A 72,089-nucleotide genomic window follows, 5' to 3' on the forward strand; every position below is an offset into this window, starting at 1 on the left:
CGTCCTAGTTTCAGAGCCCTCATTCATTGAATGGATAAATAACGGTACTTAGCTGTATCTCACACATTTTTAATATGTATAGTAGTTCTTAACATTGCACCTGTAGTAAACATCATATTATTTTTTTAAGTTTATTTATTTATTTTGAGAGAGACAGAGACAGCACGAGTGGGGGAGGGTCAGAGAGACAGAGAGAGAGAGAGAGAAAGAGGGAGATAGAGAATCCCAAACAGGCTCTGTGCTGCCCTCGCAGAGCCCGATGTGGGGCTTGAACTCACAAAACCAAGAAATCATGGCCTCAGCTGGAACCAAGAGTTGGATGCTTAACCTACCGAGCCACCCAGGTGCCCCAAACATCATATTGTTACTATTAATATTGCCATTATTATTTCCTATTTCCCACAGTTTTTATGTATTGGAAAATCAAATAAATGAACTATCTGAGACTTCTGAAAATAGACCAGGAATTAATAGTGAGATCATTTTCAAACTCTGAGAAACTAGACAAACAGACCAATAGTTTTCTTTTTATGAAAAAAGAAGAGTTCACTTCATGTTGAAATACATGTTTAACATGTACCCATACACAAAGTTTCAGTTAAGGTGAACTCAAGTAATATAGGCATAAGATCTTTATAAACTATAAAGTTTTATGTAAATATGAGAGATGATCACTAATAATACCAGGCTCTTGTACAAGCATTGCAATTCGTATTCAAGTTAGCAAACATCCTTTGCAGCCTAATAAAAAACTTTAACAGTTAGTGTCTTTTCAAAAAAGCATATATTTTATTTCCTAGGAGTAATTTATAAACTGAAAAAATTACTTGAATTTATGTAATCTACCGTTTTAAGAGATAGTCCTTTTCTAAAAAATCCAATAAGTTCCCAATTTTGTTGACTTGAAATGGCATAACTTCAAATATAGAAACAATATTTTAATTTTATTAAATTTGTATTGCCTGCTACCATTTTTTTTTCTAAATGTACCTTTTCAGGAACAAATATCTGCACATACTTAGAAACAGTTTTGACTTTGAATTCACGGAGGGAGAATATATTGGAGGAAAAAAATGTAAGTCTACTCTTGCCAACTCAAAGCAATAGGAACATTGGTGCAGTGAATATAAATTAACTCTCCAGGGAAGGTTTTCTGACAGTAGTGGTTATATGACTCATACTATCTCTTGATCCATGAAATGCATTGCACACCATCAATTTGCTACTTGAGTTGTCCTAAGGGGAAAAGGTTGTCATTCACTCACTGAAATAAATTAAGGACACGATAAATTATTCTATTGGCTACGTTAGTGAAATTTCATTATGTATGCAAATAAGAGCATAGTTTTTATACCACATTTACAAAAAAATACTATTTAATATTAACATAATTCCATTAAGGTACATAAAAATACAGAAGAACACTATGTCTTTGTCATATTTTGCCCTTAAAATTATGATGGGTAACTGAGATTTAAGAATCTAAATAACTGGGACTGGTTAGATCTTGTAAGAGAGGCAAATCTGTTTTATTCTACTCTGCCTTCTACCATATCATGACTTGTTCAAAATTCTGGGCTCTCAGACCAAGACTAATAAAAATACAAAGTGACTTTAGAATAACACTCTACCATTTGCAAAGTACTTTTTCATCTATTTGGAGTAGACTCGTGTTCGTGGCTGGCCTTCACCTTGAATTGACTCAGAATGCAAGTTGCCAGGGCAGAGAACAAAGCAGTTCACCCAGTGTGCCTGAGACTATGTTGAAAGTTACCATGGAAAAATGAGTTGAGTATATAAAACATTTTGAATTACCCAAACCTCAGAATCTATTCATCAAAGGACTCTAGCAGGCTATATGTAGTGAAAAACTGAACATGATTTCCTTCAGTAAATTAAATTTAGATTTGGACATATTTACAGCTGAACTCTTTAAAAAAAATTACTAGCAAACAAAACATTTATCATTTTGAACTCCTAAGGAAAAGTGGTGTATACCTGACTCCTTGAAATTATTGGGAAGACTAAAAAAATGAGATAATGTGTGAAATCATCTAGCCATTGGAACAGGTTTCCCTTAGAACCCTGCTCATATTCCTATCATTGTCCTCCTAGAATTTTATTGTAAATGCAATTTTATTTTCTGTCTGCCCCCTCATAGATTATGAGGAATTTAATTTTTTTTTAATTTTTATTAATTTATTTATTTTGAGAGAGAGAAAGCGTGCATGAGCAGGAGAGGGGCAAAAAGAAGAGAGAGAGAATCCCAAGCAGTCCCCTTGCTGTCAGTGTGAACCATGTCCATAAACTGTGATATCATGACCTGAGCTGAAATCAGGAGTTGCGCTTAACCAACTCAGCCATCCAGGCGTCCCAAGGTATTTAATTGTAATTAGGAATACAGGTAGTACATTTTTCTTTTCTGTGTTTCTAGTGCAATAGTCTTTAAATGATATAATCACTCATTCTTTTGTTAATTCCTTCACATCTTCTATATGTATGACAGAGCAAATCTCACAATGTTAGCATTACCAAGATTTAGATTCAAGTCCCAGCTCTATAAAATTGTAATTTGGTGACCTTTGGAATATCACATGGTTCACCTAGACTTAATGTTGAATATATAAGACAAATCACATTGTTGTGACAAATAGTACATAAAACTCAACAATCACAAGCAAAGTACAGCTAGAATTATGGGTTAAATGGTGTGGGTTACTTTGTAGCAATAAAAATCCAGTGAGAATTAATAAATTGAGACAACGGATGTCATTCAGCTTTAGTTAAATTACATTGCTGTAACAAACAGTCCTAGAATCTCAGAGGGTTATAGCCCTAACAGTTTAATTCACTCATATCATATGTCACTGTGGGGAAGCTACGGTTTTGCTCCCACGTATCCTTTGTTCCAGGACCTAGGCTAAAGCAGCAAATCTTATCTGAAATGTTGCCAGCAACAATGCATAAGGGGGGAAAAAACAGAGATAAAAATCAGAAGTAGCTCTTAAATCTGATGTGTCATTTCCATTCCTATTTCAATGACCAAAGCAAGTTAAAATGAGTCTGATTTCAATAAGGCACTTTTTTTTTTAATTTTTTTTTCAACGTTTATTTATTTTTGGGACAGAGAGAGACAGAGCATGAACGGGAGGAGGGGCAGAGAGAGAGGGAGACACAGAATCGGAAACAGGCTCCAGGCTCTGAGCCATCAGCCCAGAGCCCGACGCGGGGCTCGAACTCACGGACCGTGAGATCGTGACCTGGCTGAAGTCGGACGCTTAACCGACTGCGCCACCCAGGCGCCCCTCAATAAGGCACTTTAACGGGGGCAAAGAATACAATCTATACCAATAAGTAAGTGACACATGGAAAAAGAATCTAATTCTAGGGAGCCAATGTAGTTAAGGTAGCCTCTGTGTGAGGTAATATTTATGCTAAGTCGCTGGAACCAAAGAATAGATGGGGGATGAGGAAAGCATCTGGAAATGAAAGGAAAGCTAGAGCCCTCCAGATGACAGAGACATCTGTTGAATGATACTAATTCACTAAAGCGACAATAATCATCAACTGGAGCTGTCCAAGTTACCTAACCTTGGCAATTTGCTGAATAACTAAAATTCAGCAAAGGGTTTACAGGAGCCTTCAGATTTAGGAAAATCACATCTGGTTTTAGCCTCACACACAGTGGCCATTCTACTTTAAATATATTTCTAGAATTTATCTATATTACTGAAGCTGTATTCCATTCCTCTGCACAGACAATGTGTGTGTAGGTTCAAAATGTTTTCAAATTTCATCTTTCCTTAGCTCTTTTCTTATATCATGAATCTCTAAATATTTTTCTAATAGTTGATTTATCTCTAATTGATTTGTCTTAGCAGAAAGAGACATTCTTTCTGGCATAGGTATGTAAATGTATCTAGAGAGGGTTGGTCTTTAGACCCATACCCAAGTAAAGTGCTAGGATATCTCTGGCCCTACAAGAGCACCTTGTAAACCAGTGTCATAGACATGAAAATCTACTGAATTAAGACATTTGAGCAAGGGAAGAGCTCAAGGGAAACAGACACTTAAGAAGATGGAATTAACAATAATACTTTCAGGTGGTTATGGCAATCAAAATTATGATGAAACATTTTTAAGAGACTGTGTTTGCCAAGGCCAATTGCTATCCAGATAAATTGTTATCTTCCTTTCTTTTTCTTTTACCATCAAAATATTAGTAAACGAGTGGAGACCTTAGAATATCAGGACCATATTATTGTATTATTAAACCTATTAGTGTTCTTCATAAATTATATTATCATGTAAATTTCTTTTAAATATATAAATCATAAATATATATTAAATTAACTAATGAACCATTGATTGGTCTTGAGAACTTAAAGAAGAAGTTATGTAACTCACAATACAAGATTTATAAAATGTGATGAACGAGAATATTAAACCACCTGCTCTCAAGGATTTAAGTAGTATTTATGTTTTAAAACATAATTCATGAGCTGTATTTTGCATAAACTATAAAAATGAGAAGCCATTTTATAAAGGCAAATAATTATATAATTGGTGGTATTATGCATAGTCAGAAAAAACAAAGCTTCTGATAATTTGAAATTTCAGGTACATGGACTCTTTGTCATTTCAGTCAAAAATATTTATCTCAATTCTCCATTCTCCTCCTAGAGCTATTCCATAGATAAAAGCAAGTCAGGTGCTTTTAGGAAATAAATCTGCATCACACTTTGAGCACAAAAATGAAGACAATTATTTTCACTTTTTCATAAAATACTAAAGGAAGAATAATCATTTCCATTGCCAAAAAATGTCAGCAATGAAGCCAAGCACATAATAGTATAAATTTGGAAAAAAACTCAATGACATAAATTTGTTACCCAGCCAAAAATTATATAGAATTGTAGTTGAACATACTTATTTTGAAAAGAGTTCCGGAATGATGAATCTTAATAATATCAATCAGCATGCATTTTCAAAATACAAATCCAACTGCAAGTAAAAATCATAACTTTTTTTAAAGACTGGAACTATTTCAATAGATACAAATTTGTTCATGAAAATTTAAACAGGATATTGTTTCAATGGAAAACTGATTTCCTAAGAATCACTAATAAGTATTCTCATAAAATTATGAACAGCTAACATCATTCCTGGTATAACTTTTCGGAATATGAATATGTTGATTAATTTCATGAGACGTGGAACTTGAATTAGCCTTTTTACCATCAGGAGCTATGCTTATAGGCCAATCCAGCAGTATAGTCTAGCAAACTAAGTTTTGAATTTCAGACTTCTATGGATATTTCTCTTTCACTTCTGTGAATATTTTATTGTCTACTTTATTATGTTAGAGATTAGAAAATATTTTATAATTTTCATTGGCTTGATTATTATTTTATCATTTTGATATAAAGATGTAGAATAGATGCCCCTTGAAAAATGTTTTCAAATATTCTCTTATAGTTGATTAATATATGTCTTAATTTGTAATACTGATAAAAGGGTCTAATTGAACTGAAATTAACTACTATTTTTATGAAGGTCACAAGATAAGGTTATTTCAATGGAGATAATACTTTTGTCATGGGCTTTACTATTAGTTCTAAATTATCTTAAGGGAAAGAAAGATGTAAAATGTTTAAATCACATCCATCTATGTATTTATCCATGTATCTAGCTGTCCACGCAATCGTGGCAAGCCAATTTTTGTTTGTGCTTCGGTTAAACCAGTGAAGTTGTATATATGCTAATGGTATTTCTATTAAAGATGAAACTAGAGTCTGGGTGTCAGAGTTTAAATCCCTCCTTAGGTCTTTGAGATCAATTGGTTTTTGGACAATCGTATCAACCACTCAGTTTTCCGTTTGTTTGTTTCACGTGTAAAATGGGAGAGATACTACAGCTTTTATTGCATTATGTATATAAAATACATGAGGTAACTCATGTCAAGCCTTTACAGAGTGCACGCCAGATGCCTACCATTCATTAAGTGACGACGGTTGTAAATTAGCGTGGTAGCTACCCTGAGAATATAAATGTACCAATCAGGACTTACAACCAAGCCTGCCTAATTCTAGATCCCATTATCTCCCCACTGTACAATCCTGCCCCCTGATTAAGTATCTCATCAGCGAAAGAGTCCTCTAAAAGAGGTTTGCTGAAGGCGGTGATATTACATTTGAAACTAAAACTTAACAAGGCCTCAGAAAGGAACAGTTGTCTGTCTAGTAATGGAGTTTGTTACCAAAGGCCCATCTAGTCTGTTTCCATGGCTGGCGAGCCAGGTGGGTTTGCTGGAGAACAGAGGCGCTGATGGGACAATATGCTGACCCACTTTGTCTCCCTGCAGACGGTCCCAGCTGGCACAGTGTGTACTTATTGTTCAAATAAGACCGTATTTTTTTGACTTTTCATTATATCTCTCCTAGGAAATAAAAATATAAATGTTGTGTGTTATCCAGAGAGGAAGAAAAAAAAAAAAGTTGGACCTAATATTTGAAAGAGACAAATCCCATATGAAATTATCCTCACATTAAGATAGAAGCAATGGTTTATAACTATGACTAAAACAAGGCGTCTGCCATTGGTTTTTATTCTAATCTTATTAAATACACATGAAATTTTGAAGCTTATCTTCAACATATAAAACAAAACAAAACAAAATTCTCCTAAATTTATTTGTATAATCGTTCCAAGGAATGTCTTACAAAGACAGTGACAAAGTTGAAGAACAGAGATACGGAAAAAAAATGTTCCTTATCTTGTTGATATTGATAACATGCTAAAAATTCATAGATTTCATAAGTTGAGGAGAATATTGGCTTGAAAGGAGAATAAATAAGGTTAGTACATACCCCGCAGGGCTGTCTTAAAGACCAACAACTGAGTAAAAATTAATAGGATTTAGAATTAAACAAAATAATGTTTTCTGTGAATAATGAGAACCATGAAATGGTCAATTTTTATTGTCTGTTTATAAACTTTTAACATACTACAATGTAAAGAAAAAAATGTAGCCTTGAGGATCTTTGGGAACACAGTCTATATCTCAGTAATCCATCTGAGTTAATTTAGGCAAAGTATTTGAACTTTCTTATCTATCTAGACATTGAGAGGAGGGGAAGGAGAGAGACACATATATACAATTTGTAATTACAAAAGATTTGTAATTTCAGCACACGTTTGACTCTAAAATGGACAGAAAGAGACAAAGAAGAAAGGTGTGCCATGACATATCCAGGAAAAGTCACTCTGTTGCCACGTTTTGTGTTCTAAACCTACATATTAAGTCCTACATACAGCTAGGTCTTTGGAGGAAGTGCAAGTTATCTCTAGTAGTTTGAAAATATTAAATCAGCAAATTTATTGGTTCTACATGTGTTCAATTCATTTATATTGAGGTTGTATAAAAAGGAGGAATATATTACCAACATCAACACAAATGGAGGGGCAATATAGAGAAATGAAATACACAGATTCACATAAGGGATAAGAGAAATCATAACGAAGGAATTAGTGGTGATAAAATATCATCATTGAGTGCAAGTCTCATTGGTTAAAGCACACATTTTTTTTAAGTTTTATTTATTTGAAGACAGAGAGAGACAAAGGTGGAGGGAGAGAGAGAGAGGGAACAGAGGAGGGTCAGAGAGAGAGGAGAGAGAGAATCCCAAGCAAGCTCTGCGTTGTCAGTGCAGAGCCTGATGCAGGGCTCGAACTCATGAACTGTGAGATCATGACCTGAGCCAAAATCCGGAGTTGGATGTCTAACTGACTGAGTCACCCAGGTGCCCCAAAGCACACAATTGAAACAATGTGCATTTTTTAAATCTATTAAATATTTCACTCATTAGTTTTTAATAATATACCCTTACTGACCATCCGGCTTTGTAGACCAAATTTGGGTTGGACTTTACTTAACCCTGGACTTTGTCACTGCCCTATACTCAAACTATGGTTATGTAGCTTTTGGGAACTTAGATTAAACATACCTAAGCTCAATTTCTTTATAGTCATAGTGGTGTTTCCTTGCAGGATTGTATAAGCTTCCCAGGTGCTGCATGTGAAGGACTACCACGTACCCATCATACAAGGAGTGTGTTATTAGTGTTTATGATAATGATGATGATAATGATGTTGACGATTATGATAATGATGGTGTGGAGGACAAGGAGGAGGATGCCTTATCAATCTCCAGCACTGATTCTTTTATATATCTGTGCAAGATGAAGTTCCCAACCTCAGTAAAGTCATAATTCATCATAATGGATCATATACACACACACACGGTCAAATAAATACAAAAATTCAGTACTACAGATTTATGTGCAAACTGTCAAAGGCAATTATGAAATTAGGTGACTAACTCTGTCACAGTGAAGTTTAACAGTTTGTCTCACAGATATTGTTATGTTGGAACCATGAAGAAAAGACAGAAAGATAAATACGTTTTTATATATTTGGTGCTTTCTTTTACGAAAGAAAAGAAAGAATTCACCTTGGGAATTCCCTTTTTTTCAGTTTACTGTCTGATTCCTTCATTTATTCCTCATATGGGAACATTTTAAACTTTCTTACAAATCTTTTCAATTTCCTCTGAATATGTTAATTTACTTAAATTACTTTCGAAGTATAGTATTTATAGTGGAGGGTAATGTTTAAGTGTCATTCTGGGAAACAGAAGAAGTGACCGAAAACTATTTTTTCTCTGTACCACCCTTCCATTATTGTACCCAAAGAAAGTAACACATGTTAAATCTGACTGATAATTAAGCCCTACCACAAAAATCAGGATATTTTGGATTTAATTAATTTGATATGAAAATGAATAAAGTAGAGAAAAACACATGTAGGTTGTGGATTCTCCTCACACGAATGAACTGGAGTGAGGAAAACTGAAACTTGACATAAATTAAGGTGGAGACTGACACAGCGCTTTGAAAAAAAATGCACAAATTTCACTAACAGACTTTGAAAGAATGAAGTTTTGTGCTGTGTGCACGACAAACACTCCAAATTTGACGTGACAAGTGTGTGGAGTTTTAGGGTTTGTGTCTACAATATAAACTTCAAATAGAGATCATATTTTATTCATCTGTAATACAATCATTAGAATGTAATCAATGCGTACATATGGTAAGGATTTTTCTCAAAACACAAGTAAATAAGACTTCCTTTGAAGTATCCTATTTTGCTATCCAGGGTGCTTTTTCACGGTCTAGGGATAGGCTCTCTGTGGCTTCTATGACATCCCTACTCAAGCCATCAGGTCACATATTCTCTTCCCAATACCTTCACAAGAGCCTTAGTCCACTGAACTCGGTCATCTCCACATGCTTTCTGATGCTGTTATTTCTATTCAAGACTCAAGTAAGGAATCCTGGGTCTTCCCCACTGTGGCTCCTACAAAAGCTTCATTCAAGGTTGCTACCTCAAGTCCTCCTAGTACGATTTTAAAAAGGCTTGTAATGAGATCAAAACAATAAAAACTCTATGGAAGTAAATAACAGAGCCGATGGAAGGAAATAACAACTCAAAAATGGTCTACCAATACTGATGTGTTTGCACAAGTCTAGACGTATTCTCCGTGTAACCACGGTAGCCTTGGAAGAGCTCACCATTTGGCCCACCTCCATTCAGCACACGGCAGGGACCAGAAAGGTCCATAGCACAGGTCACTGGCAGTTCTGAGCTGGTCTTTATTCCTTCCCTCTACCTCAATGATTGACTCCTGTGGCTGCATTCCCTTTCCCTGACTGGTTTCCAGTTTAAATTGGTGGTGGAGATGTCTATCGCCATCCTGGAAAACCCTGTTCTTGGCAGCTTATACTATGAATCTGCTGTCTTTTCAATTCAGTTCACACACTATCTGAGTTTATCAGTAGCATTTTTTTTTATAAAGATGAGTGAAATGTGTCATGCCTTTAACAATTAGTATGTAAACGTTAGGAGATAGTTTTAGCCTTAGAACTATCTGTAATATTATATCTTAACACTTCTGAAGAATTTGAGATTCAATTATTATCCAGACATCTTTTATCAGATGTAGAAGACTAGAATATAGAATATTTAAAAATTCTAACTTGACACACCATAAGAAATATAATCATTTCAGACAGTAAATCTGACTTAAATAGCATCTTACATAAGCTGATGTGTGGGCTAATATCTTAATATTCCCACAGATAAATCCATTTTATTTAATCCTGCAGTTTGGAAAATTTTTTAAAAGTTGAACTTTGCAAGTCCTATTAAGGTTGCTTTGACAATGTCTTTATGGAAAAGATCTGTACTGAAGCAATTTATAGAATTTATATAGAATGGTGGTATTGCAAAAATACATGTATCTTGACAAATTCTATTTTTGGAAGTTCAAATATCAGCACAAAATACTTTCTGTACAAAAGAATTTGATTTGATTAGGATGACAAGTTTTAAAATTTTAGTAATTAAGGGCTACCTTGAGAGTCATCTATTTTCAAGCTTAAGGCGTTGCTTGAGTTTGCAAGATAATGTCATTAATCTTACCAGTGTCACCTGCATTTCATTAGTCGCTTTCTTATCATGCGAGTGAAGTTCATCCTTGTTGACACAAAACGTGTGAACACTTCCTGGTTATACAGACAGTAACATTTACCACACTTATTGCAGAGTCCTCCAAATTATTTTTTTAGAGTCATTAAGACTAGAAAGTGAAATGCTAAAATATCATAATAAATTTGAATCACTGTATTGAAATTGGAATGTGAGTGTAGTAGTTATTCAGTTAACTAGATTCTCTGACCTAACATCAGGGCTACATTTTCATAAACTCCATTTCACACTGAGGACCTCAGAAATGAAATGAATTTATTCCTGTGCTCGTATATTTAAACGAATGAGATGATTTTGTAGGAAATAATGTTTCTGTAACTGATGACTGAGTTGCTGGCCCAAACTTAATGAGTGTCAGATAGATTCTAGGAGGGCAGGAGATGGGGAGATGAATAATTATGGTTTTGAGTGTGTACGATGAACCTAGCATTTCTCAATTTAGTGGGGTTCTTCTAACAAAAATCAGAGCAATCTTACAAGTCTGTACAATGAAAATCTTATGTACCACCCTGCATACCTTCAGTGGAAGCTCAGGGTTGCTTTTGCATCCCTGGTGACGTTTTCCCTTCCAATAATATCAGGATATTTGTTTTTGTGTTTTAAGTTCAAAGGGACAAGGGAACAAAGTTTCTACCCACCTATGGTTGCAAAATTCAATACAAGTTAAAGAATGATTAAATTAACAAGGATGATTTTACTAAAAATATTAGCTATGAAAACCACAAAGAAATGAGTGAAACACACCATTTTTATTCTAATGCAGTATGAGCAAAGTGCATGTGTAAAATTCCGATGAGTTCAAATCAACTTTTTCCTAAGGTTTTCCTCTTCCCAAGAGTTAAATTACTAAAAGTAGCATTGCTTATTGTAAAAGTAAGGAAAATGGTATTTGTCAGGTACATAAGTACTGGGAAGTCCGCTATGCGTTTTGCAGGCAGTATCTCAATTAGTATTTAAATCAAATGTAATTATTTAAAGGGAACATAATTATTTACTTTAGAAGTGAGAATACAAAAACTCCAAAACTGTAATGAAACTAGTGACGGGAGTTGCTGATAGTGCTAGAGCCATCTGGCTCACAATTTTGTGCTTTTTGTGATGTTTCATAATGTTTATGCAAATATTCAAAATTAAAAAAATATTTAGCAAGAGGCAGTGTAACAGGTGTCTTTCATATTTTCTTTCATATTTTATTTATGAGCACATATATATTTTATTGCCAATCCTCAAAAACCCTGGAAGGCAAAATCTCTGAGCTTTGTTTGACCACCTTAATTCACTGTAAAATTTCCAATAATTATGGAGGGAAACAGATGTAGGAGGTATAATAATTTTCAGAAGAAGATTGTACACCCATTCTTTTGGCAAATGCCAATAGTAAATACAGATTTTTCAGAATAACCAGGCAGAGAAATGTAAGGTTATGTCAAATGGTATTTATCTTTCTAAAGGAAACAAAGGAAATTCAGCTCAGCCAGCATATATATCAGGGATATCAACAACATTCTCCAACACCAAGGCACAAACTAGCTGCCCTCCCCAGAGCCTTTCCAGTAGACAAATGTCAGAGTCAGAAAGGATTAAAGGATTACATAAAAACTTCTAGAATTATAACTCTTCTTCCTGCTATCCCACATATATCTTGTAAGGTGTTTTAGATATATAGCTGTGGCGCCCTCATCTTGACTGGGAGCAGTTCCTTGGTCTATGAAGTAAAACAAAAGAGAAGAATGAAAGAGGGGAGAGGTGGGGATCAATGTGATTTCTGCAACTGGGTACAGGGTGCATCTGGATAGAAAAAAAAAAAAAAAAAAACAAACAAAAACACCGCTCTCGCATCAAGCTATCATTCTCAGACACTACTGGCCACAAGAGACTGATTCAAGTACCTCCTGATCCTGATGCTGAGAAACAGAACAAAAGACTAACATGCCCAGTACTTTGGAAGCAGACTAACTGGGAATAAGGCTTTAGAAGGATCATAGTTCCCACTTAGCAAAAGAAAATTGTGGAAGACAGATTGAGGATGGAGCTATGAAAAATAACGTTCAGCGCGGCCATATTAGGGATGTCAGTGTGTGGTGTGACACCTGACTGGTGGTGACATCACTTCTTTCCTTGATACATTTTTCTCAGCTCGGTACTTGGTGCCTTCCTGTGTCTCCTCCAGTCACCACAGTCCCTGTTACTCTCCATCTCTACCCACACTGTGTACTTTTGTAATTGAAACCACCCACATATCGGGGCGCCTGGGTGGCTCAGTCCGTTGAGCATCCAACTTTAGCTCCGGTCATGATCTCATGGTTCATGGGTTTGAGCCCCCCATTGGGCTTTGTGCTGGCAGTGCAGAGCCTGCTATAGATTCTCTGTCTCCCTCTCTCTCTGCCCTTCCCCCACTCTTGTGTGTGCTCTGTCTCAAAAATAAACGTTAAAAAAATCTTAAAAAGGAAAAAAAGCAATCACCCACATTTCTTATCGTCATGTAGTAAATCACCTATTAGACCAAATGTTTATTATATTTCTTTTGGTCAGGTTGACTTAAGTATAACTCACATTAGTGGAATCCACCATGTTAAGGATACTTTTATGAATCTGGACAAATGAACACAATCATGTTACCACCATCATAATCAAGATACATAATAGATTCATCATCCCCAAGATATTACTTCTTGTCCCTTTTAATCAATCCTGTTCAGTTATCATCTGTACCAAGCAACCTCTGATCTGTTTTCTCTCAGTATAATTTTGCCTGTTTTAAAATACCATATGATATCATACAGAACTTGTCCTTTTGAATCTGACTTCTTTCACTTAGCCTAATACATTTAACATATACTTATTCTGTTGCAGATGAATACTTTCCTGTTACAGCTGAGAAGTATTGCATGTAATGAATATACCACAGTTAGTTTAATCATTCAATAAATGAAGGACATAAGTTATTATTGTATTTGTTATTATTATATTAGTTATTATTATACTATATGTAATGTGGCTATAAACATTTGTGTAGAGGTTTTAGTGTCTTCATAATTTTTCAGTTATTTTGGCTAAATGCCCAAGACAAGGTTGGACTGGCTGTATGGAAAGAGTATGTATAACTTCATAAGAAACTGCCAAAGATTTTTGCAGTGTGATTGACCATTTTGCGTCTCCTCCAACAACATATAAGAGTTTCAGTTGCAAATATCTTCACCTAGTCCATAGGATGCCTTTTAGTTTTGTTGATTGTTTCTTTTACCATGCACCTGAAACTAATATAACATCGTATGTGAACTAACTGAAGTTTAAATTAAAACTTAAAAAAAAATTCAGTTGATCGATAACCTTGTCAGGTTTGGTATTACGTATTTTTTTTCCTTCCGGTAACATAAGTATGCATCAAATTTAGACTTGAATTTTCATTTCCCTAACGACTAATCATTTAGTTATAAGAGAGTATGTTTTCATGTTCTTACTCGTTTTCTGTACATATTCTTTATGAAGGCATCTCTTCAAAACTTTTGTCCATCTTTATTTAGATTTTCTTTGCTTATTCAGTATATAAATGTATACAAACATATATTCTGTACATGTCATTTATTACATTTTTGTTGTGTAATTTTTTTTTCTCTCAGTCTGTTTTTTGTTTTTATCATTTTAACGGTATCTTTTGAAGAGCATAAGTTTTTTAATCTTGATGAAGTCCAATTGTCAAGTTTTTTTTTTCTTTTATGGCTTATGCTTTTGGTGTCAAACTATAGAAATATTTGAGTAGTCTACAGCTGAAAAAATATTTTAATTTGTTTCCTTGATGAATTTTGAACTTTTACTTGAATTAATGATCAATTTGAATTAATGTAAGTTATGAATCGATGTTCTTTATTCTGCATATGGCTGTCCAATTTTTTCAGCAACATTTATTGAAAAGGCTTTTCTTCATCCAACATTATTGATATTCAACTCACCATAAATATGTGAGTCTGCTTCTGGTTTTATTTTCTGTTGCATTGAGCGATGTATCTTTTTCTAAGTACCACACTGTTTTGCTTACCATAGCTCTAAAGTAAGTCTTGAAATCAGGTAGTATATGCATTCTGAAATTTTAGTCTACAAATTTCAAACAGAAGAAGCATAAAACACATATCCAGACACATTATAATCCCACCGCAAAGGAACCAATAGTAAGAAAAAAATGAAAATACACGTAAATAATTTTTAAAAAGACACAATGTATGAGGTGCAAAAATGTGTTTGAATAATAGCCAGTAAGACGACAATTTTAAACATGCTGAAAGAGCCATTTTTTTCCTTCCAGATAAATAAAAGCTGAAAGAATTATATACATATATATATTTATATGTGTGTATATATGTGCATGTGTATGTATGTGTTTGTATATATGTGTATGTATATATATGTTGTGTGTGCGCATGTATGTGTCTAGTCTTGACAACAACAAATATTGTTGAAAGTATGGAGCGGTGTGCTTGGATGTGTCTTAAGTGTCCAACTCTTGATTTCTGCCCAGGTCATGATCTCACGGTTCATGAGATCAAGCCCACATGAGATCTGCACTGGCAGCCCAGAGCCTGCTTAGGATTCTCTCTCTTCCACTGTCTCTGCCCCTCCCCTACTCGTTCTTGCTCTCTCTCTTTATTCAAAACTAAACAAATAAACTTTAAAAAAGTGGGGGGAGCAATTTAAGCACTCGTACAGTATATTTGTAAGAGTACAGAATGATCCAGTTCCTTTGGAAAATGGTTTAGTAGTTTTTTGTTTTTTTTTTATAAAGTTAAATATACATTTACCCTATGACCCATCAAACACAAATTTAGGTGTTTTCCAAAGATAAGCAAAAGCATGCCCACAACAATGTTTGTACCCATATGTTCATCACAGATTTATTTACTAGAAAGAATGTGAAAATAAACCAAGTAGCTATCAACTAGAGAATTAATTAATCAATTGTGGTGTGTCCATACCATTGAATACTACTGACCAATTAAACAGAGTAAACTGCAGACAAATGCAACAGCAGCAAAAAAAAAAAAAAAAAAAATCTCAAAATGATGCTAACTAAAGAAGATAGGCACAAAAGAATACATAGCATATGATTTCATGTATATGAAAATCTAGAAATTGTATTAGTGGTTGCCTGGGGAAAGAATGAGGAAAGGGTACTAAATGCAAAAAAAAAAATGCAGAAAGGAACTTTTTAGATTGATGTAATGTCCTTTATGATTACATATATATGTGTATGTACATCTTAAAGCATATCAAAATATATACTTCCAATTCCTAAATTTTATTTGTGTAAATTATACTTTAATAAAGCTCAAAAAACCTATTGGGCTGAAATATTTTTGACAAATACTGTCTTTTGTCTATTTAACAAACCATGGGAGATCTTTTTATTTTTCTAACAGAATGTCAATTTTGTTCACTCCCTAACTAGCAGCTATGTGCTTGCCTAAAGAGTGAGATACACTCCAGTCTCAAGCAGTTAAAACTTAATTGATATAATCCATTAATATGATATGTAATCATATCAATGCATTCTCCTTGCAAAAATTGTTTTAAGCATGAACATGTGTCAAAGTCACGGTCAATGGATGTTTACTGCTGTGTAGTTTCTTGCAAAGTTCCTCTTACTATTTTAAATATCTATCATGATGGCCAATTTTTAAATATTTATGTATTGTTTACCAAATATCAGTGTTTTCACTCTGTCATATGAACTAAATTACCTGATGGTCCTTCAAAAGACAGGAATTATAAGCATGTATTTATAAACTAAGAACCTATGAAGCAAAGAAAAATATATAAGATCAAATAACAGAGATGGACATACACAGTCATATGAAACAGAAATGATATAAAATGATGCTGATCTTACCAATATACTAGGATATTTGCCATTTAACTCTACCCTATTCTATTCTATTCTATTTATTTACGTCTTAATGCTAGGAATAGCCCAGTAGATACATTTCATGGCACTAATGCATGATGACTCAGAATAAGAAAAACACAGAGGTATTGTGGTCTCATTCAGTTACTCTAAAGCAGCCAATCACATATTTATGGTTTGTGTGATTTTCAAACCTACTTTTTTTCTGGTCATGATCATGAAAACATTAAATAAATATTTTATGATCTAAGTTTTCTCAAGTTTCTCTGTTACTGAACATAATAATAGTACAACTATTTTAAAAGAGGTATCAGTGCATTATAAGGGTAAAATCGCCTCAACATTTTAGAAGATCAACAACTTGAGGAGATATGACAATATACTTTAACTGCAGTATTCTGGTACAAAGAAAAGATTTGTATTTTACCCCTTTTAACAGTAACTTCTTTAATAAAACAGTATAAGAAAAGGTCTTAGTAATTATCTATAATTGTGCAATACATTTTAAGTACATTCAATACGCATTTCATGATCTTTAAAAAAACATCTGGGGGTGCCTGGGTGGCTCAGGTGATTAAGCATCTAACTCTTGATTTCGGCTCAAGTCATGATCTCGTGGTTTGTGGGATCCAACCCTGATTTGGGCTCTGAGCTGACAGTGCGGAGCCTACTTGGGATTCTATGTCTGCCTCTCTCTCTGCTCCTCCCCTGCTCACTCTCTGTTTCTAAATAAATAAATAAATAAATAAATAAATACATTTAAAAATAAAAAATAGAAAAAGCCTATTCAGTTTTTCTAGGCAGTTAATAAGTAATTGTCATTAAATCATCAAGTGTTTGTACATGTTGAACCTAATACAGCATCAATTTTAACCTCATGAACTATTTTGAAAGCCAATACTATATGACTGATAATATGTAGAAAATTATTCAAGGCATGCCTCCTAAGTATACATATATTCAGAAGTTGAATTATCAGCAAATCATTATAAGTATTGGAAAACATATGGCTGCATATGAATATCCATTCAGTGTTAACAAAGACTTGATTGAGAATAGAAAAAGTCAAAGAACATCAAATACATCAGAGCTTGGATTAATTTATGAATATGAAAATGTGACTCCCAGGTGTAATGTTTTTTTGCATTTTAGTTCTGTATGTAATCTAGATGAGTTTTTCTTGGAATCAGAATCAGGATTTCAGAATACTAAATATCATTTTTCCATGTCTCAAATATGTCAGTAAATTGCTTAGACAATATATCTAATTGAATTTAATTTGATTGTAAGGTTGACTTTAAATAATTATAAAAAAAGATGCGAGAGGAAAAAAGACCAAAAAATATGTAAAGTTGAGGAAAATAATTAGTATTCTCACCCTCTGTTCCACACATACTACCTTGGCATCCCTGCACCTTTACGGGAGCCGTGGTTCCTAGGCCATGAAAAGATCTTTGCACATTACTTCTTCGCCTTCAAATACGTAGATCATTAGAAGCCTGGCTGGTAAGATGAATATGGAGAGAACATTTCAGGCAGAGACAAGAGCATGTGTGAAATATCAGAGATGAGATGGCCCCGGGTCTCAGGAGGTCACGGTAGTTGGGCTTAACCTGAACCTTAAAGAAGAAACAAAATTCAAATCCCTCCTATTCTTACTATCTCTCACAAGTAAGGCTTTCATGTAATTCCCGGAGCATATCTAATTTATATTATTAGACTTCTCTGCTACAGAAATTATCCCTAAGTCCTATAGCACACTAATAAATATTCACGTGAAGATTTCATGCAAGCAGTCATTACGTACATCTGGGGCTCGGGTATACAAATTTGGGCTACAAAAATATAAACTGTGTTTAAATATAAAGGATTTAAATGAAATATTTTGAGCTCCTGAAGATAGAGTTTACAATTACCCTTAGTGCTTTGCAGCTCAGTTGAGAGGAGAAGTCTGCAAATGGCATTTGGAAGGAGATGCCAGGAGGGTTGACGAGAATACAGTTTTAAAGGACCAGTTATAAAAATGAATCGAGAAGGAACCAAATGTGTTAACTGCTGATAGTTCAAGTAAGATTAGAGTTGAGAATAAAGTATTGGGTTCAGCAAGAAGAGATCTTGCCAAGGCTCGTGAACCACTAGTTATGATTATATGTCTGCAGTGTGTTAAATAAAAGAATTGGAAATGAAGACATGAACAAAGTAAATTTAGAACTCTGTCTTCAGGAGTGTTTTTGTAAGGGAGAGAATCCCTTAGCTGGGGAATAAGTTGTAGTGTGGACTTTTGGCACAGTTTCAGAGTGCTTAGTATCAAAAGAAAAAAGATAAGGATGCTTATTACGTGTATTTACTGGAGTTGACAAAATTTAGTAAATAGTAAATTATAGATTCCAAAAACCTGCTTTATTTAGTTGATAGTCTGTGATGGTTTCTTCAGAGCTGTTATATACTATTTATGTAAATACCTAATCACCGACACACTGTGCATTACTCCTCTATCCTATGTAAAGACTCCATTAGAGTCATTATGGATTATTGTGTAAATGCCTAATTGCAGGCAATTTAAGATGCTTATTATTTTCTTGATAGTTTTTAAAGTAGGTATATGGCAGAACTATTCATGTCTTTTAGTGTTCAAGACCTGAGAGAAGAACCAGAATGTGTTTCTGTTTCTGTATGTTTATATAATATCTTTACCCTAAGTCAATATTATCATAGAATATTTTGAGTTTCAATGATGCTGTATTTCTTCAATTGTAACTAGATGTCCTTTTGAAGCTACACAAACATGGAAAGAATTGATTCTCCTGCCACTTAGCCAGTTTTAGCTTTTTAACTTTTCTCCTTTGTTAACTTAAACAGGAAAATTTCCACCATAGAAATGCTTTTATTTCCTTTGCTCCTTCCTGCATGTGCTTCTCATTGCCTTCTGGGTAGAGAAGATTATGAATGGGTCAATTTGCTCCTATGAGTCTGCTCAAGTTGTTATGCAGAACTTTCTAGATTAGTCCCTCTGAATCATTCCAGCATTACCATACTTGGTATATTTTCCAATTGAGTAAGCTATAATTTTCTCTAATGTAACAATTTCTGTGGTAAAATTTATGTTTCTAGATATATGCGTTATTTAATACAACAAATATTTTAATGAAGACTTGCCTGCGTGGACACTGAAAAGGCAGATAGCAATATATAATGCAGTGGCCAGGATAAATCTTATTGCAAGATAAGACCCAGCAAAAAGCTTTAAAGAGGTAAGAAACTGAGCAATGTAGATTATCTGTGAATGAGGGTATTATTCCAAGAAAAACAAAAACAAAAACTGGCAGTGCAAAGGCCCTAAGGCAGAAACATGCTGTGTGCTCACAAAGGTCAAGGCCAGTAGGGCTGAATTAAAATAGAAGGAGGTGTAATACAAGATAAATTCAGGTACAGAAGGATATGGAGGCCAAAGGACACTTTGGGCACATTTTTGGGCTAGTGAGGGTTTACTCTGACAGAAGAGGACATTACAAAATTTGGGATGCAGGGTTCATTGCTGCTGAAAATAAACTATAGGGACCCACAAATAGAGGTTGAAAGACATTACTACAAACAATAATAGGAAAGAAAAGTTGATGGATTGAACAAAGGTGATAAAGGATTGGAATTCTATCAAATTGGATGTGGAATACCAGAGGAAGAGAAGACATAAGGATATTTTATGTATTTTGGCCTGAGAAAGGGATTGGTTAGGTTTGTTAACAACAGACCAGGAAAACTACTAGAAAATCCACTTGGAGCATGGAGAAGTGGGAGATCAGTTCAAGTTTGTACATGTTGAACCTGAGATAATTGGTCAATATTTAAGTAGGAAATTTTGTAAGTGAACCTAGAATTAAAAAAGAGAGATCTAAAGTAAAGCAAGAAAATCATAAGTAATATAGGCATCGAGGTGGTCTCTGAAGCCAGTAAACTCCATATAATCATCAAAAGAGGGAGAATATATGGAGAAGCATAGCAAAGATTAGAACCCTGGTTCTAAAACACTCCAATATTAAGACGTTGGGAGGAATAGAAAGAATCAGCAGATATCAAGAAGAACTGACAAGTGAAGTAATAAATAAAACAAGCCTATTTTTTCCCCAAGCCCAATTTCAAAAAAATATAGAACTGCCAAATTCTGCAGACAGATCATATAAGATGAGAAGTGAAGTGTGGGCCACTGGATGTCTCAATACACAAGCCAATGCTGACCTTAGCAAAAGTAACAGGAGTGAAAACGTGATTGGTGAATGTTTAAGAGGCAATGGCTAGGAGAAGAATTGGAGACAGCAAAAGCAGAATATTTTTTTGAGGAGAGTTTGTTGTTGTTGTTTTTGTTGTTGTTGTTGCCTTTAAGAATGTAGAAATTGATGGGGTGCCTGGGGGACTCAGTCGGTTGAGCGTCCAACTTGGGCTCAGGTCATGATCTGACAGCTCGTGGGTTCGAGCCCCGCGTCAGGCTCTGTGCTGAAAGCTCAGAGCCTGGAGCTTGCTTCGGATTCTGTGTCTCCCCCTCTCTCTGCCCCTCACCCACTCGCATTCTGTCTCCGTCTCTCTCAAAAATAAATAAACATTAAGAAAAAAATTTTTAAGAATGTAGAAACTGGGTGGAAGTGGGGGAAATTTAGCCTTTATAAAAATTGATTTTATGTGCTTGTTTTTTTAATATGTAGTGATAATAGCATGTGTGTGCGCTGTGTTAGTCTCCTATTTCTTCTGTAACAAGCTTGGTGTCCCAAAAGGACACACATCTCTTACAGTTCTGGGAGTCAGCAGGGTGAAATGAGTCTTACAAAGCCAAAACTTGGCAGGATTGGTTCTTTCTGTAGTCTGTAAGGGATACTCCATCTGTTTACCTTTTCCAACAGGTAGTGCTGTTTGCCATGCATCCCTTGGCTCCTGGCCTCTTCCTCCATTTTTTTTTTTTAATTTTTTTTTTCAACGTTTATTTATTTTTTGGGACAGAGAGAGACAGAGCATGAACGGGGGAGGGGCAGAGAGAGAGGGAGACACAGAATCGGAAACAGGCTCCAGGCTCCGAGCCATCAGCCCAGAGCCCGACGCGGGGCTCGCACCCACGGACCGCGAGATCGTGACCTGGCTGAAGTTGGACGCTTAACCGACTGCGCCACCCAGGCGCCCCTCTTCCTCCATTTTTGAAACCAGTGGCAGGGCATCTTCTAATGTCTCTCTGCTTCCATCATCAATTCTTCTCTGCCTCTCATCTCTGGCCTTCTTATTATGAAATCCCTGTGATTGCATTGGGTCGACCTGAATAATCCAGGACATTTCCCCATTTTTAAATCCTTAACTCAATCATATTGCAAAGTCTCTTTTGCCATATCAAGTAACATAAGGAGTTTCTGGGGATTAAGAGACAGACAACTTGGGCAGCCATTATTCAGTCTGCACTGCACCTTGATAAAAATGATTCAGTAGGAAGCATAATTGTTGGCAAAGGAAAAAGAGGAATTGCTGTGGCAATTTCTGGAGTTGGCTAGAGGTGTGCCATGTGGCTAGTACCCAAGTGACATGTTTGGCATTACATAGCAATTGAAATAGTTCTCTATACTAATAAGTAAGAAGGCAGCTTACGTGATTGTTGGTAGATGCAGATAAATTGATGCAGAAGAAATCATATCTTAGGTTAGTAGGATCTTATTGATTACTGACCTGACTCTAAAATGGGTTGATGTGAACTGACCTAATTATAAGCTTTTTAATCGACACTTTCCAAATAGACAGGGTCCGTGACTTGGTAATAATAAGTTGGTTGAGTAGTAGCTAACCAATATTAGGTAATAATGCCTTTAAGTAATGTGGTACAATGCAACAACAAAAGCTGTTGTTTTTCCACCTCTGCCTGCTTTCGCCTCCCTTCGGAGTTCTCTTAGTGTACCATTTTCTGTGAATTTGGTATATATTTTTAATGTTTATTTATTTATTTATTTAGAGGGAGAGTGGGCATGCATGCACAAGCAGGAGAGGAGCAGAGACAGAGAGAGGGAGAGAGAGAATCCCAAGCAGGCTCCACACTGTCAGTGCAGAGCCCAATGCACGGCTTGAGCTCATGAACCGTGAGATCGTGACCTGAGCCGAACCCAAGAGTCAGATGCTTAATTGACAGAGCCACCCAGGCGCCCCTCTGTGCACTTAATATTAAATGGTGGACTCCTCAATAACTGCAGAGAAGTCATCTCATTCAGATGATAGCATAGCTGAAATAGTATGTGAAACAAAAAGAATCTGTCTCTTAACTTTAGTAGGTTTTTGTTTTGTTTTGTTTTGTTTTGTTTTGTTTTGTTTTAAGTAGCTGGTATTGTTTTTTTTTTTTTCTTCCCCCCTAACAGCCAAAGACTTTAGGGAGGGGTGAATTTTTCTCCCTGATATTGCATGTCGTCTTTGTGGAAAAGTAAATGAGGCCGAGTACTCCACTCTTTCAGAAGTCTGAAAGGGGCTGGAGGCTACATTGGCTAGGAATTTCATCTCATCATCCTGGTACAGCACTAGAGAGAAAATGTAATCCAAGCTCAGCTAAATGAACTATTCCTACCCCCCACTACCTGCCCCCAGGACTTACTTTTCAGCAGAGAAATTGAAGGACAGGTGAAAACCAAACAAAACACAAAAATAAACAAGGCCATAGTACAACATTCACACCAGGAAGGGAGTCGGGCAGTGCCTGTTCTGTTTTCCAGCCTGTATCCAAGTTAGACACCTATCCAGTAAATTCTACACACCTACACACCTCCCATTAGGTTTCCTTTTTTTTTTTTTTGTTGCTAAAGTTGGATAGAGTTTAATTCCTGTTACTTGAGACCAAAGAACCCTAACTCACGGACTAATTTCAGGGGACTTATACTTCAGTCCAAAGAAACAGGACATGTGATCAGAAAATGTCTAAATGAGCATCTCTGTCAGGAGGTACTAGCAGTCAGTCAAAATGGAATTTGAACTGGACCCTGAGGCAAAGTAGAATTGAATTCCTTTGAGTGGAGGGGGTGAATATTACAGGCATAGAAAACAAGGGATGTGCAGTGGGAATTGAGAATGACAGATTTGAGGACTAAAGAGAAAAGACTAGATGAAGCAGAGGGTTTCCTCTGAGAAGATGCCAAGTCAATAGCATAAAAACTCTCTTGGAGTCTCAGAGATGACATTTGAATGCCAAGAAGACTGTGGCCAAAAACATGTCTAAGTTTACATCATTGGCTCAATATAGACAGAGGTGGCAATGTAGATCTTTAAGCTTGCAATAAGAAATTAAAATTAGATATGAAACATATCTAAATATGTCTAAATATATTGTGTGTGATGGCGTTGTAGTTGTGTGTGTAAGGAGGTTGTGCATCCGTGAGAGAAAGAGAGATTGAGAGAGAGATTCTAGTCCAAATTTCTTCCTTTTCACAGAGGAGAACCCTCTCAGACAAGGAAGAGTAGTGGAGAGGAAATTTATTACTGAGAGAAACACATGAGATGTGTTTTAATTAGATGTTTTAATTATTTTTATTACTTTGTAGTTTCATGAGTCCTACAATGTAAATATATTATTTATTTTGTATTGATGAGGAAAACAAAACACAGAAAGATGAACGAACTTGTTGAAGTTTATGTTGCTAGTAAGTGGAGTAGCCAATTTTTCCAAGGTTAAACATTGATTAAGATGCCCAATTATATTCTATTGTTGGAAATTTTGAAGGACATACACAGTTAGTCACATAACCTTGCGCTGGACCAAAACTCGGAAAAAATATTGCAGTGTGATTTTGTGTTGTTTCCAAGCTCTTCTTTCTCAAATATTCCTCAGTGTAAAATATGGGGATAATTAAGGCAAACGCTGGAATATAAAATTTCTAAATCTATTAGTAAAACAATTAGGTATGAATTAAAAAGACAGAATTATGTAAGTTTCAATAAAAATATCCCCACAATATACACCAAATGTTAAATGTCTGTTTTATCCATAGGTAAGCAAAATGCCTGATTTCTTCTTAACTTAAACTCCAGCTTATTTTACTAAAGGCATATGTGAGTTATTATTCACTGTGATGTTTAATTAATTTCATACTCCTCTCTACTGATATTTCTTTATAGTGTCACTTGAAGGACACCATGAGATTTTTATTTTAATTAAGTCATGATTCTGTTGCAGTCCTAAAGTTGGATATTCCCATTCAATTAATTTTGATTTTGTTCCCTAGATGAAATATGTATATTATTTTTTAAAAGTTACAAATCTTACCATATTTTCTGTGGGAATACTTTATATAGAAATCATGTTTATGATTAATTTCTTCTGCATCACACTGAATATTTTTTCTGTGGTTGAAATGTCTGTAATCTACTTCCATTCAGTGAAATAAACAAACAGTACGCCTGGCTCATGAAATGAAACTTTTGTTCCTAAGCAAAAGCTATGGATTTAATTATATAAATTCTATAGTTTAAAAGATTGTGTGTGTGATTATCAGCATTGGTGAAATGGTGCTATTGGTTATTATTTACGGGGAATAAGTGATAAATTGAAAGCTGAAATAATTTTATTAAAAATGTGCCATATCCTCCATTTGAAAAATATATTATTAAGATTTATTTAGAAAAATAGTGTATGTATATATAAATTGACTAATTACAAAATAACACTTCTCTCTGGACCTATTACTTTTAAGGGCTTTTGTTGGGTAGGAAGCTTGACAGGTGAATATTTGGCATCATTCATTCTCTGCAAGAATATAAAGATAATCATAAGAAGCATGGACGCTTCTCCTTAGTGAATAGCAAAATAATTCAATAATGACTAAATTTATATGAATACATATGTGTATATATGCGTGTGTATATAGATACACACATATATATATGTTTCTATAATTGTATAGAATTTACTAGTTGGCAAATTTCATTAGGACAGAAAGCATGCCTGTGCTGTTCATTATTATATCTCCACATGCTTAATACTCAACTTCAAACATGTTAAATATAAATAAATATTTGCTTACAATGTATATAAAAATTTTCAGAAGTGAATAAATTGACTTCTGGCAAATTCTGGTAAGGAGTTAGTCCCCCCTATCATAATAGACTGTTACATTCCAACAAGTATATAAGGCAATTGTTCTTAGTCATTGGACAAAGGCAGTACAGGAATATGACCCCTCAAAATAAGGAGCCTCATGAAATAAAATCTACATTTGCCTGCCTCTCTGCCTGGTAATTTTTTTTTCCAACTTCAGTGCAGGTGGCTGGAGTTCAACAGAGCAAAGTGGGTCCACTTGCCAAAGGAGGCAGCAATCAACATTCATGGTTACTGATGTGTCTAGAATCTGAGGCACCTGAAACTAGAGAGAAGGGCAGTAGTAGAAAGAATTATGGGAGTTAGGGGTTTTCTCCTGCCATGTGTTGCCTAAAGGCTGGGCTTAGTGTTTGCAGGTTTTAGCAAAGAGTGGTTGCTCTAAAACTGAGGGTGACAAAAAAACAATCCTAGATGTTGAGCACTGCTGAAGATACTGGGATTCCAGTTTAACCAGAAGACAGAGACCTTATTTATACCGCTGGGATTAGACTGGAACAACAGAAGTCCATGTTTTAGAGGTAAGGACCACAACGTAGAGAAAAACTACTGTAGACGTGCTTTAACAAAGTCTGAAACCTAGACTTTACAAGATGTGCAGAGGAGAAAGAGTTTGGATATTATTTCAATATCAGCGATAATTCCTGTATCAAGAAGCTATAAATTTCTATTATATAATTGTTACTACACAGGCATAGAACCAGGAAATGTGTACAATAGTCTCAACCAAAAACAAAAATCCTTCTTTGTTCTTTGACCTCATATGTTCTTTCACCACAGCGTACAATAAAAATGAATATCAAAAAGACATCTGGAAGCATAATTTTCTTTTAAAGAAAATACATCATGATCAGGTGGGTTTATCCTATGAAACAACTTTGCTTCAACAATTTGTCATACTTATCAGTTTGTGATCATGGAATGTTATTTTATCATAACTTTAAAACTGATGTTTCCAATTAATTTTGAGTTGGGATGACTTTTCACGTTCATTGGCCATTTGCTTTATGTTAAATGAGAATTTCCTGTTTTATGGTTTGTTCTTTTGGCTCAGTTTTATGCCATTTTTTAATAGTCTGAAAAAATAAATCTTTTGTAAATTGTACTTATACATTTTATTCCAGCCCATTTGTGGTTTTTATGATTCTAAATGGTGGCTTTTGATGCACAGAGGTTATCTTTTTATAATATAGCTATGGTTTTCAATATATAGCATTTTGGATTACACTTTCTGTGCCTTGCTTAAGAAACTCTGCCCAGATGTCATGAAGATATTTTATGATTAAAGTCTTGCTTTTCACAAAAAAGTCTGTAATTTATTGAATGTTTCAACTTTTTCTACTGACCATGATGGTTTTTATCATATACTGTATTAGTTTCCTATTGCTCCTATGACAAACTTCCATAAAGTTAGTGATTAATACAACACTAATTTATTATCTTTCAGTTCTGAAGTTCAGGAATCCAAAATGGGCCTCAGAGGCCAAAATCAGTATGTCAGTGGAGATACATTTCCTCTGGAGCCTTTGGGGGAGAATCTGTTTTCTGGCCTATTCCAGGTTCTAAAGGCAGCCTGCATTCTTTGGCTCCTTCCAAACAGCACTTATATATCATTCTGGGTCTTGCTTCCAACATCACATCTCCTACCCAAACTCTTCTGCGTCCCTCTTTTACTTATGAGGATCCTTATGATTACATTGGACCCACACAGATAATCCAGAACAATCTCCCCATCTCAAGATCCGTAACTTAACCCCATCTACAAAATCCTCTCTGCCATGGGGAAACATATTCACATAGTAGAGAGATTAGGGCACGGCAAACTCAGAGGACCTCTCTTCTGCCTACCAAATATACCTATTTCCAAAAAAAAATATGTTAACATGTTCACTCTTCTCTTCTATGGCTTTAGTTTTCTATCTCTGCCAAAATACCACATTCTCAAATACTATTTATTTACAAGAGGCTATTTGGTAGAGCAGGCCTACATGTCCCTCCTACTCCTTTCCTATTTTGGTCTAATTGAAATATTTCTTACCATTCTTGGTATTATTATCATCCATATTAGTTTTAGGTTTGATTGAAATAACTCTGGAAAAATCCTGAGTATTGATTGGGATTATACTTAATTCAGAGATTATTTTGGATAAAAATGACCCTTCCTTTGTGGACCCTTTGGACTCATGGGGATTACTCATTTATTTTTTATCCATTTCCATTTATTTATATATTTTATTTCCTTTAATAGAAACATATAACTTTGTCCATAATGACAATTTTCCTCTCCTAAAAGATTATCCTTAAGCTTGCTATAGTAGTTTTATTTTGCTATTCTGTTTTATGACTGTTTTGAATCGTGGTGTTGTCGGTGGAAATATTTACTTTGTATACGTTTTGCATAATTACAGTCAATTGTGTACTTATTGAATATATTGAACACACCTGTTTTGGGCTTTGTTCTTTGTACTGCCAAACATCAGTGAGTAAAGCATATTTAAAACAAAATAAATAAATAAATAAATAAAACTCTGTTTTCATCAAAGTTATTTTTTCTTATTTTTTAAAAATTTTTTAATGATCACTTATTTTTGAGAGAGAGACACAGAGCAGAAGCGGGGGAGGGACAGAGAGCGAGGGGGACGCAGAATCTAAAGCAGGGTCTAGGCTCTGAGCTGTCAGCACAGAGCCTGATGCAGGACTCAACCCCACGAATCGCAAGATCATGACCTGAGCCAGAGTCAGACATTCAACCGACTGACACCCAGGTGCCCCTGCCTTCATTAAATTTAGATTTTAGGAGGCAGACAGTAGGAAAAATAATTAAGCATAAGATACAGAATGTTAGACAGTGATACCTATTGGGAGAAAAACAAAACAAAAAAGGGAACAAAGGTGTTGAGAGTCAGGTTACAGCTTTGGATTGGATAGCAACAGAACACTGACAACAAAGAGGACATTTAGTAGATATTTGGAGGAATTCAGGGAGATCCTATGGACTAGATTTCTAGCAGAAAGTGAACTCAGAAGTTTTGAGGGGGAAAGATGCCTCACATATTCAAAGGACAGCAAGGAGGCCAATATGGCTTGAGGGATGCAATCAAAGTCAAGACCACGGCAGACGAGTTCGGGGATGCAAGCAGTGTGGAGCATGTCCTGTTGGACCCCTTGAGCTCTTGCAAAGATGTGGGTTTGGACTGTGAACTAGACGAGTAATGGGAAATCTGAGCAGAGGGGCTAAATGACTTAAGTTTGAGCATGTTCTCTTTGCCTGCTATGGGGAGAACACTTCTCCCCGTCAAGTGGCACCCATTAAGTGGCAGCTTGATTTAGAGTTTGTTTCTAAAATTGAGGTAGGAGAGAATAGTTGCTTAGAATAGGTTGTAGTAAAGGGGCGCCTGGGTGGCTCAGTCAGTGAAGCGACAGTTCTTGAGTTGGAGCCCCTCATCAGGCTCTCTGCTGTCAGCAGAAACCGGTTCAGATCTTCTGCCCCTCTCTCTTTCTGCCCCTCCCCTGCTCGTGCTCTCTCTCTCTCTCTCTCTCTCTCTCTCTCTTTCTCTCAAAACATAAACATTAAAAAAAAATGGATTGTAGAAATGATGCTTGGATGAAGGGGTAAAATGCAAGATATATTTTATAATCATTTTCATATTGTTCCATTGTCTTATGATTTTCAAGTTGCAGTGGTAATTTTCCTATTCATTGCCTTACTAATTTTGACTCATGCTGGTTTGTAAGTTTTTAATGTGAACTCATTTTTGACAGGTATTTCTTTCCCATGGGAGAACAAAATGTGACTCGGGTTGTGAATATGTTCTTACAGATTTGGTGGTTGTTTTGTTTTGCTTTGTTCAGCCAAATGCCTTAAAGATGTCACTGTCTGGTTGAATTGTATGTTCCCACTATGCCTAAGTCTTGATTTCCACTGTATATCATAGTCATAAAGCCTAATCTCTTCCCTTAGAACATAGATTTCCATCCCAAACCATTTTCCTCTACCCTTTCTCACGCTGACTAGTGGCCTTGCATTATGATCTCACAAACTCACAAATCTGTTGTTGGGTTCTCTCTTCTTTCATGACACTTAGGGATTTCTTCTTTTATATTTTGAGTTATTTTGTATAGAATCACATGCATTAGATTTTCTAATGTTTATAAGGGACTTTACTTTTTTGCTTTTGTTTTTGTTTTATATATATATATATATATATATATATGTGTGTGTGTGTATGTATACATATGTATATATGTATATATATACACACATATATAGATATATACACACACATATATATACATATACATATTTGAGAGAGAGAGAGTGCACAAGCTGGGGAGATGGGTAGAAGGAGAAAGAGAATCCCAAGCAGGCCCCATGCTGATCTGGGCTTGACCCCATGGCCCTGGGATCATGACCTGAGTGGAAATCAAGAGTCAGATGCTCAACTGACTGAGATATCCAGGCACACCTATAAGGAAAGGTTTTCAAGTGCTTAAATCAGAGTGACATCAGATAGTGGTTTTATTTTACATACATCTAATCTTTGACAACAGTATTAACTATAGGAAAATGAAAAACTTTGTCCCTGTGTGTATGCTTCAGTCATTACACACACACACACACACACACACACACACACACACCCCACACTATTTCAGAAATACAGAATACCTGCATGAAGATTGCTGCATGATAGCCAGTTGAACATTGCAGACTTCAGAAAAGGACTCAAAGCTCAGTGACACCAATCAAAGATCCTTGCAAAACAGTGAGATCAAGAAGCTGAAATTTATGGTTTGCATATATACTTGTCCTTTTTGATGTAAGTAAAAGTACATAAGTGGATATATGTGTACATTCTACCTGTACTTTCATTTTATTTTATTTTATTTATTTTATTTCATCTTATTTTATTTTTATTTAACATTTATTTTTGAGAGACAGAGAGAGATAGAGCATGAGCTGAGGAGGGTCAGAGAAAGAGGGAGACACAGAATCTGAAGCAAGCTCCAGGGTCCGAACTGTCAGCACAGAGCCAGACGCAGGGCTCGAACCCATGAACCAGGAGATAATGACCTTAGCCAAAGTAGGACGCTCAACTGACTGAGCCACCCGGGTGCCCCTCTGTCCATTTAATTTAAAAGAGGTATGTTTATGGAGAGGCAAGGTACATGACAGAAAGTTTTGGGCAGCAATATCCCTTCATATTTTTAAGGTGATTCAGCTGATGCTTTCTTTATTGCCTTTGCCTAAAGCAAGGTAGGATGTAAATGCTGAAAAGTTTTGTCAGTAACAAAATGCTATCAGCAGAATCGGGTTTTGGCGAGAGGTAGATAAAAAAAGTAACGTTAAGCCGTTTGCACAAAATTAAACAAGGTAAATAATGCTCTAAACTGAAAACTCTTGAACAGAATGATAACTCTATGAAGGTCAGAGTTTTGTTGTATCCCTACCCTATTACTAAGATGAGAATCTGGATAACATTAGACATTCAATAAATATTTGATAATGAATACATTTGTGTATTTTTTATAAGGAATAGGGTTGTTGGTGTTAATCATATCTTGAAAGTTAACAAAAAAATAGGCGTTAAGTTGTCTTCAATATCTAGAAACTTACACCTATTAAGAAGTAAAAGAAAACAAATAGCATAATATGATGTACAAGATAGTTTACAATTACCAGCTTCTTTGTACCTACAAATGGATGTTTAGTTTACATGGTGACATTTTTACATTAACATTTTGTGTTTTTTTAATTTTTTTTTTACTGTTTATTTATTTTTGAGACAGAGAGAGACAGAGCATGAACAGGGAAGGGGCAGAGAGAGAGGGAGACACAGAATGTGAAGCAGGCTCCAGGCTCTGAGCTGTCAGCACACAGCCCGACGCGGGGCTCGAACTCATGGACTGTGAGATCATGACCTGAGCCGAAGTCGGACGCTTAACCATCTGAGCCACCCAGGTGCCCCTTTACATTAACATTTTGAAAAGGACAAATAGAACAAATCATTTCTTCTTGGGAAATAAGTTTTAGAAAGAAAAACATGAAATATTTGTTTTCATGAAACTTTCAGGTTAAAAATGATGCTAGACTAGAAATTCCAGAAAAAAAAATATTCCTTAAATTCACTCCCACTTTCTACCCTCTCAGCTCTTTCTTGGAAGTCTTCATGATTATAATGACACATAAAATTAAGATTCACAGTCAAGCTATTGAATTAGTGAGAAACGTTCAGTTTTGTCATTTGATGAAGATTAAGTGAGAACCACCCTTTGTATATTTCAGAAGATAATCTTTCTTATACACAGACATTCATTTGGTTTAATAGGAGGTAAAAATAGGCATCAGAGAATGTTTTACAACTGTCTTTCCGGACAGATAAGCAGTCTTTTGTAGTATTTACATCTTATCATATTGTGAACATTACTACAGTGGTCCCTTCCAAGTGGCCAGTGTGTCAGCCATGCACTTAGAATTGGGAAGAGCTGTGCTCCGTGGGGCTCTTAAAAGCCTCTGTGATCCCTCGCCATCTCCCCAATGCTATCTCTAGACAACTAGTCAGGAGCAGAGACAGAGAAAATGCAAAAAATAGCGCGTGCAAGAAAATGTGACTTTTCACTTAGTACATCTGAGCTAAATGTCATTTCCAGGCAACCGAAGAAGATGAAGTTTCTTTTTCTACTATCAAAATAACAGATCTTCATGAGAAGAATGCCTGCCAGTCACTGGAAATTGGGAGTGAAGCTCTACAAATTGCTCTACTCTCCGGCAGCATATGTGAAAGAGAAAATGTTAGAATTCCCAAGTGCATCATGAACGGAGATAAGTAATCCTCATTTTGTCTCTTAAAAAAAAAATCACATTTAGAGAAAGCTCTTCAATAAATGGTAAGGCAGAAAATAAATAGGACGTAGGAAATATACAATTTACTAGACACAAGAAAAATAAATAAAAAATGCTAAAAAGAGATTATGCCTCTGATTACGATTGCAAATATAAAAGGAACAAAAGGAAAATATCTACTTGGACATCTTAATAGTGATAAGGACCCATGAGTTCAAGTGAGATAAAGTCAAAACTGGAGAAGAATAGTGTAAGTTATAAGGACAAAAGTTTCATTCCTATTGATTGATGTAAGGAAGTCCTTCAAATTAACTACAGTGTAATAGCAACATTAAAATCCAGTATTGAAGCCAATAGAGAACATAGTTGAAACTTCAGAAAATCAAATTATGGATGCAGAATATACATTTGAAAAATTTTGTAAGAATGCCAAAAAGGAAAAAGAGGTAAGAATCATAAGAGAGGTGATAGTTTTATTTTTAAAGACTGAATGGCAAAGATCCAACATATCAATACTACACATTTTGAAAGATAATTTTTAAAACAACAGAATATATGAAATTTAAAAAAAATGAGTACACTGGGAGTGGCTTCCCTTTCTTCTTTACTACCTCCTAGACCTTGGATAGTTTGAGAATTTGGCAAGCACTGTTCTTTTTGGTAGGATAGATGGTACAGGGCCCTGACTGAGGGGGAAATTGGCATAGTCAAGGCCAGTGGGTTAGAACTAAGGAAGCAGCATTTAGTCACATACAGAATGATGGAGCAAGCAAATAGCTGTTAAAAATGGGAGCCATATTTTTTAGCATTGCACAAAGGAGTTGTAAGTATAGAAGGATGGAAAGGTGGGTGCCTGGGTGGCTTAGTCGCTTAAGCATCCAGCTTCGTCTCAGGTCGTGATCTCACAGTTTGTGAGTTAGAGCTAGCCCCTCATGGGGCTCTGTGCTGACTGCTCGGAGCCTGGAGTCTGCTTTGGATTCTGTGTCTCCCTCTCTCTGTTCCTCCCCTGCTCACACTCTGCCTTTCTCTCTCTCTTAAAAGTGAATACACATTAATTTTTTTTTAAAAGAAAAGAAAAAAGAAAAGAAAAGAAAAGAAAGAAGAGAAGAGGAAAAGAAAAGAAAAAAGAAAAGAAAAGAAAAGAAAAGAAAAGAAAAGGAAAGAAAAGATGGAAAGCTACACTGAATCCTGTGGTGTTGGAGTAGGACTTGAGAAGTTATGTTATGAAGATAAACACACACACACAGAAAAGAGAAAAGATAAATATGATAAAGTGATAACAAGGAAGTTCTTGCTATAAAGTTTTTTTTATTGCATCTTGCTGTCTTTCTCTTGTTTTAAATCATTTCAAAATAAAAGTTAAAAATCATGTATCTGTAGGAGAGATTCCTGAAATGAAAAAGATGTGCAATTAGAAGATATTAATTGAAAACAGTTTTCCCATTTTGCTTTAAAACACAAAATAGTCGTAATTTTATTTAAGATAATAGGGGCGCCTGGGTGGCTCAGTCTGTTAAGCGGCCGACTTTGGCTCAGGTCATGATCTCATGGTCTGTGAGTTCGAGCCCCGAGTCTGGCTCTGTGCTGACAGCTCAGAGCCTGGAGCCTGCTTCTGTTTCTGTGTCTCCCTCTCTCTGCCCCTCCTCCATTCGCGCTCTGTCTCTCTCTGCCTTTCAAAAATGAATAAATGTTAAAAAAAATTTAAAAAAAGATAATAAATATTTGTTATGGATAGTTTCTAAAAATACTGGAATAAAGGTGTGGGGTTTTTTTCCTTTGGTTTGTTTTTTTGTTTTTTGTTTTCAAATTTTACCACTCAGAGAAACTGCTTTTGACAAATTCCTTCTGTATTTTCTGTTGTTTTCCAGTACCTTATACATGGGGTTTAAAGGTAGGGCTTTATGGTCACAGAGAACTCAATTCTACTGAAAACCAACTTCTTCTACCAGTATAGACTTACCGAGTTGCTTAAATTCCCTATGTCTCGCTTTCTCTATATAAGATAGAAATAATAATATTTACTTCATGGAGTGACAGTAAGAATAAAATATATAATAAAGCATGCTCCAATACCCCTCCCTTAATCCTTCCAAAATCTGTTCTTCATAATTTTGCGTATGTAGTCATCTGGTCAATATTGAAATTTTGGAAATTTTGGTGAGCTCCTTCTTAAGGCTAAATGTTTTACTTTGGGAAAATGAGAACTATTAAAAACACCTTCCTTATTTTGAGCCAAATTCATCTCTTTTTATAAATTTCAACTATTATTCTTAGTATCTTACTTGGAAGTTACAGTGGATTTACTGACTCCTCCATGGGACAGCCATTCAAATATTTGAATACTGCTATTAATGCTACTTAGATATGACCCTTTTCAAGGTTAATATTCCCAAATGATCAGTCATTTCTTTTATGCCTTGTCTTCCAGACACTTCAATGTTACATTCCCCACCCACCCACCCCCCCCCCCCCCCCGTTCAGGCACTTTCTAATTTGTTGATGTGTCTCTTCGAATTTGTATCCCACCAGTCAAACATAATACATCAGATACTGTCTATCAGAAAGTTTAAGCCTATCATTTACCTTGATAAGATTACTAAAGTTCTCGTAATTTTACTTTAGAAAATATCCAAGTACCTTATCATTTCTGTGCCAGTGAATTATAAATAATGTTAGATAAGTTTGTTTACAAATGGCTGGATGCAGGAAGGCAAGTTATTAACTGATTTTTCAGTAGAGAAGCATGGGACTTTAAATGGGGACACATGGCCGGGCAGGTGAGTAAGAGTTGAGGAATTGGCAGGAAAATGATCACAAGATGCCAATAATTGCTCACCAGCCTCCTGGACCTTATGAATCTTAATAGGAATTTTTAAAGACCATTGGAGATGACTGTACTTTGCCAGCACAATCAAATATTCCAGTTTTGAAAGTGCAAAAGAAAGGTGCATCTCATATGTCCAGCCTCACTCACCTTGGTTCTTGGGGTCATCTGTGTAATCAACTCTTCTGGACTTCAAATATTCTTTGTCTGCTCTGCAAACATCACTTTCCCGCTTGTCAAACTCAATTGGAACTGAGCAAATACATCCAACTCCATTCAATTCAGGAATTTTGCCAATGCCTCTCTTCAAACATGGTGCCCAGAATTGAATAAAAAAAAACTCTGGAAAATGTTATTAGGACAGAGTGGAGTAAAGTGGTACTATTACGTTTCATATCGAGGAAAATCTGCTTCTCTTCATGTACTCTCAGGTTTTGTTCTGTTTTTACAGTGTGTGATTCCACTGAAGTATTTTTCAGCAAGATCCCACTTATTTCTACTGCTCACCTGGGTTCTTATTATTTTTCTGTAATGTGTTTTTCATTTCCTTCTTTTTGTTTCTTTTCTACCACATATAAAACTCAATTTGAAAGGGTGAAGGAAAATTAAACAAGAACTAGGAAGTGGGACCATAGACTGGTATGTTAATTCATTTATTTAAACAGATATTTATTAAACAACTGGGATGTGATTGGAGCTGTGTTAGGCATTACAGGTACTATGATGAATTTACACATTTGTGGTTGCAGCCATTTTAGGGCTTTAAACTAGTGATTCACATGACATCCATGAGATAACTTCGATGGTTTCATGGAGACCTGTAGTTCAAATGAGATTAGAAAAGAAATCTAGAGGTCCACAAGCAGGCAGACTTCAGTTTGCACAGTCATTGATGAAGGAAGGAGCTGAATGTGATGGACAGAGAAATCTAGAGTCAAAACCAGTCTGGTCTGAGGTGCCTCATGGGGTATAAAATGTAGTTTAGTTAGAGTGCCATTTTTCTGTTCAAATGATTTTAATGATCAGAATGCACACTTTAAAAATATGCAAGTAAAAAGTTTTAAAACCTGACAAAAAGAAAGAAATACAGAATAAACACATATGGTGGAAATAGAATTGATAAGACTCAGTAACTGGATGAATCAACACTGAAGGAATATAGCAAGAGAGAACAATTCAAATGCTATTTTTTTCTGGAGAAGTCTTAGATTTCAAGAACTCTGACAGTTTTATCTTATTTAGTGTATTATTTGACTCCATGTTGTATCAAATATACTTTACTTTTAATAATACTAATAATATTAAATTTTAACATGGGACTCCTTTCGGAAAGAAAATAAGGTGAGTCTATTTCATAATAGACATTTAGTGGTAACAGAGGTTACTTCAACTTAGAAAGAATAAGGGGGAGGAACAGTATCAAATACAAACTGCACATGTCAGTTTGTGCCATTACTTGTTTTTGTGCTAAAATATACCCACATAAAATTTACCATTTTAATTACTTTAAGTGTGTAGTTCAATGTCATCCAGTACATTCATATTGTTGAGCAATTATCACCACCATCCATCTACAAAGCTTTTTCACTTTCCCCAAGTGAAACTTTGTATTAAACAATAATTCCTCATCCTTCATCCCTCCCTCCTCCTAGAACCTGTTAATCACTATTCTCCTTTCTGTCTCTGTGAATTTAACTATTCTAGGATCTTCATATAAGTGAAATCATAGACTAATTTTTACTTTTTATTTTACTTAGCATTTATTTTATTTAGCACAATGACTACAAGGGTTATCCATATTGTAGCATGTATCAGCATTTCAATACTTTTTAAAGTTGAATAATGTTCCATTGTATGTATATACCACATTTTGTTTATCCATGTATCCACTGATGTCCCTGTGGGTTGTTTTTACCTTTGGGCTCTTGCAAATAATGCTGCTGTGGATACTGGTGTGCAAATGTCTGTTCAAGTCTCTGCTTTCAGTTTTGGGGGAGTATATATATATCTAGTATGGAATTTCTTGATCATACCTCTATTTGTAGTCCTATAGCCTCAGTGGATATAGATGTGTTTATCTAATTGCTCTCTGACCATCTCCACTTGAATGTCTAATAGATATTTTAAATTTAAACTATTCAAAACATTCCTTCTCTCTTCCAAACCTTGCACCAATTATAATCTGTTTTAGGAAATGATCCGGCCGTGAACTCCAGCGACGCTGAAACATTGGAATCACTCTTCAGGGCTTTATTCCCTTCACAGAAGGTGATTTGTCAGCAAGTCTGGCCCTAAAATCACCAGGAATCCAACCACTTCTCTTCAGAATCATCCTGAATCCGTTCCCACTCTCTGTTTGCACTTCTACTCTAGTCCACAACACGCGGGTCCTGTTCTCTTACTTGGACTCTCCCCAGTTGGTTTCTTTGTTCCTACTCTCCTATATTATTCACCTAAGATCCATTCCTCAGTCACCTGAAATGCTGCTACAACTTTTCCTCACCCTTAAAAACTCCAAATTCTTGGGGCGCCTAGGTGGCTCAGTGAATTAAGCCATCGACTTCAGCTCAGGTCATGATCTCACTGTCCATGAGTTCGAGTCCTGCATCGGACTTGCTGCTGTCTGCATGGAGCCTGCTTCAGATCTTCTGTCATCTTCTCTCTCCGTTCCTCCCCAACTCATGCTCTTTCTATCAAAAATAAAATAAAACATTAAAAAAATTAAAAATCCAAATTCTTTACCATGGCACCTTATATGAATTGACCCTGTCTTCTTCTCCAAGATCACCTTAAACTACTTTTCTCTTTATTCTCTATGCTTTTTCAAATAAGCTGCCTATGGAATAATTAACAGAAACTTTTTTTTAAGTTATTCTGGGGTGGGGGAGGCACCTGGGTGGCTCAGTCAGTTAAGTGACCTCGGCTCAGGTCGTGATCTCACTGTTCCTGAATTTGAGCCCCAAGTCTGGCTCTCTGCTAACAGCTCAGAGCCTGGAGCCTGCTTCAGATTCTGTGTCTCCCTCTCTCTCTTCCCCTCCTCCACTCATGCTCTGTCTCTTACTGTATCTCAAAAATAAACATTGAAAAAAATTAATATATAAAAAATAAAAGTGTTTTTTGCTTTTGTTCTTCATTGTTTAGTTATCACCTTCTTTCCCTTTCTTTCTTTCTTTCTTTCTTTCTTTCTTCCTTTTTTCTTTAATTTATCTTTTTAGAGAGAGTGTGTGCAAGTGGGGGAGAGGGACAGAAAGAGAAAGAGAATCTTAAGCAGGCTCCACACTCAGCACAGAGCGCAATGTGGGACTCGATCCCATGACTCTGGGATCATGACCTGAATTAAGAGCCCAGAGCCACCCAGGCACCCCCACCTTCTTTAATTTTTAGATGTTGATTTATGTTTGAGTGGCAATATGTCCATGGAATAAATAATAGTAAGGTAAGCTTGTCAATTTCCTTTCAATTTCATTTATATACATAATGCATTTGGAGTGACTAACTCAATCTTGACCAACAAGGCATTAAGAAATATACTGAGGAACTTCTGAATAGATTTTTTTTCTCCCTTAACAAAATAGAAATGAGAAGAAGAAATATTGTTTCTTCCTGTCTTAAAAAGTGGTATATAAAGAAACGATGTTTTGAAAAGTGGGAGTTATATTTTTTAATTTTTTAGTGTTTATTTATTTATGAGAGACAGAGACAGAGTGCAAGTGGGGGAGGAACAGAGAGAGGGAGACACAGAATCCAGAATAGGCTCCAGGCTCTGAGCTGTCAGTACAGAGCCCAATGCAGGGCTCAAACTCACAAACCGCGAGATCATGACCTGAGCCTAAATCAGATGCTTAACTGACTGAGCCACCCAGGTATCTCTAAGTAGCAGTTATCTTATAAGAGTATATCAGTCTGAGGACAAATGCTAACAGCAAAAACAACAAAACCAATGACCAATGTAGATCATTAAGGGTACGCATTGCAACCAACTTGAAATATCTTGGAATGTAAAATTAAGTATCTTTTATTGCTTAAGTGAGTATAGCAAAAGTCGTTGCTGAATAATAAATCATTCTAAAATTTAATGGCTTAAACAGAAATTTATTGTTGCTTAGGATTCTACAGGTTTGCTCTGTGGTTCTCTTGATCTGGACCAGACTTGATTGATCTTGACTGGGATCAATCAAGTATCTGCTCCCTGTGGGAGATTCTGCATTGTATGAATGAAGGTCTCAATTCTTGAATTCCTTATGAAAGATTTACATGAGGACCCATGCTGAAATAAAGACATCCAGAAAGAAAGTAGCAAGTACAAAGCCATTTATTAAGGATAGTACACTCTCAAGAAGGGAGAGGTGGTAACTATAGTGGTGTTAGGGGTGTCTTTTCTTGTGTTGTTTGCATAGGTTATAGGTCATAGCTAACGCCATATCTAACTGAAGTTGTTGCCAGTCATCTGAGGGACTCCTTACACTGGTCAGGAGGGGGAGTATTTGGCCCTACAAGGTTCTTGCTGGAGCTGTCATGACCATCTTCACTCATGGTAGGGGGGAAGGGGGACATCAAACCCACAATGTAAATATATTATAATGAAGCTACAGGTTATTATAAGACACAGGCTGGAAAGAGAGTAGCATACTCTGCACCTGCTTGTTCTTGGTATGATAACCCCGGAGGGGGGAAGCCACAAACCACTGTTTACCGCCACCCTGGCCTCCAGCTCATGTCTAGCTAACTGCCTACTCTGTCACATCCCTGGTCATCTCATAGGTCAATTGCAGTTCACCATGGCTGATCTTGGCTGTTAGCTGTGACAAATGAACTGAACCAACTAAGCGCCACAGAATTTTTATCCTCCAACAATCTACCTCAGGCTTGTTCTCTTGGAAGTGGCAGGATTCCCCAGAACATGAGTTGTAATGTCAACACCTGACTCAAAACTGATACAAAGTCACTTGTACCATATTCTTCTGGTCAGTGAAAGTTATAAAGCTAGTTCAAATTCACATGGAGGGGACACAGACTCCATTACTTGATTGAAAGAAATGGAATATAATATCACAACAGACAGACATGGGAAATAGGGGGGGGAGTATTTCAACCACTTTTGTAATCAATTTACCAGAGTGATTGTTGCCTTTGACTTGGCACAGAATGTCCTCACACTAGCAACTTTGTATTTCTTCTCTATTTCTGGGAAGTTCTTTCCTTGGCTCTTGGCATAAATGATGCATTACATTTTTAAGGTTGCCATTTAATGTTATTTCCTCAGAGAGACTTTCTCTATAATTTCTCATGTAACCCATATACTTTCCATCACCAATTATTCTCTTTCCCTCATTAGAATGCAAGCTCAGTAAAGCTGGAGATTTTATTTGTTCATGCCAACACTTTAGGTATTTCCTATTTTATGACAAGTACTCGATGTCTTTTGGTTGGTTGAATTAATAAGGAAATAAAGGTACAATCACTGTAATAAATGGAGTGAATTTGTATTGACCAAATCTGTTTTATGTGTTCAAGAGAATTGAGTTTATTATGATTAGTTTAGGAAAAGGTAATGAGGGAGGAAAAACCAGCATAAATCTCAATCTATTTTGTCAGTCTTTTGTCAGTTTATGTGTATGTGTGCATATATTTGTATATGTTGATATAATACATATACATATAACACACACGTGTGTGTGTGTGTGTGTGTGTGTGTGTATGTAATTATTATTCTGACAAATTGGAACAAATATACCCTGTGCTTTTCTACTTCTGCAATATTGTCTAAACATTTTTCCTGCATGGAATATGTATACACCATTTCTAATTTTCAGTATTTTATCCTCTTTTATTGACCATATCAAGTGCTATATCTTCCAAGAAAACCTCTATTGACTTCCTCCATTAGAGTGTTCTAATGCTTTCTTTGTAAGTCTATTGTGGCATTTGGCTTACAATGTCTTTTCAACTATTTAAACCTTTATTATGTCCCTAGAAATTGGCATGAAAGTTTCTGAAAGCCAGAGTCTGTCTTATTCTTTCACTTACTATTGTTTCTTACATGTATATAAAAATTTATCAATAAATATTTCTTATCTTGAATCAAAGTATGTGATTATTCTACCATTTAACATAGGGTAGGTATCAGATTCAACCTTGAAACTTATTGTAAAATAAAATGCAAGTTTTTTTTTTTTTTGCCTTTATTGAATCAACTCTGCTACCTATCACTATGGTCCCTGTATGATCTCTGAATGAACTGCTTACTTTTTGTAATTTTGCAACTATATTGCTTAGGCACATCAGTACAATAGCCTAGATTGTTTTTTCCTATCAGTTGTTCAAAGCTTGTTCCATGTCTCTGCTTCTGTTGGCTTTGTCTCCTTCATTGTATCTTATTTCCCATTGTGCTACCTTCCAATCACTAAATTCCATTCCCACTGGCTCAGTGCTGGGACCTCTTCTTTCCCAATCTCCCAGAACTTTCCAAGATAAACACCTTCAATTACAACCACTCCTCACCTCTTCAACAGAGGCCCCTAACAATAAACAACTTACTCAATACATAGTTGAAAAATAATTCTCAGATGAGCTTACTGTATCAGAGAACTGGGATGTAATATGACTTTTACTCTGTGAACTCCCATTAGTTTCCACATTGTAGAGAAATAGACTACTTAATATTGCCCATAAGCGTAACTTCAGCAGAGTGATATCTAGCAAAGCAATGTACTGTAATATTAAATATATTTCATCATTGAACTAAGAAACTACTTCAATAGCACAGCAAATGAAACACCAGCATGATGTCAACTTAAATGAATTAATGAACAGCAAACACTTTATAAATAAGAGAAACACCAGAACATTTTAGATTTCAATTTGAGTGTTTATATAATGTATTTAGAAAAAAAAAATGTCCTCTTAAATTGTAAGTGGTTTTAAAGTTTTGGAGTTGAAAAGTAGATTCCCAATATACACAATTCCAAGAAAGAAAATTTAGGAATTTCCATGCATTAGGAAACTCCAAATTCAGGCAAAAAGATGAGATTGAAAATGTGCGTTGACTTCCCCATTCTGTCTCTCGCCTTCTTTTTTCATCCACTGTCCTCCACCCCACACACTGTCCTACATACATCTTGTTCCTGACAAGTCTTATACTCATTACCTAACAAAGATTTAAAAATGTGATAAAAAAATATTTTTCCCAAGGTCATCCAAATATTATTTTGATACAACTGAAAGACAAACATATTTTATATATATGTGTGTGTATATATATATATATATATATATATATATACATAGAGAGAGAGAGAGAGAGAAAGGTATTGTATACAAACAGGTATTTTATACACACACACATATATATATATATATATATATATATATATATATACACTGTATATATACACACCATGGAAGGATTAACAAGAATTTCTTTGTGTTTGGATGGAGAACTCTATATGGCCTCTCCTTTATATTTCTCCATGGAAGTCATTGTCTACCTGCCTTATTTATTAACTACTTAGCTGCACTGTACGACCAGTGGGAATCTCATACTTGTGCTTTCTTCTTTATTACTAAAAGACATGTGTGGAAGCATATGTATGAAAGAGACAGACAGACATGAGTTTGGAGAGGGTAAGAGAAGACAAAGAGAAAAAAGGTTAAACAACTTTAACAAATTCTACACTAACACAGGTAAAAATGAAATAATTCAGAAAAGTAGTGCCTACTGTAAACTATATTATGAAATTGTAAAAGGATAAAAAAGTCTGTTTTGAAATAATTGCTCTCTCTCCCTCCCGATCTCCACCCCCACCTCTTCTTCTCCCTCTCTGTTTCTCATACACACACACACACACACACACACCACAAACTTTCATTCACAAAATAGTAGACTAGAATGCTCATAGCGGATCTGAGTATTGTGATAACTTGCTGGGGGTGTTTCTGTTTCTTCAAAATTCCTAGTAGTATCACCCCTATCCATGGTTTTCCACAGCTCTTAATTACAACCTCTGGGAGGTTATTCCTTTTTCTTTATTTTCCTGAAGAAATCAGAAGTTGGAGAATATATCCCCCATGGAGGTAGGCCTCTATTCTGTCCATAAATATTGGCAGACCAGAAGTCATTTTAAGTCAAATGATCCCAGTCTCTTTTTTTTTTTTTTTAATTTTTTTTTTCAACGTTTATTTATTTTTGGGACAGAGAGAGACAGAGCATGAACGGGGGAGGGAGGGGCAGAGAGAGAGGGAGACACAGAATCGAAAACAGGCTCCAGGCTCCGAGCCATCAGCCCAGAGCCCGACGCGGGGCTCGAACTCACGGACCGCGAGATCGTGACCTGGCTGAAGTCGGACGCTTAACCGACTGCGCCACCCAGGCGCCCCGATCCCAGTCTCTTTTAATCCAGGGAGGTGGCTCTGTTGTCAGTATACTTCTGTAAAATTGTTGTGGACTTTTGTAAATATTAATTTTATTACAGGAAGCTTCATGTCCTCTAATTACATCCATGATCCTTTTCCATATACAAGTCTAGCCCTAAATTAAATTATACGTTCATCAAATCATCAGGCTTTCACATAAGAAATACATTCTCAGTCTCTTTTCTCTGAACCCTGTAAAGAATTACTGGGTGTTACTTATTTAACTGGCTTCAACAAGATTATGAAAGCTACACTCTATTTTATTTTATTTTATTTTATTTTATTTTATTTTATTTCATTTCATTTCATTTCATTTTTTATTTATTTTTAATTTAAACTTTTTTATCAAAGGCTAAGTTTGAATTGGACTTTATCACTCAAAACATGTCTTAATTTATCTCTTATAAGATGGATATGAGAAGGACTTAACATGTTTTAATCCTTCAAGTCCCAAAATTTCTGGAATTTCTCTCTTCTTTTTTAATTCTCCTTGTTAACTGGCCAACAATTTATACCCTGTCTTTCTCATGTAGTACCTTTGCAAATGCAAGTAATGATGATCCAGGAAGAGAGTAATATGCTAGTAACATGCCCATCAGCCAATTTGCTTAAGCAATTGCCTTTTAAGTACTTGCAAGTAATCATTTTACCAAATAGTTTGCCTTTGCATTTCATTCAGCCTCTAATAATAAATTCCTTGCAGCCTGAAGCCTCACCTCAAAGTAAAAAATTGCATAAAAATAGTTTTCTATTTCTGGTTACTAATTTATTAATAAGCTTTTCAAAGCTAAACTCTGGCATTAACAAATCTGACAGTTTCAGAATGTTAGTGGGAAAATTGGTGACTTCTTCTTCTTGTTAGTTACGAATAGTCTTCTTCCCTGTTCCATGTCCTCTTTAATCCAGGGTCCAGAGTGAAGAGGCAGCACCTTCTGAGTACATATTGGCCTAATGGCAGAGAGAAGAGAGCTATAGTAGAACCATGAATTGGATCTTGAGTGTTTTATTCAAAATTTGCAAGCGTTACTTTCACTTGGGTCTCATCACTTCATGACTTCAGTTTTACGGACTGAATTGTGCCTCAAAATATTGAATCTCCAACTCCCAGTGTTATTGTATTTAGAGTTGGGATGTTTAAGGAGGTAATTAAGGTTAATGATCACCACTGTGGGGGCTCTAGTCCAGTATGACTGTGCGCTCACAAGAAGAGAGAGACAGAGAGGTGCCTGGGTGACTCAGTCAGTTAGTGTCTGACTCTTGGTTTCAGCTCAGGTCATGATCTCACCATTCATGTGTTTGACTCTCTCTCTCTCTGTCTCTACCCCATACGTGCTCTCTCTCTCAAAATAAATAAATAAATAAACTTGAACAAAAAAAAAAAAAAAAGAGAGAGAGAGAGGAGAGAGAGAGACCAAAGATGCACAAGCACACAGAGGGATGCCCATGAACAGACATAGCAAAAAGGCAGCTGTCTGCAAGCCAGAAGGAGAAGTCTCATCAGAATCCAAACCTGCTGACCCCTTGATCTTGGATTTCCAGCATCCTGAACTGTGAGAAAATAAATTTCTGTTGTTTTAGCCTCCCGGTCTGTATTTTGCTATGGCAGCCTGAACCGATTAATGCACCACATAAGTTGGTGCTTAAGCCTGACAGCAGTGGGATAGGGAAGTTTATTCTTCTCCAGGAAGTCAGTGCATATTACATGGTGCTAGGCAGAAACATATGAACCATGTTAGTGGAGAACAGCGATCATCATGAAGAATGCCATCTAGTTTTTCTGGTTAATGGTGAACAGAAGAAAGCAGTTCTATACTTAGCTCTAGTTTTCATTGATCTAGTGCTTTAATCCAGACCAGACTTTATTATCCCAACTAGTTTAACAAAGTTCTAAGCCCCTAGTGTCCGTGAGCTTTTTATCAGAGTAAAAAGGATTAAAATAAAAGAAAGCAAAAATGGATCTAAAAAATGGAAACTAGAATGATACCTTTAATGATTCAAAAACAAAATTATTAAAAACGCATTTCAAATCTGTATTTATTAACACGGAACTTTAGCTGTGAACATGTGAACTATAGACATATCTTTGTTTGGGTTAGGTGCATGGCATCTCCAATATTAAAGAGTGTTATGGGGCACCTGGGTGGCTCATTCAGTTAAGCATCTGACTCTTGCTGAGGTCATGAACTCACAGTTCGTGGGTTCAAGCCCCGCATCGGGCTTCCTGCTAACAGCTCAGAGCCTGGGCGGCCTGCTTCAGATTCTGCGTCTCCCTCTCTCTCTGTTCCTCCTCTGCTTGCACTCTGTGTCTTTCTTTCTCTCTTTCTCAAAAATAAATAAAGATTTAAAGAATTAAAAAAAAACTAAAGAGTATTATATGCTGTGTTCATATTTTAGACTTAATGTGTTGTTGCCTATGAGTAAACATGGGTATATAGATGTCAGTCAGTTATGGTCCTTGTCCTTCATGAAAGGTTTGATCCTAGCATAGGGGCACTTGTATCCCAATGTTTATAGCAGCACTCTCAACAATAGCCAAATTATGGAAAGAGCCTAAATGTCCATCAACTGACGAATGGATAAAGAAACTGTGGTTTATATACACAATGGAGTACTACGTGGCAATGAGAAAGAATGAAATATGGCCCTTTGTAGCAACGTGGATGGAACTGGAGAGTGTGATGCTAAGTGAAATAAGCCATACAGAGAAAGACAGATACCATATGTTTTCACTCTTATGGGGATCCTGAGAAATTTAACAGAAACCCATGGGGGAGGGGAAGGAAAAAAAAAAGTTAGAGTGGGAGAGAGCCAAAGCATAAGAGACTCTTGAAAACTGAGAACAAACTGAGGGTTGATGGGGATGGGAGGGAGGGGAGGATGGGTGATGGGTATCGAGGAGGGCACCTGTCGGGATGAGCACTGGGTGTTGTATGGAAACCAATTTGACAATAAATTTCATATATTGAAAAAAAAAAAAGAAAGTTTTGATCCTAAAAAAAGTGGCAGAGGCTGGGGTGCCTGGGTGGCTCAGTCTGTTAAGCCTCCAACTTCAGCTCAGGTCATGGTCATGAGGTTTGTGGGTTTGAGCCCCACGTTGGGCTCTGTGCTGACAGCGTGGAGCCTACTTCAGATTTTGTCTCCATCTCTCCGTCCCTCCCCTGCTCACGTTCTGTCTCTCTCTTTCTCTCTCAAATATAAACTAAAAAATAAATAAATAAATAAAAAAGAGACACAGGAGGAAAAAAAATCTCAAATTTCTTAAATTAAGAAGATGGAATCACAAAAGCAAAAACAAGAGATAAGTAAGATAGATCTTCAGAGGTGGTAAAGGTGGGTATTTCAGTAAGAAAGGAATAATGAAAACTAGAATATACATAAGACTTTCATTGATTTAAGGAGAAATAATGGGGTATTATTAACTACTCCATCTTCAAATATCTTACACTGGTTAAATTCAGTTTTCAAATAACTGGTGGTTGGTGGGTGTGAGTCGTGCTTCTCTTCTGCCCACACCTTAATTAGGGAATCAGAGTATCAGCTGTTTTATTTTTGGCCTGACCCTTCTGTCATCATGTGGAATTGTGATGTTATCTGGTTTAAGGCAGGGGCCATAATGGAGGCACGAATGGTCTATAATTTATAAGGTCTGAACAACCAAATATTGCCATATGTAAAGGTGAGAATGTAAATCTGATTATACACTTTTGCTGTAGCAAAACTTGCCTCCAGCATTGAGGGCTGGGATTTGAAAACTTGGCCTGTGAACAGAAAAGGCTTGACGAAACTATTTAAAAAGCATTGCTGAGGTTTAGTAGAAGCTCCAGATTCCCTACGGATTCTCCAAAGGAATTGCACCTCTGTGTTTATCTGATTTCCATATTAAACTTCCTCAGTAGATTTCTTTTGGGGGAAAAAAAAAAAAGTTATCCATAGCTACAATGGTTTGAAAACCATGCATGAAAGTCTTTAGTTTAACATTCTGGATTTTTGTGGTCTGTTTCCTCTTCCTTCCTCCTTTTATCCATCTAAAATAACCTTGAGACATTTTGTTGATCTTATTTGAAATGTTTCCTTTGCCTAGATACTTCCTTCCGCCTACAACCTCTCCACTTTATATCACACTACTTATCACGCTGTCCTACGTTTATTTACTTAACGATATGGAGAAAAAGTCCCAACTGACCATGGAGCAGGGATACAGGGATAAATTCTGTAATTGGGAACATACCTCGTTGAAAGCAGAGAGATTTTTGTGTTTAGATAGACGTTAATGTGCCTTCTCTGGCCAATTCTCCACTAAAAGCATTTAAAACTGGATTAAATTGTGAAGATACAAGTGACAGTTCTAAAACTTCAGGAGTTCAGTTCTGTCTTGGCTATCGCTTATTTTCTACAGGACCTTGGCCAGATGGCTAGAAGTTTAAGCCTGGATCTGTATGGTATTTTATCATTTCAAAACAGAGGGGCTCAGAGACAGAAAAGTGAGACGAAGATGTCAGAAAAACGTGGTATTAGAAAAAGAGGAACAATTGATCTTTCCTCCTATCTCTAAATTGAATAGTCCCTAACTTACCTCCTGTTTCTCTGCATCTAACAAGAAAGAAAGTTCTATAGATTGTATGGTTCTCTGACTAGAAATCTCATTAGAAATCTACAGACAGAAATCTCTTCTTCACGTCTCTCATTTTAAGCCTAAGTTATTTCTAGCTTCACTGAAGACAGAAAACAGCTGTTCATCTTCCTTAAGCTCTCTATGCATTTCACTACAAAACTCTATTAAACAGCCGTTCTTGTCTCTACCTTGAGTTGATATCCGATTATATTTTATTATTATTTTGGGATTGGCATTTATCTTACACAATTAGTCTCTTTTTCATATCATGTTGATGTCTCTCTACAAGGAGTTTTGTAGGTCATAACATAAGCCAATGCATCATGAAGATAAATTGTTAGGAGCAGGGGAAAAAATAGCAAAAAGTAGGATTGACGAGTAGCAAAAGAAAATGGTCAGGTCAGGTTAGCTAATGAGCCAGGAAAGTGAGAAAATATATTTATAGACTTTCCCCTGCCCCCCCCCATGCATCTATAAAGTATCTTTATTAAACAACCTGAGCTCGCTAATGTGTAACAAGGAAAAAAAAAAAAACAAAACTCTGAGAAAGATTTTCCTTTCCCTAATTATCAATTTTACCCTGGCAACCATCTACTAAAACTACAAATAAAAAAGAGCATGATTTGTTTCTCCTACAGTTGGCTGAATGTAGTTAAATTAAAAATCAAGTGTTATTGACATTAGCTTAGAAGATAAAGATCCAAAACAGTGATTTAACCAGAAAGTGATTAAATTCTGTGGCTATATATGATGGGTCCTGTGTCTGAAAGATTTTTATATTGACTCTTGTTATGGAGCTTGTTCTAAAAGCTCCCTAAATAAATCGCTAACAGTAATCTAAGGCACGGGTAATGGAGATGCTACTTTTACAGCTCAGGGGTGAAATATTTGTTTAAGAAATAGGTGTGCTAGACTTCCCTGAGACTCTTTTTCCATAATTAATGAGTTGATTAATTATATGTGTACTATGAACGATGGTGTCTGGATAATGATTACTGACCCATATGCAGCCCCCAAAGCACAGCGAACTTCAAAAATTCAATTACAAGGTCCAGATGCTGTATATTGCATATGTAAACTGTTGCGGGAAGGAAGATTGCATATTAATAACATCGTCTAGTGGGCTATCTCTGCAGCCTAGTGACTATTTTGCAAAAAAGTTCCTGGAGAAAGCAAAAGGTATACAGAAATTGAACTATTTCAAGTTTATTTCAGTCTTCAGGTACGTTATGGCTTCACTCATATTACCATTAGTATTTTATTTTGATTACTAAAATCTCTTAGTTACTTTTGGTGGAGATTTCTGATTTGATGAATATCTTTCTAAGATAAAAATCATTCACTTTTGATATCCTAGAACCAATGTGTCATTTTTATGTACCCAAACTGACTTCCTTCTGATGCTATAGAGGACAGAACAGCAGCTGGTATTTCTTAGAAAAATGCAAAAATCCACCATTTATTTAAAAAAACACACACACACATGCATATGCAGTAATTGACATGTATACAAATTAAGTTTTTAAACACTGAAATTTAGTAAATTTTACTATTCATAATTGCTCATTTAATTCAACCATTTACCTATCACATTTATTGAGCACCTCCTAAAATTCTGGGTCTACACCAAGTATCTCAGATACAAAATAAAGCAGCGTGCCCTCCCTGGACTCTAGGAGCCAGGTGTACAAGTGATATGGTTAGTGAAAAGTCACAGTGGAGTTTGTAAAATGTTCGGAATCCAGGGCCCTATCTGTAGAGATTGTGATAAAGTTATGTGGAGACAGTCCTGGAAATAGGTATGATCACTGTTCTACGATTTTGATGTGACAGCCTCTTACACATACTTTGAGATAAACCTGACAAAAGAATGGAGAAACACCTCAACTCTGGTGCAGACCCAGCTATCCTTCCGCATGCGGTTGCAGAAAAGAGACACGACACACATTAGGGGAAACTATCAAAAACATGCTCACCTCTCCTTTTTTATCCTTTCTCTTTGCTGCTACTTCAGGTCATGTCTTACCTTCTTCCTTTCTACGGTTCCCTGCTATTAGTCAAGGAAATAAGATATTTAGGGTTCCGTCCCAGACCAACTGAATCAGGACCTCTGGGAAAAGGAAAGATCTAAGATCTGCTTTTTATTTTTTTAACTTTTTTTTTTTCTTACTTTTATTAATCTCTAATTGGAGAAGCACTGGTCTGAGAAGCCAATTTGGCTCTGAATTTTCATAGCGACATCACCTTAGGCAAATCAGGTAAGCTTTTTGCGTTTGGGTTGTTTTTGTTTGTTTGTTTGTCTTTTGTTTTTTTTTTTGTTTTTGTTTTTTTTATGTTTTTCTTTTTTTGTCTGTATAATGGGATTTTCATTAAAGATTCCCTAAGATTTTTCCAGCTCTAGTATTTTATTACTGATTTCAATTTCAATTTCATTCCGGCTTTTTTCATGACCATTCTGATGCAGATTCCTTTTATGGGAATTCCTTTAATTTTTTTTTAATGTTTATTTATTTTTGAGAGAGAGACAGAGTGTGAGTGGGGGAGGAGCAGAGAGAGAGGGAGACACAGCATCTGAAGCAGGCTCCAGGCTCTGAGCTGTCAGCACAGAGCCCCACGAGGGGCTCGAAGTCACGAACTGTGAGATCATGACCTGAGCTGAAGTCAGACGCTTACCAGCTGAGCCACCCAGGCACCGTATGTAAATTCCTTTAAACAAAAACCTTGAGTTGTTGTTGTTGATCTTTGATAACTTATTTTTTGTATTTATTGTACTTCCCTAAAAATTTATTTTCTCTTCCCACCAGCACTTCTTTCACAAGTCTTAAAATCAGCTCAGACTGAAAGATATATTAAGGTCCCATGTTTTTTCTCTCTCTTACTTCTATAGAAGTGCAGAAAAATTGAAAAATCACAAAATATTTTGCAATCCTTATTTTCATTTTGTTTCTTGGCTTCTGTTTATTCTCCTTTCATTGCAGAAGAGATTTCCAAAGATGCCTACCTTTGCAAAAAAAAGAGGATGGAAATTTAATGAGAAGAATAAGGAAATGAAAATATGGTGATGAGAGAAACCTGAGGATTAGTCAGCAGGTAAGTAAAGATTGCTTTAAAACTTGGGGACAGAGTCAAAGGAATTGTAGAATCTCTTTGACACATGGGGTGGTAAGAATTCTTGACTGGATAAATAAATACAGACAGTAGATCGAATAAGATACTTTGGGGTGCCTGGGTGGCTCAGTCAGTTAAGCGTCTGACTTCAGCTCAGGTCATAATCTCACGGTTCGTGAATCCGAGGCCCGCCTCTGGCTCTGTGCTGACAGCTCAGAGCTTGGAGCCTGCTTCGGATTCCGTGTCTCCCTCTCTCTCTGCCCCTCCCCAGCTTTCACTCTCTTGTTCTCTCTCAAAAATAAATAAAACATTAAAAATCTTTTTTAAATGATAAGATACTTTATTTGAGGTTAACTATAATTTCAATTTAGATTAATATAAAAATTAAAATAATGCTAATTAACTCGGTATATTTTTAGGATCCTTTCAAATCTGAAAAAAATATATATATAAATAAATACCAAGAGTAAGCCACAATAAAAGAAATACACACAACTCGTCCCATTAGATGAGGTGACTGTCCTAAAAATATGTGACTTCCAGAATCCCCTTGTCTGCAAGGACACTGGCCTCCAAATGCCCTAAGGCTGATGCAATGCCATGAAGCAAGTGGCCTTTGCTTGGATAAATAGGATATTTTTTAGCAATCCAAACAAAACAAGATTTCCAAAAGCATTCTGATTGATCAATAACTAAATCTATTCATAGCCAAGAATTAGCACAACCTCGTCAGCAAGCACTTTCCAGGAATAAGTTACAGTTCGTCCATGGTGTGTAAATGACTCTTCCAAATCTGGTTTAACAGATGTCACAATTTTTTTTTTCCCTCCTTCTCCATCTGTCACTGACTCAAACACTTCTTACTCCATTTCTCAGGAACAGCTTTCATCTGTTCTTATTTTCCTTAAATATGTGGTAGTCTTTGTTCATCAGCGCAATTTTCCTAAAATATGGTTGTTCTAATGAATTTTACCTAAGTTGACATTAAGAGCCCTGGAAAAAATAATGAGAAACTTACACACAAACCCTTCATAATATTATGAAATATAATCATATTTACAACAATTTATAAATTTCTTTAGTCACTGTCCAGCATGCGTGTATTATGCCTTTGTCATTCAAGGGGCACACTCAGGAAGATAACCAAGAAAAGAGGACATTATTTCTGATATAGGATCCAAACACAATTAAGTCTTTTAACTCATGCATACAGCAATCGCTTTGTCTCAATCAGGTGCTGATTTTTTGTGTTACATAATGAATTTCTTCTTCCGACTATTTTCCAAGAAGCATTCTATTTTTGGCATACAATATTGATTTTGTTAAACAAAAATCCATGAAGGTTCATCCTAAGCATGCTTTAGATTTTAAATCTACTTATGATTTTTGAAGAGGGGCAATTAATTTTGGCTAACTTTGAGAGGATACTGGAATTGACTGTAACATTAGCTGGTTTTAAACAATTGATAGAAACCAAGTTATCATACAAGTACAAATATGCACATGCATATGTATGCATGCGTTTTTCTTTTCTTTTTTATAATGAGAGCAACGGGACTTTAAAAGCTAGGTAAAATAATATTGTCGAGAACAATTGAAAGTAAGTTTGTATAATATGTGGATTGTAGCATATGAATGTACTGCCTATTATAGGTGTACAATTAAATGTGTTTAATGTGATGAGTAATTAGTTGTATAATAAATATGCCAACTAAAATCCTGCATAGAAAATTATGTTTTCCTAAAGATGCTACCACAGTTAACCTATATATATTTTTTTTCACTTAAGCTCTATTCTTATTTGTTGTGATGCTTGCTTCCTTGAGTACATTTTACTTAAGTAAATTGTGTGACAGCGGGGACAACATGTATCTTTTTTTATCATTTTATTCCCCAGACCTAGTGTCTTCATGCACAAAGTAGTGGCTTAATAAACACTCATTGAAATGGAGGCGCCAGAGGCATGCGTGGTCATGGTAGGTCTTTGCAAAGGCACGCTCCATCTCAACTCCAGCACCCTGGCTCACGTTTGCTATGCTTTTTCGTGCAATGGGATAAGTCTTTCAGGAATTTCACGTCATTAGAAATCTAGTTTGTCTGCCCTGCTACCTCGCTTGGACACATGAACGCCATTGATTCTGTGTTACTGAAAGGTTGAGGAAAGGTCGATAGCTTCTCCCTTAGGAAGTCATTTGTGCACTAGTTAGAGCAGTTACAACGTTATGATAATCTCTGGGAATTTTCCATTTTCCCTTTGTTAAGTAATTCTGTTATTTACGCCCTGACTCTTAAGGGCCTTATTCCCTCTCAGACTACTCACTAGTCCCCTTCTAATTTTGTGATCTCTAAATCTTTGGGATTTGTCAACAGTTCAGAGCATTCGATCACTTCCTTATACTTTATACTTGATCTGCCTCAATTTGTATTATTTGTTATAAACCCTCATGACTACCTGATAAGACCCATCATATTGGATCCTCTACATGGGCAGAATTTTGGCTTTGACAGATTTTAACTTTAAACTGGCTAATAAGAATATTTTGACAAACCTTTAAGACTTTTCTGTAATACTTAACATCTATATCATTTTGGTTTTATATGCTGCAAAAATATGTTTTATTTCATCAGAATGAGAGTCAGTTCATTAGTTTTAACTACTTGAATATAAAATGAAAAGTTTTTTTTTTTCTCTTTTTTAAAAGTTTACTTATTTTGAGAGAGAGAGTGTGTGTGCGTGTGCACACATGAGTGGATGAGAGGCAGAGAGAGAGGGAGAGAGAAAATCCCCAGCAGGCTTTGTGCTGCCAGTGCAGAGCCTGACTCAGGGCTCGAACTGGCAAACCGTGAGATCATGACCTGAGCTGAAATCAAGAGTAGGACGCTTAGTGGACCGAGCCACCCAGGCACCCCTTTTTCATCTTTACATATGCTATTCTCTTACAGGTGAATTAGGATAAAACATTTTCTGTTGAAAATCAAAACTATAAACTTGCTATCCATAAAATCACTACTGTACTTGTGGGGTATTTATGTTTGAAAAAGCTTGAGATGTATTGGGAGATAAATATAAAACCTCATTTAAGAACCATTTTAGGTCTGAAAATGATCCCCAACAGAAAAATGAAAGTTACTGTTGTGAGCATTCCTAATAAAATTATTTTTGTGAGTTAAAGATCCAGAAGAAATGTCCTAGTCACCTGATTTCCGTATTTCCACCAAAATGAAGGAGTTACACGTACTGAAATCATAACTGGCTTCTACTGAGAGTGGTGTAGTGTTGAGAACTGAATGTTTACTCATAAAGCTTTTTGTCTGTGGCTTCTGTTACACTTGAGATTTTTTTTTTTTTAACGTTCATTCATTTTTGAGAGACAGAGAGAGACAGAGCATGAGTGGGGAAGGGGCATAGGGAGACATGGAATCTGAAGCAGGCTCCAGGCTCTGAGCTGTCAGCACAGAGCCTGATGAGGGCTTGAACTCATGAACTGCAAGATCTTGACCTGAGCCGAAGTCGGACGCTCAACCAACTGAGCCATCCAGGCGCCCCAGACTTGAGATCTTTAAAGGCAGTGGCTACATCTGTATCCCCCATATCAGTACCATATCCCAATAGCTGTCCATTGAGTACTTATTGTTTTAAATAAGAGGCACTGGACAAAAACACTGAGAAAATGAAAAGGTTGTTAGTTTTAAAAATAGAAAGGAAGAGCTGAAAGAATCATGATTAAAGAGGAATGTTACATAGTATCATATGTATGTTAATATATATCATGTATCATTAATATGTAATATTAATTTAATATGTATTCAATGTTTAGTAGGAATCATACAGTCTCTTACAGTCATTTTGAAGATAAAGCCATTTTTATTTAATCAGACTCACATTTTCAGATGAAACATTTTATCTATACATGTTTCTTTATCTTTTATCATCTTTTATCTCTTATCTTTTACTTTATCTTTTATGCAGCAACTTGAAGGAAGTCACCAGATTTTAAGCATTTTTATGAGGAGTCCTAATCAGTTGATCTGCTCAAGCGGTCCCTTCATAAACATATTTTGAAATGATTTAACTAGATATGTTACAAAGTGTAATTAAAATTTTTAAATGTTTCATGTATAATCATTTTCCTTTATCTATTATTTCATACTTCATAATTTCTAAGACTTAGAAATTTTCCATTATTTCAGCAGGACATTAGTCTAAAACTTGAATCTAACAGAAAATTTTTAAAGAGAAAGTACTACGTGTTTATCTCAATAAAAAATAGCTATGGAACTGCATGGGTTATTAAATGTTTTAATCCTCTAATAGCCTGTATTTTATTTTCCTTCTGTTTTCTTAGCTTCATATAGATGGTAGACCATGAATACAAGACAAAGTTAAGAAACCTTTTCCTACACTTTTGCTTTATATCCAAACACTGGGTATTAATCTACTCTATACGTGAATTCAGTTTTGTTGCTTTTTTGGAAACCTGTCTCACCTTCAGATCATTCCAGATATTTTGTTTTCATTGCCTATCACTTAGGTCAGGTGTCTTCTTTATTGCTTGCATTTGTCCTTAGGCTCTGGTCAATTATTATTCATATGGTGCTGTACTTGATCTTTTGACTTCTTGTCCCTGTGCCTCAATTTCCTCAAAATTAAAAATTAAATAACAGATACCAAAGTGCTAGTCTTAGTCCACACGTTGCATGTATTATTTTGTGCACTCAGTATTATATTTGTATTTTCATTTTCTTCAGAGTATTAGATCCGATCTCACATTTATATGTAAAGTAAGAAACAGAACAAAAGCTTTAATTGATCCTAGTTATCATAATTAGCAGAATTGCCAAAGTATTTTTTCCAGAAAGTTAAAAATGCCGTAAGCACATTTAAAGATTGCTTTCAACTCATTAATTAATGAGGGAACCAAAAAAAGGTAAAACTTGTTCAAAAGACATTTTTGTGGAACTGCATATGAAGACGTTTCCGGGGAAAATGTTAAAGTAAGATTGGTAGGTAAAATACAAAACCAGTTAATGTCCTACAGAATAATAAACTAATCTTTGGGGTTTTCTTTACTACCAAGAGAAATCTGTAAGTTCAATGTAGCTTCACATTGCAAAATTTACATAGATAATTATTTCTTGTGGCTGTGTGTATGAAGTAATATCCCAGGACAATGAAAGTTCCCTCTATAATGTTTTAGCGTTTTTCTCAAAGTTTTTAACTTTTTTTTTAACAGGATCAATAAATTCTTAAATTGTGCCTAATAAAAATACAATGTCTGCCTTTCCCCCAAATGTCTATGTTGAATAGATCTTAACTACTTTATCTGAAAGAAAATAACTATCATGGTTGCCTCTCAGGGTTGGGAATGACAGACCTGAATCTCAAAATCAAAAGGGCCAACAGATACTGGCACCAGAATGTCAGGACACATCATGAAGACAGTCAGGAAGTTTACAGAAGTGTAGGGACGAAAAATGTTTTATTTCTTCCTTTCTAGATTCTCTGACTGGTCTAATAATTAAATGGACACAGATTAATAGGGAAAAAATAATTTTGTTTGTATGGGAGCCCCAAAACATGAGGCTCAAAGAAGTGACCAATGTAGGCAGCTTGTTTACCTTTCAGACAGAAAAACAATACATTTGTGAAGAGTTTTTAAATGAGAGAAAGAGAATGTGCCAGTGAGGTGGGGGGGGAGGGGGGGGGGAGAAGAGGGAAAGAGATAGAATCTTAAGCAGGCTCCATGCCCGGCATGGAGCCCAATGCAGGGCCAGATCCCAAGACCCTGGGATCATGACCTGAGCCAAAATCAAGAGTTGGACACCCAACCAACTGAGCCACTCAGGTGCCCCAAATTTGTGAAGACAAGACAAAGATGTTTGGGCTTGGGGTAGTAAATTAGTGAGGAAGTCACAAGGTTTGTTTATGCAGCCTTCTCATACCTGCTTTCAGGGGGACAAAGGATTGTCAGAGGGTCCTTCTACCGTCCGTTTCTTAAATACCTTTAGTTCAAAATAATCAATATGCCAAAGTGGCATGTTTTGGGGTAGCACATTTTGCTTCCCTTCAGAAACATCTCCATGGAGGAATGTTGGGTAAGCAATTGGTCACTGCAATGTACAAACAGTGATAAATACATAGTAATAGATCAGATGTATATAAGGAATTTGGACAAAAACAACAAAAAAATTCTTTACTAGAGACTAGGGGATGGGGGGATGTGCATAGGAACACAATCTCGTACTTGAATTCTTTTAATCTCCCTGTTCCAGTAGAATCTAGTGACTGGCTTTCCAGAGCATTGTTAATCAAGGTCAGAGGTTAGTCTGTTGCAAAGTGCGACATTCCATACCTGGAAGGCAGTGTATAAATCAAGCCCTGCTAAATGGCCTTATTAATAAATATATTTCAATGCATTTGCACATTTAAGGACATATTATCTCGTTTATTTATTAACTATTTTAAGGCCTTAGAGCTTGTGCCGCTAAATTTTAAAACATAGTATCTCTTCTGTATTACTGAATCTAGAAAGAAAAGAATGTAAATTAGGAAGAGTGAAACAAGGTATTATATCAAATTTGATGTATTTGGGGTCTGGTATGTCATACCTAATTTAGCTGGATGTCCTGTTACGCTTCATTGCCTGCATGTTACCATAATTAGAGGTGACAGGGTGGAACATTTTAAGTCTTAAAAAAGTTAAATCAAAGTAAATTCTTTACAATATCAAGTAGATAATTATAAGCAACTCCTGTTATCAAATACAAGTGGAAAAAATCCTAAGTACGTTGGAAAAGGGAAAACTCCCATTCAAACATTGTGCTATTGGGGGACTTTAATTATGTCAAGAAATTATAGGTATAACAGTACTGATTATTTCAATGTTTAAAGTATGCAAGCAAGTTCAAGGTATCATTTTAAACATAACAGGCTTATATAAGTCCTGCTACATCGTCTGACTTGGAAGTGGTAAACTGTAGATTTCATTGTGATGTTGATACTCAGTCAACCCCCAAGGCTTTCTTTGCAATTTTGCTTGCTTGAGAATTTTTACCTTATGTAGGTAAGTAAGCATTTAGAGGATTTTCACTTGGGATAATTCATTTTTATAGTCAGACTCAGTATGTGTGCAAGGATTGCCTATCTAGTTTGACATTACCAGAAGTGAAGAAATGTTTTTATTAGCCAGGGGCTAAGCTTCATAAAATCTTTGTTTCAGACACATTGTGAGTCACTATGCATTTCCTAACTATGTTTAACACAAACTATTATACTTTTGGGTGACATATTCAGTGTAAAACGGATCCCCTATCCTACAGATCCAAACAGAAGACTGCTATAAATCAGAGCAGAAAATTAGTCGATAGATCATCCATTATAATATCTGCCAGTGATAAGGCTTTTTCTATGTCTAGACTGATTTCCCATGTTAAAAAGTAAAACACTACAACCTTTTCCACGTTTTAGTTTTAAAAATAAACTTATCCTACTGATGCCATTAGTTAAAATATTAATTACCAGGTGTTAAAAATTAGATCTGAAAGAACTATACAGCATGAGAACCAGAAGAGCTTTCTGGGGCTTCTGGGTGGCTCAGTCGGTCAAGCTTCTGATGTCAGCTCAGGTTATGACCTGGCAGTTTGTGTGTTTGAGCCCCACATGGTGTCTGTGCTGACAGTGTGGTGCCTGCTTGGGATTCTCTCTTTTCCTTTCTCTCTGCCTCTCCCCCACTCATGCTTTTCTCTCTCTCTCTCTCTCAAATAAATAAAGAAACTTAAAAAAAAAAGAATACAATAAACTTTGCTCCCCCTATGTTCTCTTTTGTTGACTTTTGATTTTTTTTTTGCATGCTTTTCCACCTTTAGATGTCTTTCATCATCATCTGATGTTCTTTCCATAGTATCTCATGTTCTGAAAAATATTATTAGTTATATTTCATCTCTGGTAATATATATCTAAAGACATTTAGATGCATTTATAGGCAATACAAGTTCAGAATAGTAAATAGCAGTTCAATGAAGATAATAATGAAGTCAATTAGTTTCAAACCAAGATAATCACTCAAGAATCTCACTATGGAGGGCAACTGCTATTAAACATGAGCCCCATATACTACTATATCTATATATCTAAAGACATTTAATCTAAGATTATGTACTTGTATCCGGTAGACTGGGAAAATAGTCCAGCTAGTCTCCAAGCTCTACCTTCAGACAATATTGAGCATTTTATTAAGAATTTGAGGGAGTAACAGAATGAAGAAAAGACTTGGAGATTGAGCCCAGGGCTACATGTAACCGTATCATAGTTTGAAGTCATTGGAAAGAAACTTTGGCGTGCAAAGCTGATTGGTCCCATTAGTAGTATATGGGGCTCATGTTTAATAATAGTTGCCCTCCATAGTGAGATTCTTGAGTGATTATCTTGTTTTGAAACTAATTGACTTCATTAATTTTATTATCTTCATTGAACTGCTTTTTACTATTCTGAACTTGTATTGCATATAAAATATAGGGAATTCATTTTAAAAAATTAAAGAAGACTGTAACAGATGGCTGAGTTCCATAGGATATTTATTTATTGATTTATTATTTTAGTTTTTATTTATTTTTAAGAGAGAGAGACAGAGCACGAGCAGGGGAGGGGCAGAGAGAGGAAGACCCAGAATTCGTAGCAGGCTCCAGGCTCCGAGCTGTCAGCACAGAGCCTGACGCGGGGCTTGAATTCACAGACCGCAAGATCGTGACCTGAGCCAAAGTCAGTGCTTAACTGACTGAGCCACCCAGGTGAACCTGTGGCATTTTTTTTATGGCACTCCAAAAAGACTAAGACACACCGTGCACTCCACATTTTGGGGAAAGCCTACCTGAGAACAGAACCAATCCAGAGGAGCTGGTGGGAGACTGAAAGCTCTTGGCTCAATATCCTTTCCTTGTTCTTTGAGGATCCTGTAGCCAGATAAAGCCTCCATCCTTTCTGTGAATTCAATCTGTATTTCTTGAAAGATTATTTGGTGCTTTCCTGTTGGAAATTCAGACTAGAATTAGAATTCAACTAAACTGGAACTCAACTAACACAGGGTAACATAGGCACATTTTCTAAATAGATTATTTTATTTATTGTCTCAGAGTGAGACTCCCTACTTTAAAATAGGATTAAGTAATCAGTTGAGGGAAGATAACCACACACACGTACATATATATAGACACACATAAATATATCTAAGTATCATGAATATGAATATCTTATATATCATAGAATACTACATACAGATGATATACGTGGCATTTTTTTTTTCTTAGGAAAGCAGATTCTGTTGCATAGAAGATATATTCAATTTGCTTAAAAAATGGCAAATACAGATATGCAAAATGGAAACATTGAATTTCTCTGTGTAAGACAGAGAAGATATCTTGAAGTTCTGGAATAGGAACAGGAAGACATCTGATATGATATTAGATAAGAGCACAGAGAATATAAAGGAAAAAGAAAAATGGCAAGAGAAAGATGGTATGAGTTTGGAATATCAACAAGAGTAAAAATTTCTAGTAATGGGGTAGATAAAGAAGCTTAAAAGAAGAAGAATCTTTAATATTCAAATTGTGATTCTTTTTGTAACTCTGACATCTTTATTGTGCCTTCATCTCTCTGATCTTTAGTAAGTTTTACAAACACAAATATCTTAGTGTGTGCATGCATGTGTGTCTGTACAGGTGTGTAAATTATTGTATGTAAATAAGAGACTATACTCAGTTAATGCAGTGAAATACAACAGCCAGGAAAAGGTAATGGAAATGTAAAAAAAATAATAATAATTTATCAAAAAGCAAGTCCCTGAACATTTACAGAAATTTGGGAGGAATTTTTCTATTCCACAAGTGTGGAAAATAATGTATGAGTTAGGCTTTTCGGACTTAATAGTTTCAACATAATTTGAGCCTCAACAGAAACCAACATTACACCTAGAATAGTCAAGGAGGGTTTATTTACAAAGGTGTGGGTATAGGAAGAGGGGGAGAGATACCACAAAAGATAGTGAAATAACCACTCGCTTCCCAATAGCCACTTCCTTACCACCACTAGGTCTCAAAATCAGAATTAAAACATCCTAGAGAGTCTGTGCTTTGTTCCTATCAGTGACTGAAGAACACAGCTACTTTCAGGTAAGAAAGAAGGGGAATTAATATCCTGACCTCATGCTTTATCCTTTGGATCTCTTGCTAGAGCTCCCCATTGGCTGAAGACCAATCAGAAGTCAGAGGACCCAGAAGCCATATAATCCATAAAGGTCAACATCCAGGGTAAATAAAGCAGGATGGTGAAATGTAGGACATGGATGTGAAAGGGAAAATGGCAGGTGTCTTTCACAATTTAAAAACATTAACTGCTTTATGGATAAATTTACTAACAATACAGAAAGGATGGTCTCTCCTAAGTGCCTAGGACAATCCCTGGCTTGCAATAGATGCTCAAAAATATTTGTTCCTCTCCTCTATCCATATCTGCAATTTGTTTTTGCAATAAGAATGCATAAATAGAGGGGTGCCTGGGTGGCTCAGTCGGTTAAGCGTTTGACTTCGGCTCAGGTTATGATCTTGCAGCTCGTGAGTAAAGCTCAGCATCAGGCTCTGTGCTGACAGCTCAGAGCCTGGAGCCTGCTTCAGGTTCTGTGTCTCCCTCTCTCTTTGGCCCTAACACACTCACATTCTGTCTCTCTCTCTCTCTCTCTCTCTGTCTCTTAAGAATAAAGAAACATGAAAAAAACTTAAAAAAATAGAATGCATAAATAGAGGTATCAAGGCCCTTCTCTCACAATAAAGCTTTAATACCAAAATAATATATCAAAAGGGCTCTGAAGCTGCAGGCTGTGTAGAGATTGTTAGGAGACATAAGCTACATTAACATTGTTTTTTGTTTTTTTTTTAATTTGTTAAATGTTTGTTTTTGAAAGAGAGAGAGAGAGCATGAGGGGGAAGGGTAGAAAGAAGGAGACACAGAATCCTAAGCAGGCCCCAGACTCTGAGTTGTCAGCACAGAGCCCAACGTGGGGCTCGAACTCCCGAGCTGTGAGATCATGACCTGAGCCGAAGTTGGACTCCCAGTGGACCAAACCACCCAAACGCCCCTGTTAACTGAAGTGTATTTGTAACTCTGTGTATGCTTAAATTTTTGGTGCCACCTGTTGTGGCTTTCAAATTAGAGTTAAAAAAAAAAAATCCACCATATTTTTTTTTATGCTGAGGAGCTTTGGCAAGGAAAATAGCAATGGTGGATTCCTATGTCCTGTGCCATTGATTTCATCCTCACAAAGAGAAAAGATGCGCTGGGAACTCAGTTAAAACTTGTATATAAAAGGCACTGAAAATGAAACAATCAACTTAACTAATGCTGAAGTCAAACAGAACCCTCTAACAATTAAGATGAATAATGGCTTTATCACAAAGATTTCTTTTTATTTCATAAAAGAGTTTTAGAAGTTAATTGAAAATACAAATACATGGTTTACTTATATCTAAAACATGCACACACACACATACACACACACACCAAAAAACAAAAAACAAAATAAACAAAAAGAACCTCCTGGTACCTTGAAGAAAAAAAATCTATATGGATATTTTGGGGTATGTTTTCTCCAGAAATAAGTGAAAAATAATTTTATAGGACTAATATTCCAGAAATGTTAAAGTCCAGCATCATAAAATTGTTTTTGAGGTGAGGGAGGGAGGGGATAGAATATATTGATAGATTTTCCTATCTGCATTATCAGGATGAGAATAATATGAACAGAATGTTTCTGGGCAGAGCCAGTAGCATCACAAATGTCTGCTTACCTCAAAACAATATAAATATATTTTGTTTAAAATAGCATACTTCAAATGAATTCAATAGCTTCCAGCTGGATGCCAATTACTTCATAAAAAAACAAACCAAAAATTCCCCTCAAATATTTATGTAATGATATACCATCAACATGCAACTCCCCACACCAAATGTGTGCTTCATGTTTCGTACCAACAGTAATTATTATTAATTATTCATCTTTTTCTAGCTGCCATTGAATTCGCCAGCAGAGTTTTCCTGGAAAAGTATTAGGGATTAAGAATACTTTTCAGTACTAACACTAAAGAAGGACATCATTAAGAAAAACAGGACAGGGTAACAGTGGTAATAAGCAATTTCAACATACATTTTTTTTTTAGAGTGGGAAAATAACATGCAAAGAAATAAGTGGGTTTGCGGTGTTTTTTTGTGTAACAAAAGGTGTAACTAAGAAGTAAGAAAGGTCTTTGTTTTGTTTTTTAATTTGTCTACTTGCACTGCAACCTGTTCTGCTTCCCGTAAAACACTGCATTACGGATTTGCATTCCTAGGAAAAGAAGAGGTTGTGCAGAATTTAGATAGATGTCTGTATGATTTCATATCTCATTTTAAAAAAGGGTGTGCCAGTGACCAATAGAAATACACGCTGAGGTAAGCTGATTGCCTCAAACAGAGCGCCCCGGAGTTGGAATGACATTCACAATCAACCACCTGGGTAAGTCTTGATTCTGGGACAGACTGGTGAGGAAGGAGGTCTGGAAGCACGGTGAGCAGTGATAAATAAATAAATAAATAAATAAATAAATAAATAAATAAAATAAAATAAATTTAATTCCACCCAAAATAAATACATGGTGGGTGCAATTAAATAAAATATTACTTTCCCTATGCTGCATGCATTTGTTAAAAAAAAAAATGCTACGTCTCAAATTTTATATTATGTATTTCTCCTTTTGATATTTTTGAAAATCAAAAATTTTATATATACAGAACGAGCAACGTGTTCACAACATAGTGAACCAGAACATGGTAGGTAGCTGGTGTGTTAGACTTCATGTTAACACATAGCTCAGTAAGATTATAAACAATGTGTAGGGATCAGAAGACGGTGAAGTGAACATATTGGCAACCTGGAGGTTAGGGAAAGAGATCTCAGTAATTCTTCTTTTAATTATCTATGTTTCTAACCCATACAACAGAGAATTAATCACAGAAGAAAATTGTTATAAAGCAAAGGGGAGAGGGAAAATGGGATCTCTTTTTATCGTGTAGAATTTACTTCCGCATAATCCAGAGAAAAAAATAGAAAACAGGCTTTCAAAAGTGTGCTTGGTAAAATATAATCTAACTTGCGTTAAATATGAAAAGCTAACTTGATCATTACAATTATGTTTAATTTAAAATGATTTCCATTTAGGGAAAGTTTTAGATGGCTTGAGGTATGAATATATATCTGTACATAATTATAACGCTAATTATATGAGTCACAGAGGTAAATTCTGTTTAAACAAACGTAAGAAAAACGATCTGATGTTTTGTTGTCCTGCTTTGTTAGTTCCATCCTTGTAGAACTCAACTCTCATCCACTAGAAAAATGTAAGTTTCAATAAACTTAAAAAAAAGTATTTATTGGGGCGCCTGGGTGGCGCAGTCGGTTAAGCGTCGGACTTCAGCCAGGTCACGATCTCGCGGTCCGGGAGTTCGAGCCCCGCGTCAGGCTCTGGGCTGATGGCTCAGAGCCTGGAGCCTGCTTCCGATTCTGTGTCTCCCTCTCTCTCTGCCCCTCCCCCGTTCATGCTCTGTCTCTCTCTGTCCCAAAAATAAATAAACGTTGAAAAAAAAAATTAAAAAAAAAAAAAAAGTATTTATTTATTTTGCGTGAGACAGAGAGTGGGAGATGGGCAGAGAGAGGAGAGACTCCCAAGCCGACTGCACTGTCAGCGCAGAGCCTGACTCAGGCCTCAAACCACAAACTGTAAGATTGTGAACTGAGCCAAAATCAAGAGTCAGGTGCTCAACTGACTGAGCCAGGCAAGCTCCCCCCAACAACAGATTTTTAATTAAAGAAAATTAAAAAAAAAAGTAGGGGCGCCTGGGTGGTTAAGCATGGAACTCTTGATTTCAGCTCAGGTCATGATTTCAGCTCAGGTTTTTTGACCACAATACCCGCGATTCATTGTCTCACTGCTTGGAAGAATGAAGAGATGGACACAAAGTGAGCAGCAGGCAAAAGCTTACTAGAATATAAGATTCCAAAGGAAGAATGGTAAAAAAGCTCTCTTTACAGAGAGGGGACTTTCAAAAGTGAATCCCAGGGACTAGAGACAAGGGTTCTTGTTTTATAAGGTTCTGGTCAGTCTTCCCCCTGACTTTCCAACCTTGTTCCTTCTCTGGTTCCATCCTTATTGGCTTGATAGTTCTAAGTGCTGGGTTGTCCATTCCTGATTGGCTCCTTTCCAGGGTATGGTGGTGGTGGGGAGGGGGGTCTGTGGCCATACTTTTGTCAAAAATTCCAGAGGGAAACTTGAGGAGGAGTAGGTGGGGCCTGTTAGATTCTTAAGAGGAACCTTATGCCTGAGGGGGCTTGCTGTGGTCAGACACTCCCAGCATTGTTCCAACATAGGTGTTTTTCCCCACCCAGGGACCTCAGGCCCTAATCTTTGCCTCTCTGCCTACATAATCCTATCTTCTCCTAACATAATGATCTCACAGTTCCTGAGTTGGAGCCTCACACTGGGCTCCATGCTGACAATGCAGAGCCCGCTTTGGAATCTCTCTCTGTCTCTCTGCCCCTACCCCACTCACACACACTCTCTCTCAGTATAAATAAACCTAAAATAATAATAATAATAATAATAATAATAATAATGTTATATGTTTCCATATTTTTAGTCACTTGAAAGATTACTTTTTGGAGGAAAAACAAATCTTATTTTTCACTCAACACAGTATTTTCTTCTTTAAATTATATTTCTAGTATGGTATCCTTGTAGACACTTTTCACTTATGTATCTTCCAGTTTGGCGGTAGCAATCCTGAAATATCTAAGACTGAAGACTTGAAAGTTTCTCATTTTAAATCAACAATTGTTTTTTTTTTTTTTTTTTAATGTCCATTTTAACATCTAAAACGTATCGCTGTGAATTCTTTGATGAAGACTCTGAATGTATAATGTATAGCTAAGCTTTCTTCAGACAGGGAATACCTCCTTTTTGAAAAGTATTAGTATAAAGTAAATTGAAATAGAAATATTTTAGATTGTTAGATAGCCATTATAAAATTCTTTATATACGAAACGGAAATAATTTTGCACATATTTTACTGATCACAAAATTTGTTATGTATTTTAAACCCCGTGAAAAATAAAAATGTTATCTTTGTAGAAAATCAGATATGTCATTGAAAATTTCATATAATATGCTGCCTGGAGAAGTAGTAAAAGCACTTGACATTGTTAAACATTGGCAAAGACAGAAATAACAGCTTGTACTAATGCAAATTGGCCAGAGTTTGTTGATATAGATGAACATGGACAGATGGTTTTCAGTAAGCAGTATCATCATTGGTTTCCTATTTAACGGAAATGAAGGACTTTATATTTATGATGGCATACAAGAAATCATGAGAATGAAGCCATTCAATTTTTTTCTATCACTTTTCTTCTTCAAGTAGAGAAACGACTAATAGAGTAACTATTGGGTGCTTACGTGACACGTTGTATTGTGAAAATTGTCCCTTCTGACCATGTTATCTCACCCACAATCATTGTCTACTATAGTTTTTCTACCCTAACAGTGAAGTGTGGCTTCCCTTAGTTTTTAAAAGTCTTAAGTCCATTTTTCTTGGGAGGCAGAGACAGGGGACGAAGTTGTGTTATTTGAAGTTTGTCATTGCAAAGTAGTGGAAACAAGTGTATACTAGTATGTTACTTAGAGTTATCTGGGTAGTCATATAATCAAGAAAGACTATTCAGGGATAAAAAGAGCTTGGTGGGAACAGAGATCAGTAAGACAAAACACATTTCCAAAGGTAGCCGAAATATAAAGAGCTGTAGTAGAAACCCAGGAGGTATGACCTAAAAGAGAGAAGACAGAGAAGCAATAGAATAGGAAATTAAATACAATGATAGTTCTGGGAAAGTGTGTTTTACCCTAAACTGACTTTAAAAAAACAGGTTATTTAATTTGAGAGAGAGAGAGAGAGAGGGAGCGCTCGGGTGGGGGGGCAGAGAGAGGGGGAGAAACAGAATCCCAAACATGCTCTGTGCTGTCATCACAGAGCCCAATATGGGGCTCTATCTCATAAACCCTGAGATTGTGACCTGAATCCTGAGATCATGACCTAGCCAAAATCAAGAGTCGGATGCTTAATCAGCTGAGCTACCCAGGCTCCCCACCTGACACTGACTTTTAGAAGTATTTACTTAACTGAAAACATCAGATAGGGTCAAGAGCAATTATAATATAAAAGTCTTGGTAAATATGCATTGAACATTTTGCAGATAATTTTTTTAAACCAATTCCAGTTGAAGGTGGAAGTATTGAGACTCCCACCAAGTCTGATAGGGATCATTGCTATTCACAAAATTTGAGAAAAACAATGATTGTAGCCTGTACTTTCCAATAGCTAATATGGTAGTATCTTTTCTGTAGTACCGTAGGATCATCTTCAAGGAAGACACTATTATAAAACAAACAAAAAAGTGTTATTTTAAGTATGTAGTTATTTAATACATTTAAAACACATAATTTGCAGGGGCGCCTGGGTGGCGCAGTCGGTTAAGCGTCCGACTTCAGCCAGGTCACGATCTCACGGTCCGTGAGTTCGAGCCCCGCATCGGGCTCTGGGCTGATGGCTCAGAGCCTGGAGCCTGTTTCCGACTCTGTGACTCCCTCTCTCTCTGCCCCTCCCCCGTTCATGCTCTGTCTCTCTCTGTCCCAAAAATAAATAAACGTTGAAAAAAAAAAATTAAAACACATAATTTGCATGTATTTTAAACACACATTTAAAAAAATACATTATTATTCCATATGACATTTATATACTCTCAAAGATAATAAACATACAAATCAAACTCTAGCTGTTGCTTAGACAATAATATAGGTGGCATGTAGGTGATACTCCTTTTCCTGAAAGGTAATCACAATAAAATCAATTAATCCTTAACTCAAAGAAATGTGAGGATCATCAGGATGTGATTACATTTCCTTTATAATGACTTCAATCAAGATGTAACTACACTGCTGAGTGTAACTGAAATCGCATTAAATTACAATTTACTTGAGATTCAAGAGTCCTTAAATTTTCAAAATATAAATAAAATCTAACTCAATATTAAAACTCTGAGTTTCAACAGAAACTGTTTTCACAGTGTGTGAAAGGATTAGAAATACTGTAATTACCCAGCTCCAGTTAAGTATTTTTTCTGAACCAAGAAACAAGTAGCACATAACATTCCTTCATGCAATATCCCTACAAGGTCATTCTAAACATGCCACATTTAAAATCACTTATATGTTATTCTTGCCACCAGTGGACAAACGAAATTGGAAATTTGAACCATACCCTCATTTTTCAAGTAATGAACCATCTATTTTTATAGTAGTTAACTCTATACCATTTCTCTAATTGTGTTCTTTTTCTACTTTCCTTCTGAGGTCCAAAGTAATCATATAGATGGCTACATCAACTTTGATAGCAGACCTAAAGAAGAGATTTAGTGAGTGATCAGTGGACGATTATCCTGGTTTCTTTCATAAAATTAGAAGACTCGGGGCGCCTGGGTGGCGCAGTCGGTTAAGCGTCCGACTTCAGCCAGGTCACGATCTCGCGGTCCGTGAGTTCGAGCCCCGCGTCAGGCTCTGGGCTGATGGCTCGGAGCCTGGAGCCTGTTTCCGATTCTGTGTCTCCCTCTCTCTCTGCCCCTCGCCCGTTCATGCTCTGTCTCTCTCTGTCCCAAAAATAAATAAACGTTGAAAAAAAATTTTTTTTTAAAAATAAAATTAGAAGACTTCATTTTTTAAACAATTGCTCCAAATCTTATTCATATTTTCGTGTCGTATCTATACCCTGAACATGAAAACTTACACATTTTTTTGGTTTTCTACAACCTAATTTTTAAGTTCCTTTTGCATCATGTCCTATTTATTGTTATATAGGAAACAAAATTTGGAGAGTGAATTAAAACCTTACTCTTTCATCCTTTCTCAAAAGACATTATAATGAAGAGGGAGATGAGGAAAAAATGCATATGTAACATAAACAAGCTGTGTTCAAATGCTGATTCTACTGTTAACAATAGTTTTGGTCTCTCTTTAAAGGGGAAGATACCTGTGGCAGTTTTAAATATGGCTAGAAATACTTGGAAAGTCCTCATATCAAGGGGTAACCACCATCTTCTTTCCACTAAAGTCAGACCAGCAGCTTCTGATTGCTTCAACCAATAGTGTATGACTGAAGTAATTTAGTCCAGTATTTGACGCTGGGTCTTAAAAGGCCATATGCCTACTTACTAGAGCACTCATTCTTGAATCCTTCAGCTGCCACGTAGGAAGCTCAACCACCTTTATGCTTCCATGCTGTGAAGAAGTTACATGGAGAAACCATATTCAGACATTCTTTATCAACAATTTTGAGCCCAGACTTTGAGTCATCCCAAGTATGTGCCAAATACGTAAGTGAAGAAGCATCCATATAACTCCATTACCCAGCATTCAATTCATCTGTAGCCATCCAAGACTTCTCTGGGGCAGAGACCCCAGATGTTGCAAACTATGGTGAAATCACTGCCACTTTCAAACCTCTGAGCTGCAGAATTTGTGAAGATAATAAAATGGCAGTTGTGTTATTCCTCTAAATGTGAAGTATATTATGCAGCATTAGATAGCAGAAATAACAGCAGGTGAAGTGTTTTATCCTCCACAATTTGGCAGACTTGTTGAAGGGAAATGGAGAGAAAACGTAGCACTATGAAAACCCGAGTGCTATTTAATGGCTCTGCTCTTTGGCAAGCAATATATAAATCATAGGTGGTATTCTCATATTGTAGTCTTTTATGGAGGATTAAGTGAAACAATATAGTTGACGAAAGCATTCATTTAAAAAAAAACTGAAGTTTTCTTTTCCCCTATTAAAAACATTTCACTCTGCTTTATTAAAGAAATAGCATGTTGCCTTGAGAGAAGGTCAAACTATATAAATTAGAAAGAAATTATTTCTGTTTATGGGAATTAAGGAAAGTATCATTATGCGGGAGGTATTTGCAATGCAGTAATAGACATAATAAAAACTTCAATTCAGTTTAACAAATAGTATGGTTGCATGATAGGAGGATATATACTTTGAGATACAGCAGTGAATAAAAAGCTGCTTTTCCAGTCCTCTAGAATTTAGAGTCTAGCAGGTTAATGGGAATTAAAAATTTTAGCATAATGAGTGTTAAATAAAGGGAAGTACACATGGTTATGGGAATATATAACAGCAAAACTTACCCAGTCTGAGTTCACAGAAAGCTTCTTTGAAAAATTAATAATTAAGCTAATTTACAAGATGAATAGATGATAGTTAATAAATATTGGAAGAGTGGTTCCAGGAAAAGGGACAACATGAGTAAAATCCCTGAGGAGAGAGAATGCAGAATATTTTGGAGAAATCTAGAGAGGACTAGTATTTCTGGGTCATATAGACCAATAAGGGCTTATGACCAGAGAGGGAGGCAGGGACCCTATGATAAAGGACATTTAATACAAATTTAAGAATTTAGGAATTTCTCTTAGGGACAATGCAAGATCACTGGAAAAGTGATAAGCAAGCAAATGACTTTAGAATTTTGTTTCACAACATTACTAAAGGACTCATGACCCACATTAATCTCCAGAGTAGACATAATGGAGATGATCATACCTTTTCTCCTTCGGATACTCATTATGCTCCTTCATCCAAAATGTTTGGGCAATATCCTTCCACAGTTATACAATAGACATAGAATATTGGTTTCATAGTTTGTACTCTCATGGCAAATTAAGAATTTGAAAAATATAAAACCATTTTACCACTCACAATTCAACTGGTCACGTGATTTAAGTGTATAACCATGTTGTTTCATTATTAAAAAAAAAAACATTCTAAAAAGTGTGAGCCTACACTCTCAAATTGTGTTCCAAGTATAACAGGAAATTTCATTGGAATATTACATTTAAAGAGATGCTGGTCACTTTTGAAAAGTGACCACTACTTGGAGGAAAAAAAGAGTCAATTAAGTACAGATTGTATAAACTTTCATACAGCTTTTACTCATAATATCTGCAAGTCTTAAAAGTGTCTTAGTCTTGCTTCCTATCTAATGGACGTTGGTCTATTGGCACTATCATAGACTTCAATTCACATAAATCTTACCTCTTTATCCCATAGCAGTTACGTCCAGGGTATCCATAATCATATATACATGTGCTATATCGAGGGTCCAGATATTCTACCTACCTCTTTCTGGCCCCATTCCTAAGATATACTTATACCCCTGGTACACTTTCCTTGAGTACAATATTGCTTCTTAAAAACAAAACAAACAAACAAACAAGAACAAAAACTCACTTATTCCTCACTCTCCTGCCTCTGTTCCCTGTCTTGTCAATTCAATCTGCTGGTTTCCAGTTCACAAGAGCTTGATAAACCAACACTTGAAATACTGTACAATACTGTTTTCGATGGTGCCTTAAGCCAGTTCTTTCCTTTTATCCTCTGTGCAAACTTATTCTGATATTATATTTTTCTTTTCAGCACACTTATTACCAAAAGCCATCGGAATTAGTATAGAATCTGTGGTTAAACATAACCATAGTGGCTTTGTGAGTTAAGTGAAAGTATATTCAACA

This window comes from Lynx rufus, unplaced genomic scaffold (assembly GCF_022079265.1).
Source record: "Lynx rufus isolate CCGP_SWC_20201006 ecotype Redwood Valley unplaced genomic scaffold, mLynRuf1.p SCAF_3, whole genome shotgun sequence".
NCBI classification, from domain to species: domain Eukaryota; kingdom Metazoa; phylum Chordata; class Mammalia; order Carnivora; family Felidae; genus Lynx; species Lynx rufus.